General features: G+C 38.1%; 2 protein-coding genes and 1 long non-coding RNA gene across 4 annotated transcripts; 1 reads left to right on the plus strand and 2 right to left on the minus strand.

Moving 5' to 3' along the window:
- Nucleotides 1-4335: 4335 nt before the first annotated feature.
- On the minus strand, nt 4336-9452 carry LOC139190659 (uncharacterized). 2 transcript variants are annotated; one of them, XM_070811049.1, is made up of 3 exons: nt 8586-9452; nt 7482-7989; nt 4336-6645 (listed from the first exon to the last, which is right to left on the minus strand). In XM_070811049.1, the coding sequence occupies exon 3, from the start codon at nt 6275-6277 to the stop codon at nt 5510-5512; it is 768 nt and encodes a 255-aa protein (XP_070667150.1). In that variant the 5' UTR covers nt 6278-6645; nt 7482-7989; nt 8586-9452; the 3' UTR covers nt 4336-5509. The 2 variants fall into 2 exon arrangements, with proteins under 2 accessions (XP_070667150.1, XP_070667151.1); XM_070811050.1 differs by lacking the exon at nt 8586-9452 and having other exon boundaries at nt 7482-8272.
- An 8595-nt stretch (nt 9453-18047) lies between these two features.
- On the plus strand, nt 18048-21601 carry LOC114823192 (uncharacterized). Its single transcript, XM_029098604.2, has 5 exons — nt 18048-18285; nt 20107-20170; nt 20941-21118; nt 21248-21443; nt 21489-21601. Exons 1-5 carry the CDS (start codon nt 18048-18050, stop codon nt 21599-21601), a joined length of 789 nt encoding a protein of 262 aa, XP_028954437.2.
- Nucleotides 21602-67281: 45680 nt separating this feature from the next.
- Nucleotides 67282-69031, minus strand: LOC139190561 (uncharacterized). Its single transcript, XR_011574866.1, has 2 exons — nt 67830-69031; nt 67282-67632 (listed from the first exon to the last, which is right to left on the minus strand). It is a non-coding gene; the product is annotated as an uncharacterized lncRNA (long non-coding RNA).
- Between the last annotated feature and the right edge of the window lie 3058 nt (nt 69032-72089).

Genomic DNA, 72089 nt, shown 5'->3' on the forward strand with positions numbered 1-72089 from the left:
TCTTTACCACAATCCAGCAAGCATGCCATGCAATAATGTCAATGACAGAATATGGATGCATCAATGTAACAGGTGATATAATGAATAAACCGGAGACCCTGCAGTTGGTCCTGTACGGTTCATTCTATAGCTCAATATCCAACCCAGCCGGAGTCACCACAATGACCTGTACAGCACTACTCTGCACATAAATCGGAACTACCTAAAGTAGTCTGTACGACAAGAATGGTGTAAGAATACGCTCTAGTGCTTCTCTCATCAATCATCTGCGCGCATAATTTAAGGTCACTCACTAGTCGGAACCACCTCTAGTGATCTATACGACTAGCATGTCGGAACCCTCACATGGTCTGTACGACATGCACCTACTTAGATCCAAGGTGAGCGTGCGGTGCGGTGAATAATATAAGCACTCACACCAGGGGTGCAGGTTATGAGCTCTCAATGCAATTCACATCATCAATGATTCACATGAATAACATAAAACTAACCTGATACTCACCTGTGCGTCCACAGCACCAATTCATATATATATATATATATATATATATATATATGCATCAATTATCAATTCATATATCTCATAATATGCATGCATGACATTTTAAAACATACTTTCATTTAAACTCAATTTCTGGGAAAAATATCAATAATATATAGGTATAAACAGAAATACTGCCCACTCACTGGTAAGTCAATGGGTCGTAACCCCCGTGACGTCCCTGGATGTGCTCGTCCTCGGGATAGGTGCCACCGGAGAAATTCCAAGAAAACCGGCCAATTTCGAACTCAATGATCCCGACGTCCAAAACCTTCAAACGAAGCACTTCGAGCTTCCTTAGGACCTCACTAAGTTCACTATAAGCTTAGAATTCCCTGAAAATCAACATATCACGAATGCATGAACAGTGACATAAAACTGGGGTTCGGGTTTCACGTGATTTTGAAGGTTTCACGTCCTAAAACTAGTACCAAATGACTCAGGAGGTCGAAAGGATGAAGAACCAAACTTTTTTGGCATCAATCCGTGAAAGTTCGAGGGTATTGGCCTCGTCCGTACGGTTTCGAGAGGGAGAGTGTGAGACTGAAACGGAGAGGAGAGAGAGAGCACTGGGGAAGGGAGAGGGTTATCCCGTGTGTGTGTTTTGTGTGGTCCACCTCAAACCATCACCATCCATTTCATTTTCTTACTCCCTAACCACAAAAGTACAATCCAAATTTAATCCAACTTAAATTATTTTCTCCAAAAGTTTAGGAATGTATTTAGTCCAATAATATGTCACACACACACATACCTTCATACCCGTCAAGGATAATTCCGTCATTTCACGTCTCTGATATATAGAAACCCGGGACGGGCTGTAACAATCTCCCCTCCTTATAGAATTTCGTCCCCGAAATTCATATGAACAACCAATCCACTTAATACTCATAAAATAACCTTGGATACATCTCTCTCATTCGATCTTCTATCTCCCAAGTAGCTTCTTCTACCGAGTGGTTCCTCCACAATACTTTCACCAAGCTCACTGTCTTTTTCCTTAGAACCTTGTCTTTCCAATCCAAGATGACTGGTTCCTCATCATACGTCAAATCCGGATTAATCTCCAATGGTTGAGGAGGAATCACATGTGAAGGATCTGAAACATAATGTCGAAGCATTGAGACATGAAACACATTATGTACCTTAGATAACTCCGGAGGCAACTCCAACCTGTAAGCAGCTTCACCAATCCTCTGAGTAATCTCATATGGTCCTATGTACCTAGGACTTAGCTTGCCTTTCTTTCCGACCGCACTACACCTTTCCAAGGTGACAATTTCAAGAATACCAAATTACCCACATCATAAACTCGATCAGTAGCATGTCTATCTGCTAAACTGTTTTGTCGATCCTGGGCCGCTTTCAGGTTAGACTTAATCACCTGAATATTTTGAGTAGTCTCATCCATAATCTCTGGGCCTTCTAATACTCTTTCGCCAACCTCTGACCAACACAATGGCGTACGGCAAGCTCTACCATAAAGAGCTTCAAATGGTGGCATACCAATGCTCGAATGAAAACTATTATTGTAGGCAAAGTCCATCAAGTCTAGGCGGTCATGCCAAGAATCACCAAATTGTAACACTGAAGATCTCAACATATCTTCCAATGTCTGAATAGTCCTCTCTGATTGACCATCGATTTGAGGATGATAAGCAGTGCTGTAAAGCAATTTCGTACCAAGAGCTTCCTGAAAAGCTACCCAAAACTTAGAAGTAAATCTTGGATCTCGATCAGAAATAATATTCACTGGAACTCCATGATACTTCACAATCTTCGTGATGAACAACTTAGCCAATTTATTCAGGGGGTACTTTTCCCCTACTGTAATGAAGTGTGCTGACTTGGTAAGCCGATCTACAATCACCCAAAAACCATCAAATCCATTTCGTGTACGAGGAAGCTTATACACGAAACCATAGTTATATTTTCCCATTTCCACTAAGGAACATGAAGTGGTTGCATTCGTCCAAAAGGCTTCTTTCTTTCAGCTTTAACTTGCTGACAAACAATACACCTACTTACATATTCTGCAATTTCTCTCTTCATACCCGGCCAATAATAAAATGGTCGAATGGTATGGTACATCTTATTTCCTCCTGGGTGCATCGCATAAGCTGAACAATGTGCTTCATCCAAAATCTCTTTCTTTAATTCCTCATTATTCGGCACATACATTCTGTTCTCCTGCATAAGCATGCCATCTGATTATCGAATCCTGAGGTCTTTCTTTTTCCCTTCATTTCTCAATTGGATCATTTCTTGAATTTCTTCATCAACCAACTAAGCTTCAAGTACACGATCAACCAAAACTGGCCTGACTTGAAAACTAGCAAGAAAAGCTTCTCTTCGATCTTCTAACTCCAACTTTACTCCAGTAGCTCTCAATTATGCAAGAAGAGGAACACGGCAAGCATACAAAGCATTGAGTCGACCTTGAGGTTTCCTACTCAGTGCATCAGCTACCACATTAGCACGACCCGGATGATACTCAATTGTGCAGTCATAATCACTTAGTAATTCCATCCACCTTCACTGACGAAGATTAAGATCATGCTAAGTAAAAAGATACTGAAGACTCTTATGATTTGTGAAGATCTTACACTTCTCACCATAGAGATAATGTCTCCAAATTTTCTAAGCAAAAACAATGGCTGCCAACTCAAGATCGTGAGTAGGATAATTCCTTTCATGAATCTTCAACTGTCGAGAAGCATAGGCGATCACTCTATTATGCTGCATCAAAACACATCCTAAACCATTCAAAGAAGCATCACTGTAAATCTTAAAGTTACCGCTATCATTAGGAAGTACCAATACTAGAGCATGAGTGAGGCAATATTTCAATTGCTGGAAACTTTGCTCACAATTCTCATCCTAATCAAACTTAACATCCTTCTTGGTTAACTTCGTTAATGGCAAAGCAATCATAGAAAAATCTTGAACAAACCGTTGATAATAACCTGCTAGACTAAGAAAACTCCGTACCTCAGTGATGGTTCGTGGTTGTTCCCAATTCTCCACTGCTGCGATCTTTTGAGGATCAACTTGAATTCCTTATGCCGAGACTACATGCCCCAAAAATGCCACTTCATTCAACCAAAACTGGCGTTTACTGAACTTGGCATACAACCGATGCTCCCTCAATTTCTTTAACACCAAGTTAAGATGTCGAATATGATATGCTTTAGACTTAGAGTATACCAGAATATCATCGATAAAAACAATGACAAATCTATCAAGATATTGCTAGAATACCTCATTCATTAACCTCATGAAAGCTGCAGGTGCATTAGTCAATCCAAATGGCATCACCAGAAATTCATAATGTCCATAACGGGTCCTGAAAAACGTCTTAGGTATGTCTTCATCTTTAATCTTCAACTGATAATATCCAGATCTCAAATCAATCTTAGAGAACACACACGCACCTTTCAGCTGATCAAACAAATCATCGATGCGAGGCATTAGATAACGGTTTTTAATCGTTACCCGATTCAATTGCCTATAATCAATACATAATCTCAGAGTTCCATCTTTCTTTCTTACAAATAATACCGGAGCTCCCCAAGGTGAAGTACTAGGTTGAATGAAACCTTTATCAATTAATTCTTGTAACTGAATTTTTAACTCTCTCAGTTCCGCTGGAGCCATTCTGTATGGAGTTAAAGATATAGGATCTGTACCTGGAAGCAAATCAATAGAAAACTCCACATCTCTGTCTGGCGGCAATCCCGGCAAATCATCTGGAAATACATCAGGATAGTGCTTGACTACACCAACTTCCTCTACACTGTTAGGGGCAACATCATTTAACACCACATGTGACAAGTATCCTTGACAACCTTTCGATAACAACTTATTTGCTCTCATGGCAGAAATAACACCATGTCTCACCCCACTGCTTTCACCCACAAAAGTAACCTCTGGTAATCTAGGGCGATAAAAGGTAACAGATTTCCCATAACAATCAATATGGGCATGATTAAAATGCAACCAATCTGCCCCTAGAATCACATCAAAATCCACAATATCTAACGGGATAAGATTAGCTGGCATAACTACACCTTCTACCATCACTGGACACCCAGGATAAACACTATCAACATAACATTTGTCCCCTCTAGGCATGGCAAACTCTAATTCAAATCCTAGAGGTGAAGGGTGAGGTTGAGTCATTTGACCAAACGTATGAGAAATCACAGAATGAGTAGCACCACAATCAATCAAGACTCTAGCAAAATGACCAAGGATATTTAACGTATCCATGATCAAATCTAGATGGTTCTGAGCATCTTGCAGTGATATGTGATTAACACGTCCCTGAGCTTGCTGTCGTCCACTACGACCTCTGTTGCCTTGGTTACCTCGCCCCTGAGAAGTACGTTGTTGTCCTGACTGATTAGCCGGCCTAGACGGTCCTGCACCGCTAGTAGCAATCTCTCCCTGTCGGGGCTGACCTCCCTGATGCCACTGAGATCCACTAGCTGGCATGGAAGAATAAAAAGTATAATCCCCAGGGTCTTGGGAATACCCAGTCTAAGAATAAGGATCCTGGGAATACTGATACTGTCCTGAAGCATAGGGAGCAACATTACCCTGATAGTGGTAAGCACCACCACGGCCCGTCTGACCATAACTGCCTGATCCAAAATTCTGCTAAATCGGTGCTGGAGGTGGCATAGCAGACTACTGAGATTTCTGATGACTCTGGGGACACTTGGCAGCCCTATGTCCCATTTGTCCACAAGTGTAGCAAGCACCACCACTGCCACTTCTCCTACACTCTCCATGGTGCCTGAAGTTACAATGGCAGCACAACGGAGCACCAGAACCACCAGCACCACAAAAATCTCTCTGTCTCTGAAATCTGGGCCCGCCAGCAAATCTTCCACCTCTCATCGGGCCTGTGACACTAAATCCTCCACTGGAAGAACTCGAACTCGCTCCACTTTTCTTGAAATTCTACGTCTTACGGGGTCCCTGAGTGGAGATTCCCTTGCCCTTATCATCTTTCTTCTGATTATCATTCTTGTCCTCATCATCCTCACTGTCACTAGGAAGGTTGTCGGAATCCTCCATCCGAACCAAAATCTCGAAAAACTCATGATAATCGGTACAAGGAAGCACACTAGCAAAAGTCAGCCATTTCCTCTTAGTTCCCAGCTTAAAACGGCGAAGCATTTCCACCTGATTACCAGCTGTATCAGGGTCATAACGAGACAAGTCTGTAAACTTCCTGTAATACTCATGCGCCGACATATTCTTTTGCTTCAATCGAGTGAACTCCTGCTTCTTGCGATTAATGTACTCCGGAGGGACAAATCTTTTCTTAAAATTCTCTTTGAATACTTCCCAATCAGCTGCCATCTCAGGGGACATAAACTGAGTTTGATTTCTCCACCAAGCTGCAGGCTCTCGCCCCAACAACCAAGTAGTGGTCTCAACCCATCTATTAGCAGGAAAATTCCCTTGACTCTGCATCATCTGAAAAGTCTTCTCAATATGGTCTAGCCACTTTTCTGCCTCTTCATGACCTTCATTACCCATGAAACGATCCAATTTCAGATTATACATAGTCTCTAAGGGTGTCATCTGAGGAGGAGGAAGAGGGCGGATTGCATTCTGAAAGGCATGGGCCATCGCTTTCCCTAATTGAGTTATATCAGCGAAATTAGGCTCAGAAGCACGGTATGATTCCCTACGAGACGGCATAATTCTGACATAAAACATCAAAAGATCATTAGAGCATTAACAATTTATACAGGACTGCAACCTAGGCTCTGATACCAAACTGACATGCCCCGATCCAAGAATCAAGGCGTGCTGGCCGTCACATGAGCGTGACGTAACCAAAAGTACGATGCGGAAGCAAAAGATATGAGAACTACGAAGGAATAAAAACCAACTACAAGCAGTAATAACCAACTAGCATGCTAGAGTAAGTTTAAGTGTGCAGTACATAATTTCAGAGCATAAATACTAGGTGCAGTCAAGTAGGACTATAATTAAATTACAACACCCATAAGTGAGTTCTACACGCAGGAAGTCTGTCAGAACGCCGAAGAAAACCTCATGAGCCACCGACTGCTAACTAGAACCTGGAGGGGCGCAAAACAAAATTGAGTGGGTCAGTAAAACCAAACTTTTCCAAAACATTTCATTTAAAACATTTCTAACCCCTCACTGTAAAACCTGTATACTTTCCCAGAAAATAACATAATAGCATAATATTTGTTCAAATCTCTCAAAACATTAATCTTTACCACAATCCAGCAAGCATGCCATGCAATAATGTCAATGACAGAATATGGATGCATCAATGTAACAGGTGATATAATGAATAAACCGGAGACCCTGCAGTTGGTCCTGTACGGTTCATTCTATAGCTCAATATCCAACCCAGCCGGAGTCACCACAATGACCTGTACAGCACTACTCTGCACATAAATCGGAACTACCTAAAGTAGTCTGTACGACAAGAATGGTGTAAGAATACGCTCTAGTGCTTCTCTCATCAATCATCTGCGCGCATAATTTAAGGTCACTCACTAGTCGGAACCACCTCTAGTGATCTATACGACTAGCATGTCGGAACCCTCACATGGTCTGTACGACATGCACCTACTTAGATCCAAGGTGAGCGTGCGGTGCGGTGAATAATATAAGCACTCACACCAGGGGTGCAGGTTATGAGCTCTCAATGCAATTCACATCATCAATGATTCACATGAATAACATAAAACTAACCTGATACTCACCTGTGTGTCCACAACACCAATTCATATATATATATATATATATATATGCATCAATTATCAATTCATATAACTCATAATATGCATGCATGGCATTTAAAACGTACTTTCATTTAAACTCAATTTCTGGGAAAAATATCAATAGTATGTAGGTATAAACAGAAATACTGCCCACTCACTGGTAAGTCGATGGGTCGTAACCCTCGTGACATCCCTGGATGCGCTCGTCCTCGGGATAGGTGTCACCGGAGAAATTCCAAGAAAACCGGCCAATTTCGAACTCAATGATCCCGACATCCAAAACCTTCAAACGAAGCACTCCGAGCTTCCTTAGGACCTTACTAAGTTCACTATAAGCTTAGAATTCCTTGAAAATCAACATATCACGAATGCATGAACAGTGACATAAAACTGGGGTTCGGGTTTCACGTGATTTCGAAGGTTTCATGTCCTAAAACTAGTACCAAACGACTCAGGAGGTCGAAATGATGAAGAACCATACCTTTTTGGCGTCGATCCGTGAAAGTTCGAGGGTATTGGCCTCGTCCGTACGGTTTCGAGAGGGATAGAGTGAGATTGAAACGGAGAGGAGAGAGAGAGCACGGGGGAAAGGGAGAGGGTTGTCCCGTGTGTGTGTGTTGTGTGGTCCACCTCAAACCATCACCATCCATTTCATTTTCTAACTCCCTAACCACAAAAATACAATCCAAATTTAATGCAACTTAAATTATTTTCTCCAAAAGTTTAGGAATGTATTTAGTCCAATAATATGTCACACACACACACATACCTTAATACCCGTCAAGGGTAATTCCGTCATTTCACGTCCCCGATATATAGAATCCCGGGACGGGCTGTGACATATTAGACATGTTTTATGTTATTATATATTAGGCAATGAATTTATAACGTTAGGGTTTTTTTTTTTTGTAAAATCATTAATTCTTCCTTACAATCTGCATGACATTAATTATGTACATCAAACATCCAAATAGGGTTTATCAATAAAAAAAACCAAATAGGGGTATTTTAGGCATTCGGAAATTTTAAATGTGTGAAGTCAAACATAATTAATGAATTTGTTGATGTGGATTCTAGTCAATGGGTTTTATTCAAGTAAAAAACCTATGTCGTGTTTTATGTAGAGAAAATTAAGTTTTAAGAGCTAAAATTATATTTTCAGTAAAATATATTATGTATATGGATGGTGGTGTTTAAGTAAATGGTCCGCATGCATAGCCATGAAAGAAAAAAAAAATTAAATAAAGGTGGGGCCCACTTACAAATTCCATACTCATTTGGCATAGTTGTGCGGGGTGTGAAAGCATATCGACATTATCAGGCTGAGCTGCACGCTTTTGACTTTGATGCGTCTTCAGTTAGCCAATGCTGCTTCCTTTTCTTTGCCCTCAAATTCCACAATGATACAGAGGGCAACAGTAGAATTACAGTAAGTGTGCAGCAGTCAGTAAGCGCGCAACGGCAGTAGCAGCACCAGCAGAGTCGCAGCGGGCAGCAGCAGTGGGGTTGCAGTGAATTGTAACAACGAATGCAGAACGCAGCGAGGAGGAGCAAGCAATAGGAGCAGCTATTGTTTTGTAGGGAACGCACTTCACCGCAACGTCCACTCACCGGGGCATATGTATCGGTCGCAACTAGCAACACAGTTGCCTCCGTTGAATCATCAAATCATGTCCGCCACCACAGGAGTGTAACTTCAGCTTTGTGCTCACAACCAAATCATGCATTCGTGTCGTGTGGTTACCTGCAGCATAAAAAGATTAAAGAAAAAAAAAACTAGTTCGCACTGCCGCAAGATAGCATGGAACCTATGGAATGGCATGATCGATCTTCTTCAGGACAGCGGGCTCGTGACAATAGAGATGAACACAATTGTACTTACACCTTCGTACCTACATCCATCGATAAAGCAGACCAACTGGAGAATACCACCATGACCGTGCCAAGACGGGTTCAGTGAGCATTGTCAGGGCTCACGGAGGAACCACAACATGGGCTGACGACTATGGCAACTCCAGGCCGTGTAGAGACAAAGCACGGTGCTGCAGTGCATAAATAAAAAGTCTACCCTAGTTTCACTTTATATAGGAAAAAAAAATTCAAGGCTTCCTTGTGCAGCTTGTAAAATATCCAAAAAGAGAAGAAAATTGACAATCGCATTGATTATGAGATCCTTTTTTGCCAATTTGGATATGGAAAAATCAAAGCCAAATACCACCAATCATGGAGATATTTTGCTATTTTGGTCATTTATGATCAAAAGATTAAAGGAAATTTTTTTGTAGAGAATAATCACATTGATTATGTGGTCATTCTTACCCGCTTGGAGTACAGGCCACACAAGGGAAAAGTTAATATTTCCCCAATTCAGTACCCATTTTGTCTCAAATTAGTCAAAATACAAGCTGCACAAATAGTTACTTGCCTGCATAGGCTATATAGTCACAAAATCAAATGCTTAATACGTGCGTGGTACATAGAGCTTCTTCCCAAAAGAGATTACAAGAGTGGACCTAGCTCGCTGATTTGGTTGGAGGCATATTAAAGGAAAATATGGGATTTCTTGCCTTATAAAATGTTATTAGAGAAGCTGTCTAATGCTCCAATTGGTCTTCCAAAAATATGCACTAATGGTCATGGTGAAGAAAGAAAGAAAGAAAAGTGCACTGATTGGTACGAGATTGGTATCAACATTTGAAATGGTATAAAAAAAGTATATTTGCCATACGAGTTTTCAAGTCACACCACCTACATGTGCCGGTTCCTCCATCATCACACATCAACACTAAGAAATCGAACAAAGCCGAAGATCACCAGCCACATGACATTACTCGTGGTCCTGATTGTTCAAGAACAAGCCTCGACGGCCCTTGATGAAATCACAAATCCGATTCAAGATCAAGTGTGCACCACCCTTGAATCAAATTTGACTTCAAAAAGCTCTCTAGCCAAAACAAACACTCGTGTTCTTCATCAAGCTCATGGAGAGTCAACAAACACAACAAACACGTGCCGATTCATCCACTACCAAAGCCGAAGATCACCCACCACGTGAAACCGCTCGTGGTCCATTTCATTCAAGACCACGCCTCGACAGTCCTTGAAGAAACCTCCAGCCCAATTCAAGATCAAGTCTCGACAGCCCCTGAATCGACAACTACATTGAAAGACTTCAAAGCATAGTGGCCAAATACATTCACTATGCACTTTAAGACCAAGCCTTGACGGCCCTTGAAGAAACCTCCAGCCCAATTCAAGATCAAGCCTCAATATCCTTTGAATCGACATCTACATTGAGGGACTTCAAAGCATAGTGGTCAAATACATTCAATGTGTGCAGGAGTTCAAAACACATCTTTTACACATGATAAGCACATACATACGACGCGCCTTAAAGTAGGGGCATTTGTAGACATCGAAAATTCGGTGAAATAAATGTTCACCAACACATTAAAGTTTCGACATGCCAGGCTATATGTGGCATGCGCCATGTGTCTCACAAATCGTACACATGGACATGACTCATCAAAGTTGGATGAGTCATCAAGAAGCACACATGTCAACACTTGGCGAAAAGGAATTATTTGATTTTAATTTAATTTAATCAAATATTAGTTGATGGAGTCAAATAACGAACTGGTCCACAAATCGAGTCATGGTTCTTTAGTCAATTAATCAAGTCCACAATCAAGGCCAAATCCATATGTAGTCAAAGCTTGGAGAGTGTATAAATAGGAGGCTCCAAGACAAAGAAAAAGGTTCAAAAATCATTTCACGCCCAGACGCTAAAGCTTTGAAATTCTAAAGCTCTCGAGCATTCAAATTCCCATACACTCTTAAACACTCAGGAGAATTCAGAAAGTCCTCTACGTTCTTCATCAAAACCCTTGAAGAATCATCAAGCACCACCACACGTGCCAGTTCTTCCCTCACCACAAGCCAAATCCTTGAGGCAATCGTTCATCCAAGATCAAGTCATTACAACCTTTGGATCAACAACCCCAACATCACACATCTACACATTTCAGAGATTGAAACAGAGGATCAAGTTGTAAAGAGACTGTAACCCTAAATTACATTAATACAAATATTCTTTGTACACGTGTTCTCTTATCATTTGTCGCAAGAAATTTGTGTTTACAGCATGCATTATGTTGCTTAATGAACTTAGGTTTTCAAATATTTTCCTTCATAACTCATTCAAGCAAGGAATCACAATCATATAAATCGAGGATGCTACGAGATAATTCATTCCTCCATCCTACGGATAACACACCTTAGCCAACTAAATGACGACACATGGCATGGAAAACCCTACACATGTGGCCAACCTTATGATTGTATAAATACCTCATTCTACACCAAGTTCTGGTAAGCTTTTACTACGCAACAAAATCCTAAACTCTCTCTCTCTTTTTAGAGAAACTAACTTAGGTATCAAAGATTCATTGCCCAAACTCCCCCTCCCCCTTCCCCACTCCTTGGGCGCACGGCTTTTGGTTGTTTAAAGAGGGTGTTTAATTATTAAAATAATTCATATTTGTATTTACTTGGGTACGATACGAGATCAAACAGTTCCGTATTCATAGAACTTGTTCCAATGACCAATTTAGTCACGTTTTCATTTATTTGGAATCTAGGCTCTTTTACTTCATTTTTTTATAATATTTTTCTCTTTCGTTTCTTTTTTTTTATTTCTTTTTATATTCCCCTTCCATCATTCATCAAGTCCTATATACTTGATCATGTTGAATCTGACCCATTTTATTGTTGAGCGAATTGTACGAAATATATCAAATTGACTTACCTTGGTGCTCTTTTGTATTCTAGAAAGTTGAAATAAAATTTCGAGCTGAAAGTGAGAAGGAAAATAAAAGTCCTTTTTGGAAGATTACTCACATCTGACTCATTCAACTCTAATCATTATGGTATGATACCGAATTTACCAAAAAACCAAACTAATTCCAAACCGACCTGTTCAGTCCAGTTTGGTCCGACTTTGGTACCAATTTTTGGTAATTCCCAGCCCTACGGACAAGTGCATGTAGAGTAAATAAATAAACAATATTTTTAAACAAAATATATCGCGAATCTTAATTTACTAAATTGAACTAGCAACTCACATTATATATTTTCAAGTGAATATTTTGCTATTTTTCAGATTTTTCTAATTAAGTTGCTAGTTTAATAAGAAACTGTATTAGGCATAATTTACTGAACTATTATGGAGGCTAGAGAGAGAGGGAATGTGCGGCAATAGTAGAGAGAAAGTGAGAGATGTGTAATTGTGGGTGTATAGCAGTAGGGAAGGTTAATTCCTTACCCTTTTAGGATTACAACTTTTAATAGGTAATCTACTCCTAATAGTAATATAAAAGATATTCCAAGATATACTAGGATTTACAAAATCACATTCCTAATCTAATAGGACTGCAACACTCCCCCTTGAGTGTGTAAATACTCAAGTAAATGGCGCATCAAGTCTTCAGTGATGAAGCAAGTACAGTTGATGAAGTCGTCGGCACAATGAGCAAATGCGAGTCTCAGATCAAGGGAAGAATGCATAAAATTAACTCACAAAACCTCGTTATGGTAAAACCCAAGGTGGGAGAAAACCCATAGACTAAGGAGAAAAGTGAGAAGTTGCATTAAGTCAAAACTATACATCTTTTGGACGCAAGTAGTAGAGCTCACAAGGGTATGATCAGCCTAGGATGGGTACCTCGTTAAAACCTAGTTAGGTAACAAAAACCCAGTGGGATCGGCTTGCATGACTTCAATCTCCTAATGCTTTGCTGATGTAGATGTAGACGCAATATATCTTGGTGTTGACTTCGTTGATGTATCATGGCTTGGTCGGGTTGATACATGCGGCATAATCTTCATGGATCGTCGTTAGGACTCAACGATGGATGAAAATAGGAAGTACTTCAAAATGCTCAACAAGAACTCCTAACTATGTCTCACTTGTGGCATAGTGAAGTAAGGTGAGTCTTGGAACGATTCGAAGATTTCACAACTAATGTCATATCGTGGACGTCCAAGATATTGTGATATCCCTAACGGTAAAGACATAACCATTTGGGAATTTTGCCTTGCGCGGGTTTGATAAGTAACATTCGTTAGCATAACAAACAAGGCAAGCATCATTTCGAGGATCAGGGGGGTTGGATCCATTGAGATGTGTTGGGATTTTCCCTCGTAGTACCTTTAGGGTGCATCTTTAATACCAATTCAGTGGTTGCGTGTAAGCGTGGTGCTGCATCTTTACCAAGATCAACAGCGAAGGAGATGTCCTGTCTAAATACAATGAGCTAAGTACAATGGAGCACAAAGTTGAACTTAGATATGGAATTTCGGATTCCATAACCTCTTCAAGGGTCTCATTTGCATATAACGTATGGATGATCATAAGTATACTCAAAGGTAACACATTCAGGGTGTAGTCCGACTAGTCGACCAAAATACTATCAAAACAACGCTTCAACTTCAGGTTAAGGCATAAACAAGTTTTCCCAAGATCTTTCATCTCAAATTCCATCTTCAGGTGCGACGCAGTTTTCTCAATCTCTTCCGGAGTCTTAGTGAGATTCGTGTTAACGACATAAACTGTAACTCTAGCAATTTGGAATAAGACTTCATAGTTTAACATGCAAGAGACATAATTCATATCCCTGATTGATCACATAACCACTTAGACGGGCATACCACACCCTTTGGATTGCAAGTGAACGCCTCAAACAAGTTAAGAGGGTGTTCCGATGTTTGGGACTATTTGAACCAGTTTATGTAATTCTTCAGGAATTTACATATCAATCTCCATATCTATATCCCTATGGAGAAACACTAACCATATTTCATAATGCTGCCATCAATCACAAGACGTTTGAGAGAAACCTTGCATTGTAAGGCGTGCATCATATCGAACTATTTCATTCATCTCATAATGCTTCCTTTCCAACTTGTAACATAATAGGGTTACCATGGGCAGTGTGGGAACGACAGGTCCAATACACACTTTGGTAAGGAATTTAACCTGGATTGTGATTTCAGTTGTCCAATCAGTTCTACGTTGTCACTTAATCAACGGAACATGGTTCGATATCGTCGCTTTTCATTTATGTCAGTAGCTACCATATAAGTGAAAACATTATCGATGGTAATCTTATTTCAATACCATTTAGCTCATCCAAACTAGTATACTAGATCAAGAACTTCAAGTCTCGAGAGTAATTCGGATTATTCTTATGAGATGGAAATGATTTGAGACGGTGATCAAGTATGGATTCAATATTATGCCGTGTCTGCCTCTTCTAGGGAAGTGAATCCTACGAATCGAGTAATCTGTCGTGCTCCAGGCCAAGACAGATTGATTGGCTATCCACCGGTGTATCAAACCGTCCAACAGGGGCGTCCAAACTATCCAACAGGGGCGGCACACCATCAAGGGATGTTGACTCGACGTCCGTTAAGTATGTTTATCCTTCCAGACCTGTTTGCAGCTAGTATATAATCTCGTCACCTTAGCTAGATTAGAGGAATGTGTCTGGAGCAACATTTTAAAAGCTTGAATACATCGCACTTACTTATCATACTTGTGTGGTACAGGGATCGAGATGAGACATAGTGGGTAAAGTGATAGCTCATATATTTCATGCATTTATACCATCCATTTCTAGTCTCTTTGTGATGTTTTTGAGTTAAACTGGTTGCATTCTACCTTATTTTGTGTTAGTGTGTAGTTACATGTACTTTAGGATCAATTTGAAGGCAAAAAAATTGAAAACATGACCCTTATTCAAATGTGGAAAGAAGTTTAATGGCCTGTTTTGAAGCCCAAATAAAGAATCCAAGATGAATCTGGCTTGTTAGAAGACCAGGAGCAAAATGGGAAAGGAATTGGAATATCTAGCTTGATTTGAATAAGCCAAATAAGGAAAAACATTCAAAACCTTGGCTTAATGGTTGGGATCACCTTGCAATTAGCTGCAGCCCCATTTAGCATATAAATACTAGGTTTCATATCACTTTTACACAAGCCCCATTAGGGGTCACCCAGTGCTCTCTCTCTCTTCTCTTTCTTTGACCTTTCTTCCAGAAACAAAACCCTATTTCCCTTTGCCATCAGCTGCCACCGAAGAAACCACGCAGCCACCTATTCTTGGAGAAGTTCAACATCATAATTGCTTCAAGGGGGTTTCTACTATGAATTGAATTTCACCCATGTTGTTTTTGATATTTATATATTTTGTAATCATGTTGTGTAATTAAGTTCGTAGCTAGGGATTTCGATGTAGTCTTGCAAATCTATTCTATGTTATTAAGTTAAAGTATTCGATTCATCAATCTGTTTTCTTGTTTCATTCACTGATTTTATAGTTTAATTTGTTTGTTTATCTTAATGTTTGATCACCATTAGGGTTTCTTACAAATTATTTGATCAAGATATATAGTACACATCATGCTTAATCTTGGTAGACATGTGAATGAATGAAGAAACTGCTATGCATACATCCTGCCATGTGATTTCTTTGGTTCTTTGAAGTTTTCTTGTTCTTAATGGATTCTTACTTGCTAATCTAAGTTGAACATCACAACTAGATTGCAGATTAGGAGTACTTGATCAGAACCGCACATCAAATGGATGATCATAGATAAGTAAAACGAACCCTAGTTGCAGATTGGAGAGTTGGATGCGTTTTAACTTAATTTTCATGGAATTGACTTGTAATGGTGAAATTGGTATCCCTAGTTCCATTCCCATTGTTTCTTAATCATTCTATTTTTCATATTTACATTCTCTTGTATTTTAAGTTACTTTACTTCTCAAATCAAAACTCAACTTGTTAGTTTCATTGTTTAGTTAGGATTCACATAAAGCTAGTAATTTGCAGAGGTCTAATAAGTCCTTGTGGTTCAACACCCTTACTTGTGCCATTATACTCACCATGTATTGTACTCGGAAGGAACACAACAAAATTATGGCACCGTTACCGATGACTGATTTCAGCCCCCTATAATTGCTTGTTCTTTAAACCCTATCTATTTTCATTTTCAATTTAGATTTCTAAATTTCTTTTTTTTTTCTTTCTAGTTCTTAGGTAGTATATGTCCGATAAACTTGCTAAGATAGGCCAAAGACTTGAACGTATAAAGAGCAACACTTTTGAGAACTTTCTATAAGTAAGTGTAGGTGCTTATTCTGAGCACTTCAATTCTGAGCAAGAAGAAGAGATGGAAGACAATACAATGACAATCGAGCTTTGGAGGATTATGCTTAACCGATTATACCAAATTCACCTTCGTGCATCTTGTTGCTTGTTGAAGCTAGAAACTATGATCTCAAATCTTCACATTTTGATATGCTTCCTTCTTTTTATGGTTTACCTAATGAAGATTAGCTCATATTAAGGAATTCTATAATGTTGTGAGTGGTTTACCTTTGCAAGGAGTGAGTGAAGCAAATCTGAGAATGAGAGGTTTTCTCTGCACACTGAAAGATAAAGCTAAGGGTTAGTGACTTTAGCACCTGGTTCGCTTATTACTTGGGATGTCGTAGCTAAGAAATTTTGGGAGAAATTTTTCTCTACCCAACATGATGGAGAACCTTTCAATGAATGTTGGGAGCGTTTTAAAGCGCTTTTACTGCAATGTCCACATCATGGGTTACCTTTTTACTTACAAATGCCAATTTTTTATGATGGATTAACCCAAACATGTCAATCTATTGTTGACAATGCAGCAAGTGGAGATTTGAAGAAAAAGAATGCTCAAGAGTCATATAACATCTATGAGATGTTGGGATCTAATGGTCAAACGAGCTGGAGTGCATGAAATGAGCTCTAATAATGATCTTGCATTGCAAGTGGCTGGTTTTGAAAAAAAAAGCTTGATTTCATGCTCAATATGGTGCCCAAGATAGCTGAGGTGTGTGCCATTTGCAACATACCAGGTCATCCTACTTATCAATGTTCAGGTAGTGAGGCTTATCCCGAATTCGTCCAAGAGGAAGTGAATCTCATGAACTCTTACAATCAGAGGCCACGAAATAACCTTTTCTCTAATACATATAACCCTGGTTGGAGAGATCATCCCAATCTCTCATGGAAAAATAACAATCAGTTTCAAAATTTCCAACCAAAGCATGCTACTACACTTGAAGATATGGTCAAATTGCTAGCCCGAAACACCATTCAATTCCAGCAAACTACCAATAGTACTCTCCGACAACATTCAACTGCTCTAATCAAAATGGAGACACAATTAGGTCAGATTGCCGATGCTTTGAGTCAAAGAGAGCTTGGGAAGTTTCCTACCCAATCAGTGATACTTCAAAGGAACCAAGACCTAGCCAAAGCAATCACTACACTTAGAAGTGGTAAGGTTATTATCATGGAGTTGGAAGTGAAGTTAGTAATGAATCTGATCATGTGAATATAGGTGCAACTCAAGAAGAGAATGAGAAACCAAATGATGAACCAAGCAATGTCACTTCTTCATTTGAAGCACCAAATCTCCACAAGGCTGAAAAACCTTACACTCCTCCCTGGAAGACTTGCCAAAAGCAAGCAAGATAAGTCATTTAAAGAAATGTTTGATATTTGAAGTAAAGTGAATGTTAATTTACCTTTGCTTGATGTCATTAAGAATATGCCAGCATATAATTTTTTTACAAAGAGCTAAACAACTATAAGAGGAAGTATGGATCTAATGAGAAAGTGATGATGTCTGAGAATGTTAGAGTTGTCCTCCAAAGAAAGCTTCCACCAAAACTCAAAGATCCAGGAAGTTTTTCTATCAATGTCACTATTGGAGACAAGTTAGTTGACAAGGCTATGCTCGATTTGGGTGCTAGCATCAATCTAATGCCTTATTTAGTGTACCTTCAACTAGGTTTGGGGAATTTGAAGGCAACAACCATTTCATCGCAACTTGCTGATCGATCAGTGAAATATCAAAGAGGTATAGTTAAGGATATCTTAGTTCAAGTTGACAAACTAATTTTGCCTAGTGATTTTATAGTTTTAGACATGGAAAAAGCTTCTATACATGATCATGAGTTACCAATTTTTCTTGAGAGACCTTTTATGGCCACTGCAAAGACTATCATAGACGTGCAAAATGATCTTCTCACCATGACCGTGCTAGGAAAAACTGTACAATTCAAAGTGTTTGAATCTCTTTTTCACCCTTCTAGTTCACTTGATTGTTGTTCAATTGATGTGTTTGATTCACTTGTTTTCTCTAAGTTTTTACAGACACTATCTAATGATTCGTTATAATTTGTTTTGTGTCAATATGAAGATGATTTTGATGAAGAATCTGCACTCATGGAAGTGGTGGCTGCCTTGGAAGCATTAAACCATATCCCTTCACTATTTCACCTCTTATAGAGTCATTGCAACCATTTGCCACATATCTGATCCCTTCCATTATTAAACCTCCAAAACTTGAACTTAAACCAGCTCCACCACATTTAAAATATGCTTACCTCACTGAATTTGAAACTCTCCTAGTTATCATAGCATCTGACCTCAATCCATTGGAAGAATATAAGCTAATTAAGGTGTTAAATGAGTTTAAATCAGCCATTGGTTGGTTCATTGTAGATATCAATGGAATAAGCCCTACCATGTGCATGCATCAGATTTTATTGGAGGAGGGAGCGAAACCAACCCATGAACCACAATGAAGACTCAATCCATACTTGAAAGAAGTAATGAGAGCTGAAGTGTTGAAGTTGCAAGACGTAGGTATCATATACCCAATTTTAGATAGCAAATAGGTAAGCGTTGTTCAAGTAGTGCCTAAGAAGATTGGAATCACAGTGGTAAAAAATGAGAACAAAGAGCTTGTACAAACAAGACCTACAGCTAGTTGGTGTGTTTGCACCGATTACAGGAAGTTGAATTCGCACACTAGAAAAGATTATTTTCCTATGCCTTTTATTGATCAAATGCTTAAGTGATTAGCTGGTTACTCACATTATTGTTTTCTTGATGGATATTCAAGTTATAATCAAATTGCAATAACTCTAGAAGATCAAGAGAAGACCACATTCACCTGTCCATTTGGCACTTTTGCATATAGAAGGATGCCTTTTGGCCTTTACAATGCCCCAACAACTTTCCAAAGATGTATGTTAGCGATCTTTTCAGATATGGTTTAGAGATTTATTGAGGTATTTATGGATGAATTTTCAATTTTTGGTTCTTCTTTCGATGATTGCCTTAACGACCTCTCTTTAGTGCTTCAAAGCTATCAGGAAACAAATTTGATTCTGAATTGGGAAACGTGTTAATTTATGGTGAAACAAGGTGTTGTCTTGGGCCATGTAATATCCAACAAGGGAATTGAAGTTGACAAAGCAAAAATTAACATCATCTCAAATATGGCAACCCCTACTTTAATGAAGGGAGTCAAAAGCTTTCTAGGACATGCTTGTCTTTATAGTCGTTTCATTAGAGATTTTTCCAAGATCACTCGTCCATTGTGCAATCTTTTTGGCTAAAGATGTTGTATTTGACTTTGATAAAGCTTGTATGAATGCATTTAATACCTTGAAATGTGAACTAACCTTTGCTCCTATTATTATGGCACTAGATAGGTCTTTACCTATTGAAATAATGTGTGATGCCTCTGACTACGCTATTAGTGCTGTTTTAGGTCAAAGAGTGAATAAACTCCCACATGTGATCTACTATGCAAGTCGGACATTAAATGATACTCAACTCAATTACTCTACCATCGAAAAATAGTTGCTTACTGTTGTTTTTGCTTTAGAGAAATTTGATTCATATCTTGTTGGCTCTAAAGTGATTGGTTACTCTGATCATGCAGCTCTTAGGTACTTGTTGACAAAGAAGGATGCCAAACCACACTTGATTAGATGGATACTCTTGTTACAAGAGTTTGACCTAGAAATTTGAGACAAGAAGGGGAGTGAAAATGTTGTTGTTGATCACTTGTCACACCTCGTTGATGAAAACCATGGAGATGGACAAATTTTACCTCTCAACGAATCATTCCCGGATGAACAGCTCTTTTTCATTCAAGAAAAAGAGCCATGGTATGCTAATTTTGTTATTTATCTTGCTTGTGGTGTAATTAGAGATGATTTCACTTTTCAGGAGAAAAAGAAGTTCCTTTCAATGGTGAAACACAATGTTTGGGAAGAGCCATATTTGTTCAAGTATTGCCCTGACCAAATCATCCGAAGATGTGTTCCGGAGAGTGAGCAGCAAAGCATACTAAGATTCAGTCATAAGTTGGTGTGTGGAGGTCATTTCAGTGCCAAAAAGATAGCTTTAAAAATTTTACAATCTGGTTTCTTTTGGCCTACATTGTTTAAAGATTCTTTTAATTTTTTCTCTAAGTGTGATAGGTGTCAGAAAATGGGAAATATTAGCTACAAGAATGAAATGCCATTGAACAACATTTTAGTGGTAGAGTAATTTGACGTGTAGGGAATTGACTTCATGGGTCCCTTTCAGTCTTCTTTTGGATACTTATACATACTAGTGGCAGTAGATTATGTATCCAAATGGGTTGAAGCAGCAGCTACGCAAACTAATGATCACAAGGTTGTTTTGAATTTTCTCATGTGATTTTCACTAGATTTGGAATTCCGAGAGCTATCATTAGCGATGGTGGCAGCCAGTTCTACAACAAGCCTTTCGAGGCACTGATGAAGAAGTACAACATCACACATAAAGTGGCAACTCCATACCATCCTCAAACCTTTGGCCAAGTGGAAATCAGCAATAGGGAAATAAAGAATATATTGATGAAGACTGTCAGTTTTATGTGGAATGATTGGTCACTAAGGTTGAATGATGCACTTTGGGCTTATCAAACGTCGTACATGACCCCAATTGGAATAAGCCCTTATCAACTTGTGTTTGGAAAAGCATGTCATTTGCAGATGGAGCTCAAGCACCATGCATATTGGGCCATAAAGAAGTTTGATTTTGATCTCAAAGAAGCTGGTACAGTGAGGAAGCTCCAACTTAATGAGTTGAACGAGCTCATAAATGAATCATATGAGAATGCTAAGATCTACAAAGAACGAACCAAGCTCTACCATGACAAAGCTATTCTTAGGAAAGAGTTTCAACCAGGTATGAAAGTACTTTTGTATGACTCACATTTGCGACTTTTTCCAGGTAAATTGAAGTCTACATGGGTTGGACCTTTCAAAGTGATTCAAGTATTTCCGAATGGAGCTGTGAAGATAGAAAGCATCAAGAATGGCACTCGTTTTAAGGTCAATGGGTAGCGTTTGAAGGCTTATTTGGAGAATGTGGCACAAGCGCATGCCTATCTACTTGTGGATTCTCTCGAGTTTACAACTTAAACATGTTGTCATGTCTTGCCTAGACATTAAATAAAGTGCTTGCTAGGAGGCAACCTAGCTGGGTTTGTGTTCTTTCCTTTTATTTGTGTTTCTTTTTTTTTTTTTTTCATTCCATGTGCCCTTTACCTATTCGCATTGCATGCATTCCATTAATTTTTAAGCATTAAGGACAATGCTTAGTTTATGTTTGGGGGTGTTGGAAATTGAAAATTTTCTTTTGATATCAGTTTTGGTTAAAGTTTGCTTTTGCTTACTAATCTGAATGTATATGATGGCTGTGTATACAATATGACTATGGTGTTGTCATGAAAAGTTCCATATCATAATTTTTGTGGTTCACAAAGTTATTACTCTTGAATTATGGTGATTAAAGTGTCATGCTCAAATTATGGAAGAAGAATAATGGAGACTACCCTAGTGAGTTATTTTGAGCCTATTTGCATCTTTGAGAGGGTTTAAAGTGTTTCTACTCCTATCTTATTCTTTCAAATTCACTTTAAATGATCTCATTATTTCTTGTTGATTGAATGCTAAGAATAATTTGAAGGGAAAATTATGAGTTTAACACATGGGATTTCTAAATGACTAGCATGCATATACAATTCAAAATTTATATACATGAGCAACGGAAGCAATTTATCAAATAATATCAAAGCTATAGTCATGCAAATCCCCTTCAAGGTTCATAGGTTTATATATAATGCATCTAAAACATTTAAGTTAAGAATAAAGTGAAGGTATAGATCTATACCTCTTGATCTTGATTTTAGACCAAGGATGGACCACCTCCAAGTCCTTTGCTCCTTGAAGTCCTTGAGCCTAGCCTCCCTCCTTGCCTCCTCCACTTTGTTAGTAAGAGTGCTCCAAGGTTCTCCTTTAGTCTCCAAAGGAGAAGACCTCTAAATATCCACACCCACTAGTGTAGTGAGATGGATGGAGGAATAACCAAAAGGGTGAAAGATTGTTAGCTAATTCACCCTCTAGGTGGCCGGCCCTTGTGGTTTTAGAGAGATGTTTTCTTTAGCCTCTTTTTTGTTTTAAAACACACAAAAACCCTAAGGATTAAAACTCTATAAAGTTCCTTATATAGACAAAAAGAAACCTAGTCAACAACTTGACTAAATATCTCTCCCTCTCCACTTGCAAGGGCCGGCCCCTTTGTGTTGGTTTGGGCTTTGGGCTTTTATTTATTTCTAGTCATCCAATGCTTGAATAAAAGCCCAATGGGTTTAGGCCCAATGGGCCCAATTAAACCCGAACGTTTCTTTAAGCCCAAAACGATCTTTTATCTCTATTATGATTTCTTTAGACTTTCTAAATTAATCACAACACTTAAATAATCCAATTAATTATTTCCATCATCCATTAATTACTCACTACAAGAGTGTATCGGTGTACAATCATTTTAGGTTCTAATTAGCAAGGCAGTGAGGTGATTGACATCAATCCAATTGATTATATTTAATCCAATCACTTAGTGAATTAAAAACTTCCTTTTAATTCACCTTTCTTCTTTGATGACTACATTTAATCATCTAGAAGAACTCACAAGCTATGAGTGACATCTAACCATATGTCATAGCTACCCAAGCTAATGTAGAAGTTGTTCGGAGAATCTATTCAGTTGGAATTACAATGTAATTTGATCCTTCTCTAAAACAATACTCTCAATCACATTACTAGGATATGGATATATTATGTCAAACCCCTAATGTGATTATTCCTTCTTATATGATTCATTTGAGTCGTATAGGAACGCTTTCCTTTATTACGCTCGATACTTCGGCCGAAGATTCCCGAATCATATCTTAGAGTATTCTTCCTCTCTAATCGAGGATTAGAGATTCCTTGTTGCGCATTCACTTGCCTTCATGACTAAGTGGCTTAACCCCAATTATGCCATGGACATCCGCGAATGGGGTGACTTTGACATAATCAAAGATTAAGTACTTAGCCACAAGACAACGACGATGCCTCAGGTCAAAGGACTACTTACATTATTCCAACCATTAGAGTTACTTGCTTGACATGTGAGTAGACCTCCATGCAAGTACTCTCGTTCGATTGTGTTCAGTGAACTCATTCCCTTAATGAGCACCTACATACTTGTCTTAGTGTCACTACACAAATGGGATGAGACTTTCCATTCTTCCATTTGAAGTGGACACAGTATGTACCGGTCTAAGCATTGTCAGTGTCCCTCCGACAATCCAATGACCAGGAACCTTTTTGGACATAATGGTTATGTGAAGAAGGTCTCTGTAGTCTAACATCATTAGATTACTTCTTCAATCGATCCATTGTCCATGGATTCATTAATAAGGACATATATCGTTTATTGAGATAGTCCTAATTAGTATCTTTGCCATTTGATGTATAAGAGTCATCCATACATTGATTCATTTGTCCTGAAAGGTTTCTTCCAAAGATTGACTTTCAGGGCATATTTCCAACATAATTCTCTATTGCAGATACCATGTGTTTATTATCACTTATGAATAAACTCGTTGAGACGATGTTAGGCTATGCATGTTTTAACCACCAAATGGCCTTTGTGTGTTCCATTCATCTTTTTTGCATCCAAACACTTTTAACCTGATTCTTTCATCACCTTCACCAAACTCTACCCATCTTAGCCCATTACATCCATACCTTATAGTTTGGAGAATACCAAAGTGATGAAGACAAAGATAGATTGAGCTCTAGATCAAGAATGCGGCGTGTACCGATGTAACATGTGCTGGAATTGCAAAACAAGAAAAAAAATTAAAAAGTTTCAAACAAAAAAAAAAATAAAAAAAAAAAAAATGAATAAAGAAGATGCAATTTCCAAATCCTTCACTATCGCACGTAGGGGTGATAGGAGCATATTTATGCGACTTAGTTAGCTTGTTTTCTTGCATTTTCATAGCTAGTTTCTATTTATTATAGTGATTTAAGCTATTTTCGTGTGTTTGTAGGTCCAAATGACAAAGTTGTCAGGAAAGTGCAATTTGGAGCAGTTTTGGGACAAGAATGGATAGCATATGAATGGAGCAAGGTGGATGGACATTTTTGAAGTTCAAAGAGTCTAGGAATATGCTGAAGAGATAAAGAAAATGAATTCAAGATAAAGAAGATAAGGAATCAGCCAAAAAGAAGGAACATTATCCAAAACATTATCCAACCTTATCTTATCCAAACTAACCTTATCTTATCTTATCCCATATTATCCAAACATTATCCTATTTAATCCAACATTATCTAAACTTTTCTCCAGCTACAAAAGGAGTCCTTATCCTATTCTAAATCCTTCCCATCTGAATTTAGGAGTCTGAATCCATCTAAACACATTAATTCTTTTCCTCTCTGGAATCTGTTTGATGAGAAGTGTCCTCTTTCCTTGCTAATTTGGAGTCCTAATTCCCTTCCTTCTCAGCCTATGTTGTGCCTTCCCCTCTCGCTATAAATATATTATGCTACAGCACTCATAATTAACCATCTCGCACCACAAATTCGCACCATACATCCATCATACTCAGAAATCCCTATTGTGCCACAGCTTTGCAAGGAGAACGGATAGGAGCCCCTTTGCCGTGCCTTGCCATTCAAGACCCTTGGATTGCTGGAGCATTCTTAGGTGCTTTCTATCTTTTATTTTCAATATTTAATTTAAGTTATCTTTGTTTAAGTGAGAACATGAGGAACTAAACTCGTTTTCGCTAGAGGAGAATTCAAAGCCATGAACATATATTGCATATGGATTGATTACTTCCAGTTATAATTTCATGAATCGTGAATGCAATTTGCTTAACTGTTTAATTCAGAACTTGTTCTTGTATGTTGATTAAGGATGCATACTTAGTTTGCATGCATGAATTTGATGCTAAAATATAAGGGAGTTTCACCTTATAGTTATGAACTTATATTTAATAGTAGTGGAGGTCACTGGTCATGATCGTGTTAAGTGAATTCCTGGCATGAGTATCATGCTGTTCATAGTTACGAATACCTTGTCAATGCTTATGATTTTCATAGAACTTAATGATCTTTGATATGTATCTCTATCATGTTGTTCGTGTAGGGAACTTGATAAGAATAATTTGGTTGCGACGCTGAGTCCAATTCAATGAACTTAGGAAAATCTAAGGGTTAATTAGTGTTATTTACGGTTAATCTGGGCCAGTGTCATTCATGGTTTATAGGAAGAATAACTGGAAATCGATTCGTATGCGTATGTGTCATGTGTGGAGAAGGACCCTCTAGCTAGCCATTCACCTCTTAAAAACGTCCAATTTCATATTATCTTTAGTTTGTGTCTGCAAGTATTTAGTTTAAGTTTTAAATTCCTCAAAAACCAACCCCCATTTTCTATTTCGTGTTTTTAGGTTAGAATATGTCCAATTGGTGTCTTTTTAATGTTTTGAGTCTTTTTAGTTCAAACTTCGTCCAAAGTCATCCTTAGTGTTAGTTTTGAGTCAATTTGTTTGTTTTGTGTAGTTTGGAGTAGTTTGAGTCATAAGAGTCTAGTTTAGTGTTTTTAAAGTCTAGTTAAGTGTAATTGAGTCTAATTTGAGTAGATTAGCAGTCCCTTCTAATCCCCGGCCTAGAATGATCCCTACTTATCCATACTACAATTATTAAAAAGAGGGTTTAATTTGTATGCTAGTTTAATTTCACATCAAGGGGTGCAAAAAATCCCGAAAATACCGAACTGAACCAAAAAAAATACTGATCCCAAACCAAAAATTTTCCAAACCAAAATTCCCGAACCAATCCCGAAATTTCGGTATGGGATTGGCTTCTCAATATTTCGGGAATCCCATACTAAACCGAAAATATATAATATTATATATATATATATATTTAAACATATATATTATATATATTATTATTTTATAATTGATGCTAGTAGTTTCTAATTCATGCTCTGCAACCTAGAATGCCCTACACCTTGCATATTTTTCATGTTCTGTTTGATATTCATTTGGATTTTATTATTGATGCTGCCATGGCTGATGATTTCAGAAGGCTTGATTCTTTTGTCTCTCAAGTCTCAACAGATTGCAAAAAGGGTTTAATTAATTTGAATTTTGACTCTAATAAAAATAGTCAGGCATGCCAATTTTAGATTAAATGGTAGTGTGAATGAAATGACATTCCTAGTTCATGAATGTGTTCTTGAATTATATATTTGAACAACAATTCATAATTTCATATTTCAATTTGGGATTCCCGATTTGTCCTGAAATCCCGAAAATATTTCGGGATTCCCGAAAATTTGGTTTAGGATTGGTCTTCAAATTCCTGTCCCGAAAAATTTCGGTTTGTGATTCAGGATACTAGTTTCGGTATGGTATCCCGTACCGAACCACCCCTAATCGTACATGTGTCCTAGAAGCCAAGAACAAACAACGCAGATCAATTCAAGAGGAGAGCTTGCTGGTTTCACAACAAAGACACTTTGGTATGTCCCAAGCTCTAGTATTTCCTATCCATTCTTTCGTAGCCCCTAGCCTAAGCTTTACATTACAACCTTGTGAAAGACCTAGCTGATCTTTGGGGATATATTCATGGGTGCTGGTAAGTATGTGTGCTATCCATATTCTTAGTGTTTGATTCCTTTCGTGAGATATATTCAGAAATTGTGCTTTTATTTCATATTTCATATGTGAGAATTTTGATTCCCTTTTACAAAACTTCACTCACCTATGTTTGATGAGAGACAAAACCTTAGGATCTAAGTGAAAATTTGAGTGACAATCTGTGAGAATTAGAGTTGAGGTGAATTTTATCTTCAGTCTTTGTGTATGGTGCTTTTGAAGTGATGATTCATGGAGCAATACTTTTACACTACACACATGATATGATTCTTTGAAGTGGCAGTGTTTTGTTTGATGGTATGACTAAGCATTCATTGGTTCTTATTAGTTTGTTTCAAGTGAGTTTTAACCAATTTATTTACCAAGTCTGTAGATGTTTGTGGACGTCATTGCTGTAAACCCTCAGGAGCCACAACTTCTTCTACTAGGGACACCTAGAGGTTTAAATGCTTGTTGCACATGCTCAGTTCAATCGTTTAGCCAACGAAAGTGGTCTAGGTAGATTTTTCTTTGTTTTGTTTGTTTTCAGTTTTAGTTTTGCTCGAGAACCAGCAAAAACCAGGTTTAGAGGTATTTGATAACTCATATATTTCATACATTTATACCATCCATTCCAAGTCCCTTGGTGATATTTTTTTAGTTAAACTAGTTGCATTTTGCCCTCTTTTGTGTTAGTGTGCAGCTAATCGTATTTTGGAGCTTAGTTGATGACAGATAAGGCAAAATGGTGCTAAAAGTGGAGAATTGAATAAAGATGTTGATGTAGACAAAGAATTAAAAGTGGAAACTGAATATGGTGATGAATATCGCTCTTTATAAGACCAATAACAGCAAAAAAAACGTGGGAATTAAATGCCCAATTACTGGGATGTATTGGCAATCTGTAACAGCCTCTTTAACATCATAAAACCTAGCCTTTCAGCCACTTTTACACACACCTTTCATTCTGAGCGAATTTCGCAACTCCAGTTCCTATTTTTCTCTCTTTTCATCCACGCTCAGAACTCCACCCATTCTATACATTCCAACATCACTGAAGACTAGGCTGTTCTTAGAGAAGTTCAACATCAAAATTGCTTCAGGGGTTTCCTCTCTCTTTGATTTATTTTCACTCATGTTGTGTATTTGTAATTTCATCTATGTGAACATGATATGTAACTAAATTCATAGCTAGAGATTTCGATGTAACCTTGCACAATTGACCCATGTTTTTATGTTAAAATATTCAATTCATCAATTTGCCTCTTATTTCATTCACTCAATCTTTTGTTAAATTTGTTTTTAATTTTAATGATTGATCACCATTAGGATTTCTTACAGATCATTTGATCAAGATTATAGTAAACATCATGCTTAATCTTGGTAGACATGTGAATGAATGAATAGAATACTATGCAAACATCATGCCATGTATTTTCTCTGGTTCTTTAATGTTTTCTTGCATGCTAACGACTCTTAATTTGGATCCAAAGTTGAGCATCCCAATTAGGTCGTAGATTAGGAGAATTTGATCAAAACCACACATCATATGGTTGATCATGTATATGTAAAACAAACTCTAGAAACAAGTTGGTAATTGAATACGGTTTAACTTTATAAACATGGAATTGGTTTTGTAATGGTGAACTCAAAATCCTTGGACCCATCCTCATCATTTCTCAATCAAGATATCATTCGTTGTTACATTTTCCTTGCATTTTTAGTTATTCTCATTAATCGCACAAAACCTACATTCAATTTGTTATTTTCATTGTTTAGTTAGGGTTCTTTCAAGGCTAGTAATTTATAGAGGTCTAATCAGTCCCTATGGTTCGACACCCTTACTTATGTCATTATACTAACCATATATTGCACTCAAAAGGAACACAACACTTTATAAACCCTATCTGCTTTTACTTTCTTAGTTTAGATTTTTCATTTACAATGTAGTTTGTTTTGATTTCAGGTGGAATAAAAAGATGTATGGCATATGTCCATTGTGTGCCAATACTGGTCATCCTTTTTAGTTATGTCCAAGGAGAGATGAATTTCCTACATTTGTCCGAGAGCATTCACACCTTATAAGTTTCTCCAACCAAAGGCCAATACATCCATTGTCAAACACATATAGCTCTATTTGGCGAAACCCTAATCATGAGTCTTGGAGCAGCATGGAAGCTCCAAATCAAGCATTTGCACCTCCCCCAAAGCAGACCCCCTTTGACACTTCATTGGAGGACACTTTAGAGCTACTTGCTCAAAGCACTTTACAATTTCAACAATCAACAAGTAGCATGATTCAAGAACACTCCACTGCACTTACCAAGTTGGAAATTCAATTGGGGCAAATTGTGCAAGCGTTAAAACCACAACCTTGTGGTGATGGTCAAGATGTGAATATTGAACAATCATTGGAATCTAGTTGTGCCTATATACATAGAGAAGATATTGAACTTGAAGTTCTTTCCTAATCTGCTAATTCGCTTGAATTTTTTTCAAAAGTTATGTTGGATTCTCCCTCTTGTTTTACATCTTTGCAAGTGCCATATCAAGAGGAAAACATATTGAAGTTGGATGATAAATCATTGCTGCCCATTCACCATAAGAAAAAAGATTCGAAGCTAGACGATAAGACTGCTGCCTTGAATGAATTTGATCCATCCTTAGTAGCCACAAACTCATCCATTGAAATCAATACTCCAGCCACATCTTCAACAATTTTTTAGGATCTGGTTCTTCTCAAGGAGAGACAAAAGCACCATCACAATCAAGTCCTTGTGGAAATTCAACGCACCATATCCAAAGTCCCTCGAACGAAACCACTTTTTCCGACCAAGGTTTGGAGGTACCTTGACTTGCAAGATCCAAGCCATTGAGTAATCACGAAACTTCTAAGTACCGAAGTGTGGTATCATTTTCACTTGCCTTATCTGTCTCATATGTAGATGTGGCATCTTCTCTGGAAGTACTTTTCCTCCATCTAGGGGTGGTATCTTTAACCGATGAAGATGCACACGGTAATGTATCAATTTCACTTGAAGCTTACTTGTAGTTTCGATCTTGGTCAAGTGTGATACAAACCCTATAGTAGGAGTCCCCCAAGTCATCGAGCTAGGAGATTTACCGAAGGAGGTAACATACAAGGTAAGCAATCGGACTTCCAAGGAAGCAACCTAGATCGGAGGTTCAACTTCGGCTTCTGATTGATTGTTCTCCTTCTTCTTGTGTTGTAAAAAGCAACCAGGATAAGGAGAAGCAAATGGAGAAGAGATGATATGAGATACTTTTGCTTTTGAAGAAGTAACTTTCCACAGGCTTATTCTTGAACTCGGTTGGAGGGTTTTTTGGTTTCCTCCAGAGTATAAGGCCGACTCAAGAATTTGAGGGTCAAACAAGTCCATCAAATCTAGAGTACGTTCGACCTTAATGATACTGGATACTTTTGTTGTCGACAAAGTAGTGGGTGTGGTATGGTGAGGCTTTGCTCTTTGGTGATGGTGTCAGCGAAAGGTTGTTGAAGCTTCTCAAGTTCTTCGGATAGGGCAGCGATGCTGGGTTTGAATTTGATTTAGACTCATCTGTCTAGGTTTTGTGGTTCTGCATAAAGGGCATCGTGCTGTAGTGATCTGTTCCAGCTCATCATTGATCTTCTACTTCAATCTCTTACGACATTTGTCCCCAATGCAGAAGTGGAATGCAACCTTTTCATTTAAATGGTCTTTCAGAGCACTACTTCTCAGCGACTCATCCATGCGTGAGAACTTTAATGTAAAGCGTCAATATCGTATCAACTGTTCTGAGGTATTTACCGAATGACTTCGTGACCTTGACAGCAGTTGAGGATGAGTACTCGATAGCAATGTTAGGCAAACAACCATGCAAAAATTCCAGGCAATCAGTTCCAAATTGGAAGTTTGATTTCAGGTTCCGACTGATTGCGTTTTTTCTCCTTGTCCTGCAGGTAAGAACAAGGGCAAAGGAAAAGAAAGGGAAAAAGCATGATATGGGATACTCTTACTTTTAACCCTGATGATATGAGATACTCTTGCTCTGGTGTGGCTGGTTTGCATAGGTATTATTGGGGGGGAATAAAGCTGAGTATTTCGAGAGGCTTCGTTAGGAGTGTCCTCTCAGATATGAGGAAGGGTTGAGCATTTTTGCAGGTCTGCCTATCCGCGGAGGATGGAGGTCGACATATATAGGAGTCTCCCTAACAACAAGTAGTAATGTTATTCCTTTACCCTTCTTAGTCATAGCAATGTAGTGGGAGCTGTAAGCTTCACGTGTTTTAACTTTGTCAGAGCACTTTGAAAAAGTGGTCTGTGGTATCTGGAAAGCTGTTGTTGCATGTGAAGATTATAGACAAGCTTTATCCAAGGAAATCTGGCTTTCGAAGTTCGAAGAGTGGTGCCTCTTCGATTTTTAAACAAGCAATCCTATCGGGGATCTGGCTCTCGATAATCGAAGAACAGTGCCTCCTTAATTTTTGAGAAAGCAATCCTATTGGGAGTCTAGCTCTTGAGATTCGGAGAGCGATGTCTCTTTGATTTTTGAGAAAGCAATCTTGTTTGGAGTCTGGCTCTCGAGATTCGGAAGGCGTTGCCCCTTCGATTTTTTAGCAAGTAATCCTGTTGGGAGTCTGGCTATCGAGAATCAGAGAGTGGTGCCTCTTCGATTTTTTAGCAACCAATCTTGTAGGAGTGTTTTCTCGAATGAGAGTAAAGGTTGGGCATTTTTGCTAATCTGCCTTGCCATAGAGCACGGAGGTTAACACACATAGGGACTTTCCAGTTATCAAGCAGTGGTGTTGTTCCTTTACCCTTGTGGGTAATAATAGGGTAGCTGGACCTTCAAAATTTATGTGTCTAAACTTTGTCAAAGATCTTTGGCAAAGTTATCTATGGTACCCGAGGAGCTGATGTTGTGTGTGGAAAATAGTGCCTCTTCAAAATCAGAAGAGTGGTACCTCTTCGATTTTTGAACCCACGACCATGTTGCCCTTTTTTTATAAGGGCACCAATTGTGTGCAAGAAGTATATTCAGAGAGTTATTGCTTGTAGGAATTTTCCCTTTATTTTTGTACTTTAGAGATTTATTGGACTTTATTTCTCCTTCATCATTTCTGAAAATGTTTGGCCCATCTGACCGTCGTTTTGACTTGAACTTTGGCGAAGTGGCAGCTATGTCTCCTCAAAACAACATATGGCGCCCATCCTTCTTATCTCGTACTGGTCCTCTTACCTTTAGAGACATTGTGATGAAGAATGATATGACCATTGCGGTGGTGGCCAGGAACCTTCTCACTACTAAAGATAACAGACTACTTTCCAAACGGTCTGATGAGTTGGCTATTAAGGATTCCCTGGCTTTCAGTGTTCAGTGTGCAGGTTCTGTATCTAATGTGGCCCAACGCTTATTTGCTCGAACCTGCCAAGTTGAATCATTGGCGGCTGAAGTCATAAGTCTCAAACAGGAGATTAGAGGGCTCAAGCATGAGAATAAACAGTTGCACAGGCTCGCACATGACTATACTACAAACATGAAGAGGAAGCTTCACCAGATGCAGGAATTTGATGGTTAGATTTTACTTGATCATCAGAGGTTTGTGGGTTTGTTCCAAAGGCATTTAATGCCTTCGTTTTCTGGGACTGTACCGCGTAATGAAGCTCCAAATGATCAACCTCCAATGTCTCATCCTTAGGGTTCTGTCCAGTACTGAGGCTCCGAATGATCACCCTCCGGTGCCTTCTCTTTCTAGGGCTCTACTAACTGCTGAGACTTCTCCTAAGCAACCTTTGTGAAGGCTCCCTCTTGTTTGTTCATTTTGACTTATTTGTAACTTATCGGAGATATCAATAAATATACTTTGCTTCATTTCAACGTATTATGTTAAATACACCAAAGCCTTCTTCACTAAGTTCTTTGAATTTTTTCTTTTGTTGAAGCTCTTATGTTGAAGCTTTGTGAGTGAAGCTTCTTGGTTGAGGTAGTGTTCCCTTAATTCCCCGAGTGAGGAAAACTTCTCGGTTGGAGACTTGAAAAATCCAACTCACCGAGTGGTTATTGATAGGAGCATATTTATGCGACTTAGTTAGCTTGTTTCTTGGCATTTATGTTGTTAGTTCGTAGTTATTTTAGTATTTTAAGCTATTTTCGTGTGTTTGTAGGTCCAAAGGGTTAATGTGGCAAAGAAGTGCATTTTGGAGCATTTTGGAGCATTTTTGGGCATGGAATGCATAACATATGCTTGGAGCAAAAGGAATGGACGAAATTTGAAGTTTGTGCATCATCCTCTCCCTATAAATAACCATTTTAGCACACTCATTTCACCCAACACATCCACTCATTACAACCACCCAACACATTCACCTACCACTACATCCATTCATTTCACCCAACACATCCATTCACCTACCACTACATCCACTCATTTCACACAACACATCCACTCATTTCACCCAACACATCCACTCATTAGAACCACCCAACACATTCACCTACCACTACATCCACTCATTTCACCCAACACATCCATTCACCTACCACTACATCCACTCATTTCACCCAACACATCCACTCATTTCAACCACCCAACACATTCACCTACCACTACATCCACTCATTACCACCACCCACTACATTCTCTCCCTAGCCTATAAATATATCCATCCAAAGACACATTCAGGGGGACAGTTTAGGGAGAACGGAGGAAGACATATTCTGCCACAAGGCAGAGTCTTTTCTTCTTAACCATTCTACACATTCCCACAACAAAAACACAATTCCATGCACCTTCATTTCCCTTTCCTTGCCGTCACCTCCATCCAACCTAAACACATTCAGCCATCCCTCCATACAAACAAACCTTCAAACACTCACCAATACCTTGTGCCGTAGCAAAGGAAGGGAAGGAAAGTGCTTGGACGTGCTTGCTGTCCAACTTGGATCGTTGGAGCGTTTAGGTGTTTTCTTTCTTTTGTTTCTATTGTTTAAATTCATTTTCTTTTGTTTTGTTGTGAATATGAGTGGTTAAACGCCTCTTGGCTAGGGGTGATTTCAAAGCCATGATTATGTATGTAATATGATTAGATAAATTCCAGTTATGAACTCTTGAATCGTAAATGCAATTGGCTTAACTATTTGATTGATAACTTATTTGTATTTGTTAATTAAGGTTCGACACTTAATTGGCATGCATAAATCCGTTGCTAGAATATAAGAAAGTTTCATATAATCGTTACAAACTTATATTCATAAGTAGTGGAGGTCGCTTATAAACGATCGCGTTAAGTTCAATTCCTAGCATAAGTGACATGATGTCATAGTTGCAAGTGCTTTGTCAATGCTTATGATTTTCATTAAACGTAATGATCTTTTATTGTATCTCTATTATGATGTCATGTAGGGAACTTTAGAGGAATGTTTTGGGTTGTCGAATGATGTCATCCAATCCAATAAAACAAGGAAAATATGAGACTTAACATGTCACGGTTAATTTGGAGCATTGTCGTTCATAATTCAATGAAGTAGTAACTGGAAATCGAGTTATTTTCATACATGTCATGTGTGGAGAAAAAGCCTCTAGCTATCCCATCCATCATCTTATTTCTCAAATTTGTTTTACAATCTGTCTAGTTTTTCATACTCGTTTGTTTGTTTCAACTTCGTCCAAAACTCAATCCCCCTTTACTTTAGTGTGTCTAATTAGTTAGAATCTGTTTTAATTTGTGTTTTTAAATGTTTTGATTCAAGCAAAAGTCAATTTTCGTCCAAAGTCATTGCTAGTGTCTAGTTTAAGTTTATTTGGTTGTTTTAAGCTGTTTTGAGTATTTTAAGTTTGCTTTGAGTCTTGTGAGTCTTGTTAAGTGTTTTTAAATTTAGTTTTATGTTTTTAGTCAGTTTAGAGGTTATTATGAAGTCCTCTTAATCCCCGGTCTCGAATGATCCCTACTTATACTTGTACTACAATTGTCAAAAGAGGGTTAAATTTGTGTGTTAAGATAAGTTTTGCATCAAGTTTTTGGTGCCGACGGGATTTCAAGTGTTTCTACAGGCAGAAATTCAAGTGTGCTTTGAACATCCTGCGTACCTCTATAAAAATCAGCACTCGACGGGATTTCAGAGATCGAAGAGGCGAGCTCAGAAATCGAAGAGGCCAACTCAAAAATCTAGGACGCGCTAGCTTTCTCAAAAGCTGGGCTTGCTTAGAAACCACGACCAATCTTCTTTTCCAGCTTTGTCCGCACTTGTCACATGCAACCTCTGTACTCGACGGGATTTCAGAGATCGAAGAGGCAAGCTCAGATATCGGAGAGGCATCTGCTTTTCCAGACATGTCAGCATCTGTCGCATACAGAGTCGGCTTTGCAAAAATCACGGGCAGTTTGTCGAAGCACCAATTCCAGATATCGGAGAGGCATCTGCTTTTCCAAACATGTCAGCATCTGTTACATGCAGAGTCAGCTTTGCGAAAATCACGGGCAGTTTGTCGAAGCGCAGATTCCAGATATCCGAGAGGCCTCTGCTTTTCCAGACGTGTCAGCATCTGTCACATGCAGAGTCAGCTTTGTGAAAATCACGGGTAGTTTGTCGAAGCGTCGATTCCAGATATCGAAGAGGCACTTGCTTTTCCAGAAATTACGGGCAATCTGTCGAAGATCTCTTGTGAAGTAGAAAGCACGTGAAGTTTACTATTAATTCATCCAACGGTTGCTGACAAGAGTGAAAGAATAGTACCGGTTATTAATTCCTATAAATGTCACCCTTCACCCTTCATTGCAAGGCAGACATACATAACCTTTCTTCTTCTCCAAGAATGCCTTTCCAACAAACCCTCTCGAGTCACTCAGTGTTCCTTATTCCTTGGGGTACCTCTGCAAACAACTCATCCAAAGCAAAAGTATTTCATATCATGAAGGTTGAAAGCAAGAGTATCTCATGCTTTCTCCCTGTCCTTCTCCTTGTCATTGTTTTAGGACAAGGAGAAAGAGAGCAATCAGCCAGCACTTGGTATCAATCTTCTGATCTGGAACCGACTGCCTGGAACCCCTTCCTGATTGCTTACCTAGCCTTGCTCTCGAGTACTCATCTTCATCATCTTATGCTTCTTCTTCGTCTACCACATCTACCTGGGGAACAGATAAGGGAAGTGAAAATGATACATCGAAGCATGTGGAGACAATTTGCCAATTCATCCTCAGCTAGGGACAAGGAGAAAGAAAGCAAGAGGTGGGCACTTGGAAAGATTGAAGAAAGAAACAGACCAACACCTGTACCTCTTGCCTGCCTGCCGTGCAAAAGAAACAAGTAGAGAAGAATGCAGACTGCATAATCAAATCAACCCAGCAGAAGGAGTCTGATTTGAAACCAAGGAACTCTCATATTCCTCGCTCAGAATTCCAAACCAGTTCGAGATCAAAGCTGTGGAAAAAACAACAAGATCATCTATCTCCAAAACCAGATTTACGTTCTTAAACTCTACTCTGTCTGGTTTTTACTTTGCCATACTTGTCATTGTCATGTTTATTCGTTGTTTGTTTGATTGTTTGCTTGTGTTTGTGTGAGTTTATGCTTGAAACATTGAGGACAATGTTCGATTTAAGTGTGGGGGGGTAACCAAGTTGTTTTGCATGAAATTCGTGGTAGTTTATCACCTATTACTTCTAGTGTTGTTCCTTGCTGTTTTAAGTGTCTTTATGCTGTTTTGAAGTGTTAGTGTGTTTTGACATAAAAATCCGAAAATCTCATAAAAATTTGAAAAATTGTTTTGAAAAACCCAAAAAGAGTTGTTTTTGTGTGTTTGTTTGTGTCTTAGGGTACCTTCCAACACAATGATGAGGATTTGGTTTTTAATTACATGACTGTTAAAGAGTGTTATAAACATGGATGAAAATTTGATTTACTCTTTGGTGTATGTTTGGTTGTGGTTATAATTTATGAATTCACATGCAATCATAAAGGAAAAATCAATTTTTGTAACATGCTTGAAAGAAGGAGCTCAAATGAACGCTAAAACCTTGTGAGACTTGAGCCTAAACGTTTATTTGGAGAGTTAATAATATGTGCATCATTGTTTTCTAAAGTCGTTGAATGATCTCATTATTCTTTGCTTGGTTGCTACTTAGAAGGCGGTTTATCATTTAGTTCCAGATGCTAAAACTCATGCCTATTTCATTCAAAGCATGCTATTGATTTGCATAACATATATTCAAGATGAAGTTGTGTAGTGACCACCAAAGCCAAATTGCCGTGCCCCTATTTCATTATGTGTTTAAGTTTGACCCCGTTGAGCCTTGTTAAGCCTATGTTCTTTGTTAACCCACACTATCCTTACCTAGCCTAGTGTTAGGACCATCCATACCCTTGTTCTTGAAGCATAGTAAAGCATGACTTAAAATGAAGTCCTTTTTTATCAATGTATTGCAGAAAGCAAGTGTGGGGGAAGTGATTCTTGTGTGTGTGTGTGTGCCAAAGTCCTTAATAAGGCATGGGTAGAAAAGAAAAAAAAAAGAATTGAAAAAAAAAGTATGAAAAAGAGCTCTAGAGTGTTGTTTGTTAAAGAAAGGGTTCAAAACATTGAATTCGGCCCTAAGTGTTGCATAAATCTTCCCTTTGTAATTAAAAGTTGATTCTGCATTCTAAAGTGATTTCCAAGTGTCTATTTCATTGCTTTGCTTGCTATCGCTTTAAGAACGTTTGTCATCCCTATCCTTTCTTTGTTAGCCATTACTCCCAAGCCCTGTTACAACCCTTGACTTCAATCTTGAGTGTTGTGTGTTTCAATTTGTGGAGTTCAAAATTGGTATGAGCATATGGTGTCACTGGTTCTCGCAGCTAAGTAGTAGCATTCCATTCATGAGATCATATCTAAACATGCTTAATAACTCCAGAAAATTGCTTTCTTTGTTATAACATATGTGAGTCCTAATCTTTCGTGTTTACATCAATCTTCTCACATATACTAGTGTAGGGTGTGTAGTCAGAAAATGTGTGTGAAAATAGAGAGTATCTTGTAAGGAATTGAGCAAATTCTCTAAGGCATGTTACTACATTCAAAACATCGTTTTAATTGGTTAATTGTGAACTAGTAAGTGGTGACTGTGATTAAGTATGTGCTCAAGTGTAAGGATGACCAAAATCTGTGGGAATGATGATTTTTAACATGTCATGTTTCATTTTAAAGTCCCTGAGGCAATTGTTGGAAGGTCTAGGTTGTGTTTTGTTTTGTTTTGTTTCTTTTGTTTTGCTCGAGGACTAGCAAAAGCTAAGTGTGGGGGAATTTGATAGGAGCATATTTATGCGACTTAGTTAGCTTGTTTCTTGGCATTTATGTTGTTAGTTCGTAGTTATTTTAGTATTTTAAGCTATTTTCGTGTGTTTGTAGGTCCAAAGGGTTAATGTGGCAAAGAAGTGCATTTTGGAGCATTTTGGAGCATTTTTGGGCATGGAATAGATAACATATGCTTGGAACAAAAGGAATGGACGAAATTTGAAGTTTGTGCATCATCCTCTCCCTATAAATAACCATTTTAGCACACTCATTTCACCCAACACATCCACTCATTACAACCATCCAACACATTCACCTACCACAACATCCACTCATTTCACCCAACACATCCATTCACCTACCACTACATCCACTCATTTCACCCAACACATCCACTCATTACAACCACCCAACACATTCACCTACCACTACATCCACTCATTTCACCCAACACATCCATTCACCTACCACTACATCCACTCATTTCACCCAACACATCCACTCATTTCAACAACCCAACACATTCACCTACCACTACATCCACTCATTACCACCACCCACTACATCCTGTCCCTAGCTTATAAATATATCCATCCAAAGACATATTCAGGGGGACAGTTTAGGGAGAAAGGAGGAAGACACATTCTGCCGCAAGGCAGAGTCTTTTCTTCTTAACCATTCTACACATTCCCACAACAAAAACACAATTCCATGCACCTTCATTTTCCTTTCCTTGCCATGACCTCCATCCAACCTAAACACATTCAACCATTCCTCCATACAAACAAACCTTCCAACACTCACCAACACCTTGTGTCGTAGCAAAGGAAGGGAAGGAAAGTGCTTGGACATGCTTGATGTCCAACTTGGATCGTTGGAGCGTTTAGGTGTTTTCTTTCTTTTGTTTCTAATGTTTAAATTAATTTTCTTTTGTTTTATTGTGAATATGAGTGGCTAAACCCCTCTTGGCTAGGGGTGATTTCAAAGCCATGATTATGTGTGTAATATGATTTGATAAATTCCAGTTATGAACTCTTGAATTGTAAATGCAATTGGCTTAACTATTTGATTGATAACTTATTTGTATTTGTTAATTAAGGGTCGACACTTAATTGGAATGCATAAATCCGTTGCTAAAATATAAGAAAGTTTCATATAACCGTTACAAACTTATATTCATAAGTAGGGGAGGTCGCTTATAAACGATCGCGTTAAGTTCAATTCCTAGCATAAGTGACATGATGTCATAGTTGCAAGTGCTTTGTCAATGCTTATGATTTTCATTAAACATAATGATCTTTTATTGTATCTCTATTATATGTCATGTAGGGAACTTTAGAAGAATGTTTTCGGTTGTCGAATGATGTCATTGTTGGAGATATGCCCTGAAAGTCAATCTTTGGAAGAAACCTTTTAGGACAATGAATGGATGTATGGATGATTCTTATACATCAAATGGCAAAGATACTAATTAGGACTATCTCTATAAACGATATATGTCATAAATAGTGAATCCATGGACAATGGATTGATGGAAGAAGTAATCTAATGATGTTAGACTACAGAGACCTTCTTCACATAACCATCATGTCCAAAAAGGTTCCTGGTCATAAGATTGTCGGAGGGATACTGACAATGCATAGACCGATACATACTATGTCCGCTTCAATTAGAAGGATGGAAAGTCTCATCCCATTCGTGTAGTGACACTAAGACAAGTATGTAGGTGCTCATTAAGGGAATGAGTTCACTGAACACAATCGAACGAGAGTACTTGCATGGAGGTCTACTCACATGTCAAGCAAGTAACTTTAATGGTTGGAATAGTGTAAGTAGTCCTTTGACCTGAGGCATCATCGTTGTCTTGTGGTTAAGTACTTGATCTTTGATTATGTCAAAGTCACTCCATCCGCGGGTGTCCACGGCATAGTCGGGGTTAAGCCACTTAGTCATGAAGGCAAGTGAATGTTCAACAAGGAATCTCTAATCCTCGTTATGAGAGGATGAATACTCTAAGATATGATTCGGGAATCTTCGGCCGAAGTATCGAGCGTAATAAAGGAAAGCGTTCCTATACGACTCAATTGAATCATATAACATGGAATAATCACATTAGGGGTTTGACATATTATATCCATACCCTAGTGATGTGATTGAGAGTATTGTTTTAGAGAAGGATCGAATTGCATTGTAATTCCAACTGAATAGGTTCTCCGAACAACTTCTACATTAGCTTGGGTAGCCATGATATATGGTTAGATGTCACTCATGGCTTGTGAGTTCTTCTAGATGATTAAATGTAGTCATCAAAGAAGAAGGTGAATTAAAAGTAAGTTTTAATTCACTAAGTGATTGGATTAAATATAATCAATTGGATTGGTGCCAATCACCTCACTGCCTTGCTAATTAGAACCTAAAACGATTGTTCACCAATACACTCTTGTAGTGAGTAACTAATGGATGATGGAAATAATTAATTGGATTAATTAAGTGTTGTGATTAATTAGAAAGTCTAAAGAAATCATAAAAGCGATGTAAGATCGTTTTGGGCTTAAAGAAACGTTCGGGTTTAATTGGGCCCATTGGACCTAAACCCATTGGGCTTTTATTCAAGCATTGGATGACTTGAAATAAATAAAAGCCCAAACAACACTAAGGGGGCCGGCCATATAGAGTGAAAAGGAGAGATAGGAAGTCAAGTTGTTGGCTAGGTTTCTTTGTGTTATAAAAGGAACTTTATAGTGAAAAAGTTCATTAGGGTTTTGTGTGTTGTTTTTCACAAAAAGAAGAAACCATCTCTCTCTCTCAAAACTCACACAAGGCCGGCCACCATAAGGGTGATTTAGCTAATCATTTTCTCACCCTTTTGGTTATTCCTTCATCCTTCTCACTACACTAGTGGGTGAGGATCTTTAGAGGTTTTCAATTTTGGAAACTTGAAGAGAACCTAGGAGCACTCATTCTAAACAAAGTGGAGGAGGCAAGGAAGGAGGCTAGGCTCAAGGAGTTCAAGGAGCAAAGGTCTTGGAGGTGGTCCATCCTTGGTCTAAGATCTAGATCAAGAGGTATAAAACTACTCCTAAACTTTGTTCTTTTATATGAATTTGTTTTTGATGCATCTTACATAAACCTATGCATCTTGAAGGGGATTTGCATGACTAGAGCTTTGATATTATTTGATAACATGCTTCCGTTGCTTTCGTATATAAATCTTGAATTGTATATGCATGCTAGTCACTAGAAATCCCACGTGAAATCTCATAAATTTCCCTTTCAGTCATCCAATCCAATAAAACAAGGAAAATCTGAGAGTTAACTAGTGATGTCACGGTTAATTTGGAGCATTGTCGTTCATAATTCAATGAAGTAGTAACTGGAAATCGAGTTATTTGCATACATGTCATGTGTGGAGAAAAAGCCTCTAGCTATCCCATCCATCATCTTATTTCTCAAATTTGTTTTACAATCTGTCTAGTTTTTCATACTTGTTTGTTTGTTTCAACTTCGTCCAAAACTCAATCCCCCTTTACTTTAGTGTGTCTAATTAGTTAGAATCTGTTTTAATTTGTGTTTTTAAATGTTTTGATTCAAGTAAAAGTCAATTTTCGTCCAAAGTCATTCCTAGTGTCTAGTTTAAGTTTATTTGGTTGTTTTAAGCTGTTTTGAGTATTTTAAGTTTGCTTTGAGTCTTGTGAGTCTTGTTAAGTGTTTTTAAATTTAGTTTTATGTTTTTGAGTCAGTTTAGAGGTTATTAGCAAGCCCTCCTAATCCCTGGTCCAGAACGATCCCTACTTATACTTGTACTACAATTGTCAAAAGAGAGTTAAATTTGTGTGTTAAGATAATTTTCGCATCAGTTATGAGACTTCCAAGTATCAAGGTGCAGTAGCATATGGTAGAAGTCCCCCAAGTCTCCGGTCGAGGGAGTTGACCCATGAGGTGTCTTGCTAGTAGCCAAGCTTCTAAAGTAACAAAACTTCACCATTTTCCTTTCTAAGTGGTAGCCCAAAACTCCTCCCTCATATATATTTGTTATGAAAGTTGTTAGGCCCAAAGAAGAGGAGGACTAGGCAATTTTTTTTTTTCGAATTTTTTTCTTTCTATTTTTCGAATTTCTGAATTTTCGAATTTTCGAATTTCTGAATTTTTGAATTTTCGAATTTCCGAAAATATATATATTAAGCTTTGTAGGTGAAGCTTTGGTGTTGAAGTTTTGTAGGTGAAGCTTTGAGGTTGAAGCTTTGTTGGGTACTATGAATTGATTTTGCTTCACACTATCTTGATCAAGAGTGTGTGAAGCTTTTGTAGGTGAAGCTTTTGTGTTGAAGCTTTGTAGGTGAAGCTTTTGTGGGTCAAGCTTTTGTGGGTCAAGCTTTTGTGCGTGAAGCTTTGGTGTTGAAGCTTTTGTAGGTGAAGCTTTGGAGTTGAAGCTTTTGTTGGGTACCATGAATTGAATTTGCTTCACACTATCTTGATCAAGATAGTGTGAAGCTTTTGAGAATTTGTAGTTGTCCTCCATTGATGAAGCTTTTGTAGGTGAAGCTTTTGTAGTTGAAGCTTTTATGGGTCAAGCTTTTGTGGGTCAAGCTTTTGTGGGTGAAGCTTTTGTGGGTGAATCTTTGGTGTTGAAGCTTTTGTAGGTAAAGCTTTAGAGTTGAAGCTTTGTAGGTGAAGCTTTGGAGTTGAAGCTTTTGTTGGGTACCATGAATTGATTTTGCTTCACACTATCTTGATCAAGATAGTGTGAAGCTTTTGAGAATTATGGTTGCCCTCCATTGATGAAGCTCTTGTTGGCACCGTAAATTGGTTTTGCTTCACACTATCTTGATCAAGAGTGTGTGAAGCTTTTGAGAATTGTGGTTGCCCTCCATTGATAAAGCTCTTTTTGGCACCATAAATTGGTTTTGCTTCACACTGTCTTGTTCAAGAGTGTGTGAAGCTTTCTACGAGTTGTAGTGTTCGCATTGTTACAAAGGAGAAATGTTTGAAGCAAATGGAAGAAGGCTGAATAGCTTGATCTTCGTATGGCATGCACTGAAGTTGTTGTTGGCTTGCAATAAGACTTTATTGGTGACTATAACTCTTGTTGGGCATAAGTGCTCCCTTAGTTGAGTTGTAAAACTTGAGGGTTTTTGATTATTTGTGAATGCTAGGAGTTCACATGTACAAGTTGTACCACTCGTTTTCTGGTTGGTGGAATGAATGGTGAGTTGCTTTCATCACTTGGTTGGTGGTACAAAGGTGAGTTCCTTCATCACCTTTTATAACATTTCACCACCTGGTTGACGGCACGAAGATGAGTTCCTTCTTCACCTGGTTGGTGGCATGAGTGGCAAGTTGCCAAATGATATTAGAGTACTGGTTGTACATTTCATCACTTGGTTGGTGGCATGAAAGAGAGTACGGTTTGTACATTTTATCACCTGGTTGGTGGCACGAAGATGAGTTCCTTCTTCACCTGGTTAGGGGCATGAGTGGCAAGTTGCCAAATGATATTAGAGTACGGGTTATACATTTCATCACCTGGTTGGTGGCATGAAGGAGAGTATGGGTTGTACATTTCATCACTTGGTTGGTGGCATAAAGGAGAGTATGGGTTGTACATTTCATCACCTGGTTGGTGGCATGAAGGAGGCTACGGGTTGTACATTTCATCACCTGGTTGGTGGCATGAAGATAAGTTCCTTATTCACCTGGTTGGTGGCATGAGTGGCAAGTTGCCAAATGAAATTAGAGTACGGGTTGTACATTTCATCACCTGGTTAGCGTCATGAAGAAGAGTACGGGTTGTACATTTTATCACCTGGTCGGTGGCATGAAGATGAGTTCCTTCTTCACATTTTATCACTTGGTTGGTGAGAATAAAGGCAAGGTGTCGAGGCACATTGTAGCAAGTGTCGAAGACACAAAGTGTGTTGAACCCTTTTGAAGCACAGTTGGCTTATGTATGGGTGTGTTGAAATGTATGATGTTTATCTATGAATGTGTTGAAATGTATGATGTTTCTGTATGAATGTGTTGGAATGTATGATGTTTATGTTGATTGATATGAGTGATGCTTATGAATGTTTTGCTATGCATGAAGGGATCCATGCTTTTGATATGTGAACCATGTTGGTTGTAACACTTAGTATCGCATACTTTTTGTCAAAGTACGCATGTTGAAGCTCTGAGTTAGAGTATAAGGGTAGGTTAGCGTAGACCAAGTGTTCCAGTACTAGGAACGCAAAAGACTCAGAAGAAGTTGTCTGAATTCCCTCTTCTTTAAATATTTGCCGAATGGCGTGTGTGACAAAAGATCTCAAGCAGTTGAGAGTCAAAACATTTGTAATGTGTATGCCTTCTTATAATAGCATTTCCTTCAGTACCTAGTTCTCCACTTTGAAAGAGTAAGGCTTGGCCCCATAGTCATAATAGTCGACGGTACGTTCACCCCTAGTTGTCTTGATACGAAGTTTTATCCTTCTTGTTGTAATGGGCTTATTGAGAGTAAAATTGCTTCCTCTTACCAAGATACAGATACGTTTGGTGACTTAGCGAGTACCTAAATAAGGCAGGAGATGATGCAATGGGTGTCTGAATGGCCAATATCTCCTTACTTGGTAGAACTTGACTTCCACTTCCTACTTGTTGATAGGGGTTAACCATATGGGGGTTCCCTTGGTATGTCCTTGCTTTAGTGGAGGCGTGGTTGTAAGCATGTGCCATCACCTCAGAGTAAGTCTTCCAAGTGTTGGCATTGATCATGTACTTAAAGATACAATCATGTAGGCCTGCCGTGAAGGTCTTGAGGGCGGTATTGTCATCTGCCTCAACGTAGTGAGAATACTCATGGCTGAAGCGACCGGTACACTCTCGTAGTGACTCATCCGGCTTTTGGCGAACAGTGTACAAGTCATCTGCAGAATGCAAGCGATCGGTCTGGAAGATGTGTTGAGAGACAAATAGTTTCCTCAGTTCCTCAAATGAGTCTATTGTCTCATGTGGAAGACGGCAATACCAGTTTAGAGTTTCGCCAGAGAGGGTGGAGGGGAAGAGAAGACATATCTCTTCATCGGTGTGTATCTGATATGCCATGGTGGACTCAAAAAGGTTAAGGTGTTCAATTAGGTCCTCCTTTCCAATATAGAGTTGTAAACCAAGCTTTTGTTTTGTCTTCGCTTGAAGGGGGGTGTCTAGGATCCTTCTTGTGAGAGGGCCAAGCCTGGGTTGGTTCCAGTCAGGTATCTCGGCCTGACCTTCGGCCTTCAACTTGTTTACTTCCTTAAGGAGCTATAGGACAAAGGGGTCTTGAGTGGAGTCATGTATCACTAGAATTTTTTTTCGTACATCTCCATCGCCTCTTGGAAGTAGGAAAGTTTGAGCAAGGGCATGTGGTTTTTTCTTGGACTCGCCGTACTGACTTTTAGGCGAGTCTGTCAGAATACCTCAGAGTCCCTTGTACCTTCATGTTCCTCTAGGACCTGTCGTTTCTTCCCTTGATTGACAGCTAGCCTGGGTCGTGGGAGGGGACCGAGTATTTTAGAAACCCTTGGGTCATTGATCTTCGAGCATATGTGGAGGGGATTCTCTTAACGTTGTTTTAGGAAGCCTCGGCAGTCATGATAAACGGCTTTCGATCATTCCAACCCTTCTGCAATGAGGTGTCTTCCTCCACTTCTTCTGCTTCGGGTCGAAGCATCTGGGTTAAGAGAAGTCTCATGTTGATCGATGTTTTGATGATTAGCTCGCTTCTCATCAGTGATACCCATGTCGAAAGGAGGTGACCCTCCATGTTGGGGGCACCCAGATGATGGTTGATGTCCACAAGGGCAACGAGCTCGCGTCTTTGAGTACGCCTAGTTTCGTGGAGCGTCTCAAAGAGCTTCTCATACTGCTTCTGGAGGACCTCATTCTTCATTGTTATCTTATTGTTCTAAGCTTCTAGCTCATCGACTTTAGCTTGAAGAACAACCCTTTTTCCTTCCTTCTTTTGTTGCTTCGCACTAGGTGCAAGAGGGGTGTCATTCTGTGTGCTGTGGCTTCCTCGCTCCCCATGTTAGAGAGGGATGCCTGGTCAAAAGAGAGTGTATAAATTGTGGAAACCAGCTTGGCAAAGCTAAAAATAGTGGGAATAAGTGTTGTTCCCACAGACAGTGCCAAATGTTGATGCACAAAATCAGTGAGGACTTTAGTACAACAGAAAGTGTTAAGTTTGTGACCTTCGCTAGATTGCTCCGGTCACTAGTGTGGATATGTATGCAAATGGATAGAGACAGGGAAGCAAACACAAGATGTGCATGGTTCACCAAGATTGGCTACATCCACGGAGTAGAGTAGTTCTCATTAATTGTGAAAGGTTTACACAAGTACATAGGTTCAAGCTCTCCTTTAGTACGTACTAGTGAATGATTTAGTACAAATGACATTAGGAAATATTGTGAGAGAATGATCTCTATTTATAGAAGAGAGTTTCTAGTTTCATTCTGACATTGACACGTGTCATGTTGTGATTGGCTTATGATGTCGACACATGTCGCGCTATGATTGGCTTCTAATGTCGACACATGTCGCGCTGTGATTGGCCTCCTGGTTGGAGGGAAACTCTTCTGGCTCCTTGACGGTATAACGTTGATCGATGCTCTGTAGTTTCGGGATTGGTCAAGTATGGTACAAACACACTGCATGCATTCCATTCATTTTTAAGCATCAAGGACAATGCTTAGTTTAGGTTTAGGGGTGTGGGATTGAAAATTTTCGTTTGCTTTTGCTTAATAATGTGAATGTATATGACGGCTATGTTTACAAACAAAACTACAGTGTTGTCATAAAAAAGTTTCGTATCTTATTTTCTTTTACAAAGCTGTTACTCTTGGAATTATGATGGTAAAAGTACCATGCTCAAATTCTAGAAGAAGAATAGTGGAGACTACCCTAGTGAGTTATTTTGAGCCTATTTGCTTCTTTGAGAGGGTTTAAAGTGTTTCTGCTCCTATCTTTTTCTTTCAATTTCACTTTAAATGATCTCATTATTTCTCTTTGATTGAATGCTAAGAATAATCCTATGTTGCAGATACCATGTTTGTTATCACCTATTAATGAACTCATTGAGATGATGTTAGGCTATGCATGTTATAACCATGAAAAGGCCTAATTCCCATCCTTTTATGTGCTCCATTCACCCTTGTTGCAGCCAAACACTTTTAGCTTAGTTCTTTCATCACCCACATCAAACTCTACCTATTTTAGCCCATTACAGCCATACCTTATAGTTTGGGGAATACTAAAGTGATGAAGACATAGATAGATTGAGCTCTAGATCAAGAACGTGATGTGTACCGAGGTAACATGTGCTAGAATTGCAAAAAAAAAAAAAGAAAGTTACAGAAAAAAAAAATCAAAGAATCATGCATGGGTCCTGGACACCAAGAACAAATAACAAAGACCAATTCAAGTGAAGAGCTTCCTTATTTCATAACAAAGATACTTTGGTATGTCCCAAGCTTCCTTATTTCTTATCCTTTCTTTCATATCCCATAGACTAAGCCTTACATTACAACCGTGTGAAAGACCTAGATGATCTTTGAAGATGTATTCATGGGTGCTGGTAAGTACATGTGATATCCATATTCTTAGTGTTTGATTCATTTCATGAGATTGTGTTTTTATTTCGTATTTCATATGTGAGAATTTTGATTTCCTTTAACATAATTTCACTCACATATGTTTGTGGAGACACTACACCTTAGGATTTGAGTGAAGATTTGAGTGATATCTGTGAGGAATAGAGTTGAGGTGAATTCTATCTTTAGCATTTGAGTATGGTGCCTTTGAAGTCATGAATCATGGAGTAATATTTTTACACTTTATACATGATACGATTCTTTGAAGTGGTAGACTTTTGGTTTGGATGTATGACTAAGCTTTCATTGGTTCTTATTAGTTTGTTTCAAGTATGCTTTAACCAATTTGTTTGCAGAGTCTGTAGAGATTTGTGGGCATCATCATTATAAACCCTCAGGAGACACAACTCCTCCGACTAGGGACACCTAGAGGTTTAAAGGCTTGTTGCACATGCTTAGTGCAATCATTTAGCCAGCGAAAGTGGTATAGTAGATTTTATTGCTTTTGTGTGTTTTTAGTTATAATTTTGATCGGGGACTAGTAAAAACTAGGTTTGGGGGTATTTGATAACTCATATATTTCATGCATTTATACCATCCATTTCCAGTCTCTTTGTGATGTTTTTTAGTTAAATTGGTTGCGTTTTACCTTATTTTGTGTTAGTGTGTAGTTACATGTACTTTAGGATCAATTTGAAGGTAAAAGAAGTGAAAACATGCCATTTTTGGGGTTGATCCTTATTCAAACGTGGAAAGAAGTTTAGTGGCCTGTTTTGAAGCCCAAATAAAGAATCCAAGACGAATCTGGCTTGTTAGAAGACCAGGAGTAGAATGGGAAAGGAATTGGAATATCTAGCTTGATTTAGAGGAGCCAAATAAGGAAAAACGTTCAAAACCTTGGCTTAATGGTTGGGATCACCTTGCAATCAGTTGTAGCCCCATTTAGCATATAAATACTAGGGTGTCATATCAATTTTACACAAGCCCCCTTGGGGGTCACCCAGAGCTCTCTCTCTTCTCTTTCTTTGGCCTTTCTTCTAGAAACAAAACCCTATTTCCGTTCACCATATGCTGCCATCGAAGAAACCACGCAGCCGCGCTGTTCTTGGAGAAGTTCAACATCAGAATTACTTCAAGGGGGTTTCTTCTATGAATTTAATTTCACTTATGTTGTTCTTGATATTTATATATTATGTAATCATGTTGTGTAATTAAGTTCATAGCTGGGGATTTCGATGTAGCCTTGCAAAACTATTCTATGTTATTAAGTTAATGCATTCAATTCGTCAATCTGTTTTCTTGTTTCATTCACTAATTTTATAGTTTAATTTGTTTGTTTATCTTAATGTTTGATCACCATTAGGGTTTCTTACAGATTATTTGATCAAGATTATAGTACACATCATGCTTAATCTTGGTAGACATGTGAATGAATGAAGAAACTGCTATGCATACATCCTGCCATGTGATTTCTTGGGTTCTTTGAAGTTTTCTTGTTCTTAATGGATTCTTACTTGCTAATCTAAGTTGAACATCACAACTAGATTGTAGATTAGGAGTACTTGATCAGAACCGCACATCAAATGGATGATCATAGATAAGTAAAATGAACCCTAGTTGCAGATTGGAGAGTTGAATGCATTTTGACTTAATTTTCATGGAATTGACTTGTAATGGTGAAATCGATATCCCTAGTTCCATTCCCATTGTTTCTGAATCATTCTATTGTTCATATTTACATTCTCTTGCATTTTAAGTCACTTTACTTCTCAAATCGAAATCAAAACTTAATTTGTTAGTTTCATTGTTTAGTTAAGATTCACATAAAGCTAGTAATTTGTAAAGGTCTAATCAGTCTCTGTGGTTCGACACCCTTACTTGTGCAATTATACTATCCTTATTTTTGCACTTGAAAGGAACACAACATAACGTCCATGTAAATTCACGACGTTCTTATCTCCCCTTAACTGTCACAGCCCGTTCCAGAAATGTACTTTATTTTATCATCGTGGTTGTGAAAAGACAAATTTACCCTTGAGTGTCGGATGTGTGTTTATGTGGAATTAAAGAATTGAGTCAAATTGAGTCAATTAGTTCTATCCCTAACTAATTGGACACAATTAGAACTAAAAGATTAAAGAGTTGGGATTGGTGTGCATTTTTGGACCACACAAATCCATACCCTTCTCTCTCTTTCCCGTGCTCTCTCTCTCATCTCCCAGACCCTCTCTTCACTCTCCTCCGTACGGACCACCTTGAAACTGAGCCAAATCTTCATAGATTGAGGAAGAAAATGGTACCATTGTGTTCGTGAGGACCCTACGAGTTCAAAGGTAAACATTTCAGGTAAGAACTTGTTCGATTTCACGTTGAAAACTCAAGCTCCGAGTTGAACACTATTCATGAACTTTTGAATGGTTATGTTTTAGGACAATCCAAGCCTTTAGCAAACTCTAGGAGTTTCTCACGAAGCTCGGAATGCTTCGTTAGCTCGGTTTTGACGTCAGGATCACGAGGTTCGAAGGTGGCCGGTTTTGTTGAGATTTTTTTGACGTTTTTTTTTAAGGATTTAAGGCTCCAAAGAGGTATAACCTTCTTCCTCTTGAAATTTGTGACATTTGGGTGAAAATTTCATAGAAAATGGTGCAAAAACGAGAGAGAAATGGGCAGTTGCAGGTCTGCCCAAAATCCGGCGCCAGTAGCACTATTCCAGCGTCTGAAGGTTGAAGGTGATGCGCGTGAGGGCACGTGATGCCGTGCCCTCCCCGGCGCGTTAGGGCGCGTGAGCTATAGGAAACTTTTTCTAAAAATATCACGATGTTCATGAGCTTGTATAGGTCACGTTGGTATATATACCCATTTTGAGCTATGTATGAGAAGTTATTAGCTAGTTTTGCCTATATGCTTTAAAATAACGTTTTTATAGTTAATTCGCATATAGGTGAGACTTATTCTGAGGACGAGTGTATCCACGGGCGACTCAGGGGTTACGACCCATCGACACATCAGTGAGTGGGCTTTTGTTTTCAGTATATATTTATATACTTGATTTTTTTCCTAGAAATGTGTTTTAAATGAAAGTATGCTTTGAAACAATATGCTAAATGGCTTTATATTCTGAATATGCATTTCCATGGTCGCATATATATATATATATATATATATATATATATATATATGGTGCTGTGGAGGCACAGGTAAGTTCGGGTAAGTTATGTTTGATTAGGTGAACTACGAATAGCTTGATCCCTATTTAGGGTACGTAGGCAGTGTAACGAGAGGTTAGATGCAGCCATTCAATAAATGAGATGAACATGTTGATTGTCTATATGAGATGTGATTACGACAAAGGCCTTAGTTATGAATAGAATGATTATAAATGTATTGATGAACATTGAACTCATAACCTGCACCAGGGTGATTGCGATTTAGCCAGAGAGAGTTGGCACAGGCCTGTATATTATGTCACCTCCCGCACCATATGCTCACATTGGATCTAATTTAGGTGCACAATCTTGTCGTACAAACCACTATAGGTGGTTCCGACTCGTAGGTGACTAACGATTTATCGCACAAGTAACGTAAGGGCGTAGCATTGAGCATAACTATATTACACCCAACCTTGTCGTCTATACCATTTCAGTGGTTTCGACTTATGTGCAGTATATTTCCATATAGGTCATAGAAGTGACTCCGGCTAGATTGAGTTTGAGCTAGGAATTCAGCCGTACAGACTACCACAGGAGTTCCGGCTAACATATCACATTTCTATGAAATTATTCTTACCTGGATTGTTTACTTTGTTATATTTTGGCATGGCATACATATGAAAATGATTATGTGAAGCATGAACTAAATTGATACGATTTCAAATATATATATATATATGTATATGCTTATATCTTGATTCTGGGAAAATTATGCATGTTTTACAGCGAAGAGTTAGTTCTGCTGAATAATGAAATGGTTTTGTAAAACATTTGTTTTTGCCCACTCACGCTTTATGTTTTACACCCCTCCAAGTTCTAAGTAAGATTGTTGTTGGTGGCTCGGGATCTTCGACAGTTCTGACCTATTTGAATTATAGTAGGACATTCCTAGTACTGTGTAACCAGTACTTGTCCTACTGGACTGCACCTAGACTTTATGCTCTGATTAGGAGTGTTTACTGTTGTAACTAACTCCTATCACTTTATGTTTAGTAGTGTACTCTAGTAATGTGGTTTTTAATTATTCGTATATTTGCTATCTTTATCGCTTTCGCACTGTGCACATGGCTACGTCACTCTCACGTGACAGCTAGCATGCCTTGGCTTCGGTCGGGGTGTGTCACTAACAGCGGGAAGACTGTCTCATTAAAGTGACAACCCGCAAATAAGCGGTAAAGAGATAGCATGCAAGGGCTCTAAGAGAGCTAGTGTGCAGGAGAATCATGATCGACAAAAGATACACATCCTTCTTTGAGGACCCAGGTTGGTACGTTGTGGCGGTGGTGCAACTTGGCACATGGAATGCTCACCCAAATGCGTGAATATGAAAATCGTCAAGTTCGTACCCAGTAACCAACTGTAACATCAAATAGGTTGGGTGGCAATGGGCCTCAAGGCGGACCAACATAGTTGCGTACAAGATTGCATAGCCCTAGGCAGAAATCAAAAACTTGGTATGTTCACCAAAATTCGGGCGATCATTTAAATTGCGCTTTATAATCGCTAGGCGAGGCTATTTGGGGTGAACATGGGAATTCGATGTTCAATTATAAACCCAAAATACATACAATACTTTATTGAAAAACCGTCGATATAAAGTCTCCGACATTATCCAATCTCTCGGACCTTAAGGGATAAGTAGGGTGGTGAACCCTTAATTGGCCAAGAAGTTTAGCAGCAACCAGTTTATCGATTCATCAACCAAAACCATAAGTATTTATATGGTCTGTGTTGGAAGTATGCCCATAAAGCCACTCATTTGATGTAATAGCTTTTAGAATACTTATTGTATTAAACTATTATATGTTTAATGAAGGGCAAATTATATTGTTAATCACTATTTATTGTATTATGTGTTTAAGCAATAAGGGAATCCAAGGAATGTATTTAATCTAAGAGAGAAGTGATCTAAGTAAGTTAGATTAACGCGACATTTCTCTTATGTTCATTCCTAAAACGTTCCTAGCCATAGGATTGCCAGTTGGGCATTGACAATCCACTAAGGTTAGTAAGTGTTATGTTAACTCAAGCGTGAGTATGACTAGTCTCAAGTCATTTAGTGTTGGACACTGAGACAAACACATAAGTGCTCGAAAGGTAATTGACTACACTGAACAACGATAAAAAAGGAGTGCGAACAAACATGTCATGTGAGAACTCGTAGGTTGCAATATGCAAAGTAGTCATTTGACCTGAGGCATCATAGATGTCTAATGGTTGGGTCCTTGATCTTTGATCATGTTAAAAGAATTCCATTGAGAGTGTCCACGACATTGTTGAGTTCAAGCTATCTAGTCATGTAGGCATATGAATGCACAACAAGGGATCTTTAACCTTCCATGGTGGAGGGAGAATACTCTGAGATATGATTCGGGAGTCTTTGGCCAAAGCATACGAATATGACTTAGGAAGTTTGTTCCAAATCATATTCAAATCGATCATATAGATAAGTATCACATTGGATAGTGGACATGAAACAAACTATCACTCAAACAATGTGATTAAGAGTATTGTATTAAAGAATGACCGTATTGCATTGTAATTGTAACTGGATAGGTTCTCCGACCACTTCTACTTAGCTTGGGTAGCCATGACATACTGTTAGGTGTCACTCATGGTTTGTGGAAGCCCTGAAGGTTAGCAAACACTGATCTTCATCAAAGGGAGAATTGAAATGTGGTTTCAATTCACAATCGATCGATAAGAGTAACAATCGTCCACTACCTCGCTAATTGGAACCTAATGGACCGTACACCGAGTAAGGATGAAAGTGAAGAAATATAAACGAGATGGATAAGCAATTAAATGGATTGAGAATGGTCAAGATTAATTAAACAGTTAATTGATTATACAAAAGGTTCGTATTGGGCTTTCAATTTAGTTTCAGGTCTAGGGGGCCCAAAAGTGTTTTGGTCCATAAGGCCCATTATGTTTAAGTTGTATGACAACTAAAACAAAATGGGCAATTAGCCCAATAACAAAGTCAAGGCCGGCCATAAGGGTGAGTGGATGCAAACTTGGATTAATTGCAAGTTTGCCACTCACATGTGAGGTAGTATAAAGTCATCTTTATTGCTTTTACTCACTAGTGTTTGCTTGAGCCAAAGAAGAGAAACTTTTTTTCTCTTTTTCTCTATAAAGGCCGGCCACTTAGGGAAGGATAGCTAGCAATCTTTCTTCCTCTAAGTCATCCATTTCATCTTCACACTTCATCCTTGGTGTGGAGACTTAGAGACACTAAATCTTTGGTGTTCTTGGAGATCTTTTCCTCACATCCTCAAGAAGCAAAGGATTATCAAAAGGAAGAAAAACACAAGGAAGGTCTAAGGAGCTAGGAGGTGACATGAAGGGCCTCCACTTGGGTGAATCCCTTGTGTAAACAAGGATGAGCTTCAAGGGTAATGAATCTCAAAATCCTTTCTTCTCTTTAATGTTGTTAAAGAGTCTTGTGGTTCACCATTCACTAGGCTTTGAAAGTCATGGGTTTTAGAATTGTTTCCTAATGCATGCCTACTTTAAAGTGTTATTAGTTTGCTTATGTGTTCAAATGTTCTCACATGTTCTTAGCTAGCACAAAAATTTTCCTTCAATCCACATTTTGGTTGAATTAGTCTACATATATTCCCTTGAATCCACTTATGAAAAATGGTGATTTCGTATCTTTGCGAGAAATGATTTAGAAGATCAATTTCCCTAATCAGCAAGCTTGGCAAAGTGTGCTTGTAGGCACAAGATCCTTACTTCGGGTAAGGAGATGCGTCGTAGTGTTGGAAATGTGCCCTAAAACCAATCATATGATGATACTTTACGGACATTTCACAAGTTAAACTAATGTAGTTTAAATATAAAGGGCAAAGATTATTGTTTTAAGCCGTCTCATATAAATGTTATATGCTTAAACGATAAGTCCAAGGAATATGTGATTGGGAGAATGCAATCTAAAGAAGTTAGATTCATGAGACCATTCTTTCGTATACATATCCTAAATGTTCCTGATTATAGGATTGCCAATTGGGCATTGACAGTTTGTTAAGATCAGTACGTGTTGTGTCTTCTCTCAGGGAGAGTGACTAGTCTCGAGTCATTGGTGTGTGTGACATCAAGACAAGTACGTAGGTGCTCAATAGAGAATGAGTTCACTGAACACGATCAACGAAGAGTTCTCATATTCATGTCACATGAGAACTCATGGTTGGGATAATGCAAAGTGGTCCTTTGACCTGAGGCATCATAGTTATCTTGTGGTTAAGTCCTTGATCTTTGATTATGTCAAAAGTCACTCCAAAAGGAGGGTGTCCACGGCATAGTTGGGGTTAAGCCACTTAGCCATGGAGGCAAGTGAATGCGCAACAAGGGATCTCTAACCTTCAAACTGTTTGAGGGAGAATACTCTATGATATGATTAAGAATCTCTGGCCAGAGTATGAATGAGATTTAGGAAGTCGTTCCAAATCACATTCAAGGTAATTATATAAGCACATGAATCACATTGGATAGTAGACATGAATAAACTATCAAACCAAACAATGTGGTCAAGAGTATTGTATTAGAGAAAGACCGTATTGCATTTGTAATCCTAAACTGAATAGGTTCTCTACCTCTTCTGATTAGCTTGGGTAACCATGATATGCTGCTAGGTGTCACTCATGGTTTGTGGAAGCCCTAAACGTGTATAATCACTAAAGGGAGAATTGAAAGTAAGTTTCAATTCACAATCGATTTGAAAGAGTTTTAATCGCCCACTGCCTCGCTAAAAGGAACCTAATGGATCGTACACCGTGTAAGGTAGAGATTGAAGAAACAACGGAGATGAGTAAGAATAATTAAATGGTTTAATTATTTATGGCAAGGATTAATTAATATGTTAATTAATCAAACGAATAAGTTCGTTAAAGACCTCGGGATAGTTTTGGACCTTAAGACCCAATGGGCTTCGAACGTCAAGTCCATTGACTTAAGTTGTATGACAACTTAATGAATAATGATTCACAAAAGCCCAAATAGTCCAATGAATCCCTATGGCCGGCCATTTAGAAATGGAGTGGGTTTTGGACTTATTTACAAGTTTGCCACTCCAATGAATTAAGGTATAAATATGACTTTATATCCAAAATTCATTAAGGGTTTCTTTTGGAGAAAATTGGAGAGAACATGTCTCTCCATTTCTCTCTAAAGAGGCCGGCCCCCTTGGAGGGATTAGCTAGCAATCCAACTCCTCCAAGGTCACTCATTTCTACTTAAATCTAACATTGGTGTGGAGACTTAGAGGTTCTCTATTTTGAGAACTTGGAGAACCATTTCATCCATCCAAATCCATAGATCTAAGATGCAAGGAATGAAGGCCCTCTCTTTGGGTGATTAGGTTTTGCTTATGCAAAGAGGAATCTACAAAGGTATAATTTCTCAACTCACTTTGATTTGAGTTGAGTCTTGGTTCACCAATCTACTAGGCTTTGAATTTCATGGTTAATGTTTTGTTTTTAAGTGCATGCAAGCATGATTCAGCCTTTAATTGTTAATTGCATGCTTATAGATGTTGCTTAAATGAACATGTTTTTTGCAAATCTTCCTTCAAGTGGTATCAGAGCCTAGGTCTAGTAGTTGGTGAATCCTTTTGGGTTTTGTAGTTCATAGTCTTTGATTTAAATGTTGTAATATGTTACAAGCTCTATTCTTGCTTCTTTGAATGTAAATTTTGTTGGAAAATTTACCATCTCAAATGTTGTAGATGTAGTTGATATGAGCATGAATATTGGAGCTAAAATTTGGTGCCATGTTTTTGGGAATTTTCGGCCAAATCCAAAGGGTGGATTTTTGGGTTCTTGTTTGACTTGTTAAAGGTGTTTTCAAGTAACTTTTGGAACCCCTATGTACCCTAGTTTGGTTATATGTTATTTCCCTTTAGTTTGAGTGGTTTTGGGATTTCTTTGGATGAAAAATGTTCATGGAGCTCTTATGGGTTTTTCATGAATGTTCTTCATTGTTCTTGACATTTTAGCCAAGAACAAAAAGTTTCGTGTTTTAATTCAAAGTTTTGATTTATTTCATAAAGTCTTTGTTTTGTGCTTTTTCAAATGTTTTAATGTGATAGAAATTGTGTAAGGTGATAGAAATGGTGATGGGTGTGTAAGAAGTACTTCTCTTACACACACATCACTTGCATGACTTTATGTCATGCACCACTTGCAAGAATTAATGTCACACTTATCTTGCACCACTTGCAAGGCTTTATGACTTTGAAAAAATTTTCAAAATTTTTGTGGACTCCTCTCCCAAAACCGGCCCTCCCTCAAGTGGGGTGCTTTTGGGGCTTTTATGCAATTACATAAAGTTTTGGTACTTTTATGTATTTGCAAGTTTGACCCAAAAGTTTACGTTATTACGTAAAGGCCCAAAATAATTAAAGGACAAATTGTTTTGTTCCTTTAATGAAGTTTTTCAATTTATTGAAATTTTTGAGTTCTAGTTGTAATTACATGAAGTAGTGGACTTTTGTGTTTTTACAAAGTGAGCTCAAAAGTTTAAGTTTTGCAACATAGCCCAAAGGTTGAGGTTATTGCATTTTGGCCCAAATTAGGTTGAGAACAAAATGGTTTTTTCTCTTTAAATGAGAATTGGATTTTCATTTCATTTAGCTCCATTTAAATCAATTCTATGGATACAAAAACCAAATGAAAATGTTGCATTCAAGTTTAATTGGTTAAAGTGTTAATTGATTAAAGAAAGGGTGATTATGAACCTAAGCCTAATATAATTGAGCTATGTGAAAGGCCGTTTCAAATTTGTTTGAACCATGGGAATGTGTAGATTAGATTTTGGTTGTAATTTGATTTGATCAAATGTTGTAAAAGAGCATATGCTCTTCTTTACTTTAAAGTAATTTATTTTGATCAATTGTTGTAAAAGAGCATAAGCTCTTCTTTACTTTAAAGTACTCCTTTTCTTGTTTTATTTGATATGCATGAAATTGGAGTAGTTGGGTCCAACGCCCCTAGGAACAACACGCCTTAATGTGATTAAACGCGTAACTAAAATCAATCACCATCCCTAGACCGAGATTCAACACTAGGCTCGTGTTGAATCTAAACAAAGGTTCATAGTCATCCTAAGGCCCTAAGGCAACTATATAGTCCATCAATGAATGCAAACCTTATGTTAGTAGTATCATATACTCTTGCTTTAAAAACCGTTTTATAAGCATAGTGGGAGTATTATATACAACTAAAACAATCAAATGGACCAATAGTTGTAATAGGACCAAAATTGTTTTAATTAGATTAAAATGTACGTTTATATATGATGAGACCTAAAACCCTCAACCAAACCATTATTAAGTTGACAAGTGTGAGAGTGCTTTGAACACTCTTTCGTGGCCTTCCACCGTGGTAGGCTCCAATCGTTTATGACTTGTACACCACCTTCACCCTATCATGGGGGAGTGCAAAGTGCAAAGTGCATGCTTATACTCAGGAGGAGTTTATTTAAAACATTTGATGAGGTTAAGGTAGGCAACGAGTGTGGCCAACATCGTATCATCGTGAGGTCATACTTGAACCCCTATCTAAACCGGCATGGTGGGAAAGAACTTAACTAAGAGAAATGGTGCCAACATCGTATCATCGTGAGGCATTGTTTTCTAGAGGCCAAAAAGATGGGTAATCACAAGAGGTTGTTGTGAATGAGTAAGCGTACTCTCTCATTATTATTAATGCTAGCCAACATCATATCATTGTGAGGTGGGCTTGGTAGTAGTGAGTCTCCCATACCCTACTAAGAGTTTCCTCCAAAACTCTCGAATTCCAATGAGGGATATGGAATTTGCCAAAAATAGTGGGTGGTGCTATTTGATTTAAAGACCCGGATCAAATGGCTTAAAATCAATCAATTTATATTCGTTATGTATTTATTTACCAATATATTTGCAAACGCTATCCAAAACTTGACAAAGAAAAGCCAAATGCTTTAGTTTCCGGACTTGGTACCACAATCCCAAAGATTGTCTTAAAAGGATTGCATATGTACCTAAGTAGTCTCATCCTCACAATCTTCCTATTGATAATGTATCATTAGAAGAATATGTTAGAAAAAGTCTATCATAAAGAGGATAACACTTTTAATGTCATAAGAGTTGCTTTGAACAACCCTTAGTCAATGCAAACACTAGTGCTTGTTTCTTTGTTGAATGAACAAAGAACTTGAGAAGAAAGCACAATGGCATGGACACTTTATGTGCCATGATTCTTCACTTACAAATTGTTGTATGAAGAAATGAGAGTTGCCTTGAACAACTCTTGAAAGTTTGTAAATATGTTTAGAACATAATGGTTGGTTGACAAAAATAGTCCATCAACATGGACTTATGATGATTTTGAATCATTAAGTGTTGAAGTGTTAAACCACTTCTAAAGACGGAAAAATAGGCATGGACTTCACCTTTATGTCCGTATCCTAATGGTTCACTAAGTTTATTGTAAACTATGTAGTGAACAATAAACACATGCTCTCCAAAATGTTTGATGTGTATAGCACAATTGAAATAAGTTTCAAGAGAGATAGTGGGAGTTTAGGGACCATGACTATTGTAGTCAAAGGAGAAGTCAAATGAAGAAAGCGAAATAAACTCCAAGGGAACTTTCTTTATGAAAGGATGGACATAGGAAGGGGTATTTGCAAGAAATGTCTTGCAAGTGTCAAGAACACACCTTTCGAAGGTGTTGTAAATTGTTCTTGAATAGTTCAAAACAGTTGGTTCTTCTACTTGAATGCTTGATTCCGTATTAGTAACTATGTTTTACAATCGTTGTAAAAGTGTGACTAATAAGAAGTAGAAGATATATGGGAGAAGAAAAAGGTGCTTCACATTCGGAACGTGAATAAAATAAAGATCTCTGCGAAAGCAGATAGTACTTACTTCCTCATATGAACTACCAAAGAAATTGGAAAAACCAAAGATTGTCTTTACATTCCAATTTTAAGGAATTTAATTCTGTCACTATAGTAGAGATGGATGAATGTTTTGTTTGACAAAACATTGTTCTTTATTAATCAATGATTGGATTATAGTAATCTAATTCATTGTCTCTATAGTAGAGATGATATGGTAGTGTTAACTGTTTAGAATACAATGATGCTTAAAACCCAAAAGGTTGCAAGGTAGTGACTAATCCCAACTAAAGTTGTGATACCTCTAAAACATAAATTACGAGTTGGTCAAAGATGGATGCTTTGGATCGTTAGATCCGGATCCAATACCTTCTTGTTAAAATTGTATAGAGGCAAAATGTTTGAATCTTTATTCTTTTGGAAAGAATAAAGAATCACAAAGTTGTTGAGGTTAATTCACTTAGATGTTAGTGGCACTTGTCCACAACATAATACTACTCATGTTGTATGACATTCACCGAAGATCATCCTCGGTTGGACTATAGTTTATTTTAAATAAACACAAGTCCGAATACTTTGCAAAAGGTTTCAAAGAATTCAAGAAATGTAAGTTGATGAGTAAGACGTCTAAAGTATTTACATCCTTAGATTTGATCCAAGGAATGGTAACACTTTAGAATAGTTTTCTTGAAAGATATCAAGGAAAGAAGCATCATATGATAATGGATTTCTCTATAAGGAGAAGAACGAACTTGAATAAGATTTAGTTCATTGGATATTATCAATTACCCAATATAGGATATATACTTCTAAGACAATATGATTGTCAATTAGAAGATCTTCCAAAAATTTTCATGACTCCATAGGATGTAGTTGGAAAGAAAGACAAATCTTAATCATGTTAAGATTTGGGGTTGTGTGCTAATCAGCAATATTTGTTTGATAACAATCTTGTGGGATATCCTTAAATTAACTTTTTGATATCGCTTCTATAAACCAACTAACAAATGTTGTTTTGTTGGGTAGTTCATTGTAATCCTACAATGTGATTTGCCTAAGAGCAAATGAACGAGAGATAGAACTCAAAGAATGGGTTCTTTGAGAGACAAGATGATAATCAACAAATATAACAACCCAGTTCCTATACCACAAGCTCCAAGGTAGTCAAGAAGGATTTATAAACCGTCTCAGTTGAATGGTTTGAACTTTATGACTATGTCATAGAGTTGCACCTCTTAATTCGAAGAAATAAGAATGAAAATCCTTATGACTACATTGAGTGTATATATGATATATACTCAAGGAAATGGTAAAGTACCATTTGACCCGAAATAATGAAACCTTCATAAGCTAATTGGTAGCTTAAGGTAACTACAATAAAAGGAATGGTTGACTTTGAAGAAACCATCTTTGACGTAGTCATGGTTTCAATTAATTCGAGGATAGCTAGCTACAACTAAATGGTGATTCAATGTTTGGACATAATATAGGTTTCCGAAACCATTATTAAGATAGTCTTAATAATATATGTCTAAAACTATGAATCACAAGACATGTAAGTTGTAGAGATCCATCCATCATGAATGTAAGCAAGCTAGTGGGAGCTATGAGCATCTTATGAGAAAAGGATCAAATCGTTTGATTTCTCATAAAGATGTAAATGAATCTTTTGTTTACTAGGTTTACAAAAGATTAGTGGGAGTTAATCATGTTCCTAAAATTTAAATATATATTTGATATATTAATTTTGGAAATGAAAAGAATTCTTCTTCGTTAAAGTTATGACTTTAAAACATTATATGAAGATAGAATGTATATGGGAGATATAGTCTATATACATGGGATGGAAATCTATAATGATATATTTCATGATATAATTGGATTATATCAATCCCTAATAATAGACAATAGATGCTAGGAAGTTTCTCATATGATGATAAACTTCAATTAGAAGGACAACTCTAGTGAGACTAAGAAGTTGCTCTTCTCAAAGAGAACGTACTCTTTGATTCCCAAAGAAATAATGCGTAAATAGAATCCTTTATGCATACGCATAAAGGTGATTTATGTATTTCATATTGTATGAAAAACATTGATATGAGTTGTACCTAGAAAGGTACAAGACGATATCAGTGCAAGCCCAGGATCAGAACCATGGCAACTGTCAAGTGAGTCCTTAAGTATTTAAGAAATACTAAAGGATAAATTCCTCAAAGATCGAGGAAGAATTAGAGTAACGCAGTGGAAGCGTAAATGTATTAGATTATGAATCTAATCCATCATTGGATGTTTCTTCATTATGAATGAAGAGATAATCAGATATCTCTTTATTATGACTAAAGAGATATTTGGATGGAAACATTAAAAGTAATGACTTTAGTATGTTCCATTATGAATGCAAAATATAAATTGCCATATAGAAGCTTACAACATTGTTGTTTGGATGGGAAAGTTCATTTATGAACTCTCTATTCGGTTCCAACCAGAAAGTGTCTCTAGTGTACCGACACTACGACACTAATGGGGCGATAGCTCAAGCCAGGGAATCAAGGTCTCATCAAGATCCGAACTCATATGAGAGACTGAACCACATGATTGAGAATCATGTATAATGGTGACATCGTTATTCTCAAGGTTGCTTCTATGGATAACATATAGATATCCATTGTCTAGGCCTACTACTCAGCCATTTATGAAATGACTACAGAAGAGGTATCATCACCGATGACCAAGCTGATTGGCTCTAGTGCAAGTGGGAGATTGTTGGAAATGTGTCCTAAAACCAATCATATGATGATACTTTACGGACATTTCACAAGTTAAACTAATGTAGTTTAAATATAAAGGGCAAAGATTATTGTTTTAAGCCGTCTCATATAAATGTTATATGCTTAAACGATAAGTCCAAGGAATATGTGATTGGGAGAATGCAATCTTAGATTCATGAGACCATTCTTTCGTATACATATCCTAAACGTTCCTGATCATAGGATTGCCAATTGGGCATTGACAGTCCGTTAAGATTAGTATGTGTTGTGTCTTCTCTCAGGGAGAGTGACTAGTCTCGAGTCATTGGTGTGTGTGAGATCAAGACAAGTACGTAGGTGCTTAATAGAGAATGAGTTCACTGAACACGATCAACAAAGAGTTCTCATATTCATGTCACATGAGAACTCATGGTTGGGATAATGCAAAGTAGTCCTTTGACCTGAGGCATCATAGTTATCTTGTGGTTAAGTCCTTGATCTTTGATTATGTCAAAAGTCACTCCAAAAGGAGGGTGTCCACGGCATAGTTGGGGTTAAGCCACTTAGCCATGGAGGCAAGTGAATGCGCAACAAGGGATCTCTAACCTTCAAACTGTTTGAGGGAGAATACTCTATGATATGATTAAGAATCTTTGGCCAGAGTATGAATGAGATTTAGGAAGTCGTTCCAAATCACATTCAAGGTAATCATATAAGCACACAAATCACATTGGATAGTAGACATGAATAAACTATCAAACCAAACAATGTGGTCAAGAGTATTGTATTAGAGAAAGACTATATTGCATTTGTAATCCTAAACTGAATAGGTTCTCCACCTCTTCTGATTAGCTTGGGTAACCATGATATGCTGCTAGGTGTCACTCATGGTTTGTGGAAGCCCTAAACGTGTATAATCACTAAAGGGAGAATTGAAAGTAAGTTTCAATTCACAATCGATTTGAAAGAGTTTTAATCGCCCACTGCCTCGCTAAAAGGAACCTAATAGATCGTACACCGTGTACGGTAGAGATTGAAGAAACAACGGAGATGAGTAAGAATAATTAAATGGTTTAATTATTTATGGCAATGATTAATTAATATGTTAATTAATCAAACGAATAAGTTCGTTAAAGACCTTGGGATAGTTTTGGACCTTAAGGCCCAATGGGCTTCGAACGTCAAGTCCATTGACTTAAGTTGTATGACAACTTAATAAATAATGATTCACAAAGGCCCAAATAGTCCAATGAATCCCTATGGCCGGCCATTTAGAGATGGAGTGGGTTTTGGACTTATTTACAAGTTTGCCACTCCAATGAATTAAGGTATAAATTTGACTTTATAGCCAAAATTCATTAAGGGTTTCTTTTGGAGAAAATTGGAGAGAACATGTCTCTCCATTTCTCTCTAAAGTGGCCGGCCCCCTTGGAGGGATTAGCTAGCAATCCAACTCCTCCAAGGTCACTCATTTCTACTTAAATCTAACCTTGGTGTGGAGACTTAGAGGTTCTCTATTTTGAGAACTTGGAGAACCATTTCATCCATCCAAATCCATAGATCTAAGATGCAAGGAATGAAGGCCCTCTCTTTGGGTGATTAGGCTTTGCTTATGCAAAGAGGAATCTACAAAGGTATAATTTCTCAACTCACTTTGATTTGAGTTGAGTCTTGGTTCACCAATCTACTAGGCTTTGAATTTCATGGTTAATGTTTTGTTTTTAAGTGCATGCAAGCATGATTCCGCCTTTAATTGTTAATTGCATGCTTATAGCTGTTGCTTAAATGAACATGTTTTTCACAAATCTTCTTTCACGTAGCATCATTGGTCGACCTAAGTGTCCTAAAAAAAGTCATGCCAAAGCAAGTAAAATTGCTCAATCACCAGGCCCCAGGCCGACCATATGTGATGTGTTTCCAGTTGGGAGACAACCCATTGGCCCTAAATCAAAGCTTCAGGCTCATTTTTGGAGGTGGTGCAAAGATATTTCACTCTATTTTCTTCAATGGTTCATTTATGATCATTGTTCTCTCGAATATCCTTAAAAACTCAACGACAGGGAGAATTTAAGGTCTTTTACATGGTAATTTAGTACCATTCATACAAGGAGGAGCGTGCCAAATGCTCTTAATCATGTTGGATAGACCTGAAGTCGTTGTTAGAGATGTGATTTAGGTGTAAAGTTAGTGTGCATAGTACGCATTCTGATAGGAGCATATTTATGCGACTTAGTTAACATGTTTTCTTGCATTTACTTAGTTAGTTATTACTTATAAGAGTGTTTTAAGCTATTTTCGTGTGTTTGTAGGTCCTAATAACAAAGTTGGAAAGAAAGTGCATTTTGGTGCAATTTGGAGCAATTTTGGGCCAAAATGGATTGCATGCATATGGAGCAAGTGGGATGGACGTTTTTGGTGTTTTAAAAGGGTTTCAACACATGCAAAAATCTGAATAATGAAGTTGAAGTGTGGAAGTGTGCAGATACATAGACTTAAGGAACAATTTGAAAGGAAAAGAAGTGAAAGATGCCATTTGTTGGATTGCTTTACAAGTTGTATTCACATTTTCAGCAACTACAAACATAATTGCAAGCTGAAATGATGCATAGCATGTGTGTAGAGGTGTAAAGTGGCCGAAAGTTGATGTTTGCAAGATGAAATGATGCAAAACATGTGTGTGAAAGTTGTCTAACAGCTAGTACATGTGGAAAAGGGATGGAATACAAGGCAAATGCATCAGAAATTGAAGAATGAAGGCACATGGACAGCTACAAAGGAGTTGAATTAGCAAGAGAGGAATGATTGCCTTTTGTTAAAGGCAAGACACAATGATAAAAGAGCATGTAAACTAGCTGTTTTTGCATCATTTTGGTCTTTGTTTGTATTGTTTATTGAAGCCACTTGAGTGATTCTTTGCTTTGGAGCTTCTATAAATAGGGAGTGAAGGGAAGAACACTACACATTACACTACATAAAAATCACAATCAGCCACACCACCCATTCTCCATCCATTCTTTTAGCCAAACCTATCTACACATTCATATACTACATCACAAACACATTTTCAGCCATCTTTCTCTCTTTTGCCACACCCCTCATCCATCCTAAACACCACTATACCATCTCCCATCCATTCCTCCATACAAATACCATCCAAACCTGTCCCCAAAACCTTGTGCCGCAGCAAAGAGGAAGGAGGAGAAGCCTTGGACGCGCATGCCATTCAAGTTAGGATTGCTGGAACGTTTTAGGTGTTTTCTTTCCTTTGTTTTCAATGTTTAAATTCAATACTCTTTGTTTCGTAAGTATGAGGAACTAAACCCCCCTTTGGCTAGGGGGAATTCGAAACCATGTTCATGCTTGCAATACGATTTGATTACTTTCAGTTGTGATTCATAAGTTGTGAATTCAATTTACTTATCCATTTGAATTAAAACTGATTTGTGTATGTTGGTTGATGTGAAAATTTCTTGACACACAAATTAAACCCTCTTTTTGACAATTGTAGTATAGATGTAAGTAGGGTATCGTTCTAGGCCGGGAATTAGGAGGGATTGCTAATCTATCCTAAATTAATTTAAAAATATTAAACAAGACTCAAGGATACAAAACTAGGCTAAAAACTCTAATAACTCGAAACACACTTAAAATGACTCAAAATAATGAAAATGATCTTATTAAACACTAAGAACTGAAATGGACGGAAATTGAATTAAAAGACTAACAATAAAGAAAACTAACTAAATAATATAATTTAATAATGGATGGGTGTTTGGTTTTGATGAAAAGTAAATTAAACTTAATTAAATTACAGAATTGACAAAAACATAAAATTAAGGTAAAATGATAAATGACAGACTAGTTAGAGGGTTCTTCTCCACACATGTTATACTTGCATACAAAATGATTTCCAGTTGTTCTTTTAATAAATTGTGAATTTCAATACTCCAGATTAACCGTGAACAGCACTTTTTTAATCTTCAAGTTTTCCTTAAGTTATTGAATTGGACGGAAAAACGCATACAACAATTCAAAACATTCTTCAAAAGTCCCCTACGTGAAAAGCACAATAGCGATACAATCAAAGATCATTAAACTTTGTGAAAACTATAAGCATTGACGAGGCATTCGTAACTATGAAAAGCATGATACTCTTGCCAAGAATTTACTTAACGTGATTGTGACTAGCAACCTTTACTACTTGTGAAAATAAGTTCATAACGATTAGGTGAAATTCACTTATATTCTAGCATCAAATTCATGCATGTAAATTAAGCGTGCACTCTCAACCAACATACACAAATAAGTTATCAATCAAGCAGTTAAGCAAATTAAATCACAACTCAGAAATCACAACTGAAGGTAATCAATTCATATTACAAATATATTCATGGCTTTGAATTAACCTCTAGCCAAATTAAATTTAGTTACACATTATTAAAACAAAAATAAAATAAAAGTTTGGAAAGATTTAACCGAAAGAGAGTGAAGCCTCTGCTTCTGTGCTACTGCTGCCCCCCCTGGACTCTCCCCGCTGTCTTTCCCCGTGCTCACCTTTTCTCCCCTTGCTCACCTTCTTTTCTTTCAGCTGTCAGTACGTGCTGACCTCTGACCTGCCTCTCCTCCAATCCCGTGCGCTGCTCAGCTGCAAAGGCAGCTTTTCTTTTCTCCTCTGTCCGCGCCTCACTTTGCACTCCCCTGTCAGTTCTCTCCTCTTTCTCTCCCTCTCTCTATTTTTCTTTCTTTCCGTGCCTTCTCTCTCAAGCTGCCAAATGCAGCGCCTATCTCACTCTCCCTCCTGACTCCCTCGCTCAAGCTGCCAAATGGCAGCCTTTCTCTCCTCCTTACGTCAGTCTCAGCTGCCAAGGGCAGCCCGTACCTCACATTTCCTCCTGACCCTTTGCGCCCCGTTCCTTCCTCTGACTGTCTCGCTGACAGTCCCTCCTATCTCTCCCCTATTCTCTTTTCTTCGTCCTTCTGCGAGCTGCCCAAAGGGCAGCTCCCTTCTCCCGCTCCAAGACCCCCCTCTCTACATACCTCAGATTTCCTTTTATTTCCTCCCCTCTAATTATCCTGCTTTCTTCTTTGGATTCCCTTTGTCGCAGTCTTCTCATTTCCTCTTTCTCTCGCCAGCTGCAAAGGTTTTCTTTGTCTGCCTAATCTCCCGCTGCCCTCCTTGGATTCCTCTTTCAATTCTCCCCTTAGCTGTCTTGGGCAGCTTCTTTTTATTATTTTTTTTTTTTTGCTTGTCTTTCAACATATAGACATAGAGAGGGACAAACCTTGTTTATAAAATGTAAATTAATATTATCATGTGACAATAAAAGGTAATATTGCATAACAGATCCTATAAACACAAAAATAACGTAAATAGCTCAAAAATATAAGGAACTAACCAAGAAAAGACGAATGAATTCGAAGTAAAAATATATATAAATATGATCCGATCAAATACCCCCACACTTAACTTTTGCTAGTCCTCGAGCAAAACAAAGAAAACATGAAAAAGTACTAACATGAAAAACATTAGCTTCCCTCTATGTGACCCTCATAGAATTTCATTCAAGAAAACAAATCATCAAGAACCATAGCTAGCACCAAACAAGTTAATCCAAGTTCAAATTCCTAATTCAAATATTAGCAGTAATCTTTAAATCATCCTTGAAGTGTAGTGTGTGAGATAGCCATGCTAATGCAATTTCAAGTTTTTATTTTTAAAATCATCATATGCAAACTAGCGACTTTCTCACAGGATATGCACTCAATCACACATGTGTTTAGTTTTAATGTGTTTCGCTCAAAGAAACAAATGTGAAATTTCTACCATAAGCTTGCATAAAGATCACTTCTCCACAGTCATAATTGCAAAACTTAAATCAAGAGGACTTTTATTGGATGTAATGAGGCTTAGGGATAGGGTTATTGAAACGAAAGAATAGGAAAACACAAGTTCCAAGCTACATTGCAAGCAATTCTTTTGTTTAGATTTATAAGAACTCAAGCTCTACAACGATTCTTCTGATACCTCCAATCACACCCTTAAACTGAAACTTTAAAAACTTTTTATTTTCTTTGAATACAATCTTTCTTTTTCTTTTCTTTTTTTTTTTTTTTTTTGTTTTTTTTTTGTTTTTTTAAATGCAAACATGAAATACCCCCACACTTATTCTTTTGCCAAACACCTTCAAAGTACTTCACAAACGTTTCTCATAAGACAATCTCGCATTGCTTGCTTGGAAAGGGTAAGGAAAAATGTTTCCGGTATAAGGGTAGACATATATGGTGATAAGAAATAAAAGGCTCAACATACACGGCTCAAATTGGCAATCTAATGATATCATTTTTCTTTGGGAAACATGGTTATTTGGGCCATGGTGGTAAACCTAATGCCTCTATCATTTCCAAGTTCATGCAATCAATGACAAACATTTCGAAAGATCGTTACGCAAGTTCTAGAGATGTATCTCACATAAGTTCATCACACATGAAAGAATAGGAGTGTATGAAAAATGCACACTTTCAATAGGCTCAAAAACTCACATAGGATGTATATGGTCACTAAATTCACATATGAAGCTTTAAGTCATACTTTAGTTTCACATTAACAAGGCTATGTGCATTTGGTTTTTCAAAGATGGTCAAACATGTACAAAACTAACAAGAGAATTAGGAATTTCACCAAACACATGTTAACTAAGTTCTTGATGATCATGGTTCAAATTTTTGATCCAATTATATCATTGGGTCGGGAAACTAACAAAAATCTGATTCAGAACAATAAGGGAAACAAGACAATATTTTTGGATTTTTAAATTTTCCGATTTTTTTTTATTTTTTTTTTATTTTTTTATTTTTTATTTTTTTTAAGAAAACAAAAACTAACAACACAGAAACAAATGAAATTCTAGAGATTTCTACCCCCACACTTAAACTTGACATTGTCCCCAATGTCAGAAAACACTATAATGCAAATAAAAAAATAAAATAAAATAAATAAATAATAAGAAACAAAATAACGCAATTGGACTGAAAACTTCCCTAATTTGCAGTAAAATCAAGCGATGACCCCCAAGCTAAAATTCTGCAATCAACTTCAAGGGTGGAAATAACCAAAAGTTCCTGCAAAGAAAAGGAAAAATTCAGTTAAGTACGCAAGAAAATTAATTAAAAAAAATTGCAAACGAAAAATTGAAAATTACGATAAAAGATAATGAATAAAACTAATAAGTAATCATTGGTCGTGCTTGTTGACTTTCCACAGCTTTCCTCTTGAACAGGGTGACACTTAGCTTTTCACTTGCAAGTGATGATTTTATGATATTGTACGGCGAAGCTTTGCTCTTTGGTTATGTTGCAGTTCCTTATTTGTTCTCCAAGCAGATGTGGCAGCTTCTCTAGTTCCTCAGTTCGGACTCCTTCCGCTGGGATGATTGTGCAAGCTGCATTCTTCTCTGCTTGTTTCTTCTGCACAACGGGCAGGCACGAGGGAAAGGTGTTGGTCCTTATTTCTTTCTTCAATCTTTCCAAGTGCCCACCTCTTGCTTTCTTTCTCCTTGTCCCTAGCTGAATTGTCTCCACATGCTTCGAGGTATCATTTTCACTTCCCTTACTGTCCCCCAGGCAGATGTGGTAGACGAAGAGAAAGCATAAAATGATGAAGATGAGTACTCGAGAGCAAGGCTAGGTAAGCAATCAGGAAGGGGTTCCAGGCAGTTGGCTCCAGATTGGAAGATTGATACCAAATGCTGGCTGATTGCTCTCTTTCTCCTTGTCGGAAAACAAAGACAAGGAGAAGGACATGGAGAAAGCATGATATGAGATACTCTTGCTTTCAACCTTTATGATATGAAATACTTTTGCTTTGAATGGGTTGTTCGCAGGAGTATCCCAAGGAATGAGGAACACAGAGTGACTCGAGAGGATTCTTTGGGAATGCATTTTCGGAGATGAAGAGGTGTTGAGAGGGTGTGCTTTTGCTGTGGAAGGCGAAGGTAGAAACTTATAGGACTTGTCTTCACAACCGGAACTGTTCTCTCACTTAGTGTCGGCAGCCGGTGGATGGGTGAAGAATACAAATTACGCGCTTTCTGACAAAGCTGCCCGTAATTTCCACAAAGCTGCCAGTTGCATGTGACAAGTGCTGACTAGGCTGAGAGAGACAGATGGTTGGAATCGGCACTTCGACAGACTGCCCGTGATTTTCGTAGAGCTGAGTTTGCGTGTGACGGGTGACAACACGTCTGGACGAATTGATCTTGCGAAATCCGGGGTTCGGCTCGTGGTTTCTGAGCAAGCCCAATTTTTAAGAAATGAAACGCCTCTTTTGAGAAAAGAATCCGACTTTTGAGAAAGGAGCCCCTCTTTTGAGAAAAAAACTCCGGCTTTTGAGAAAGGAGCCCCGACTCTTCGATTTGCGAGAGGACGCCTCTCTGAGGAGCGCCTCTTTGATTTCTTCTTTTTATAGAGGCGTTAATTTTGTTCCACAACACACTTGAGTACCCTCCTGTAAACACTCCCTTCTTGCACTTGTTTAATCTTGATCATTCCGACTCTCTTCTTTCTTTACCACCTCTGAAAAATGTCTGGCCCTTCTGATCGTCGTTTTGACTTGAACATTGGTGAAGAGGCAGATCCGCCTTCACCAGACAACATATGGCGGCCATCCTTCATATCCCCTACCGGTCCCCTTACCGTGGGGGATTCGATGATGAAAAATGACATGACCGCTGCGGTGGTGGCCCGAAACCTTGTCACTCCCAGAGATAACAGACTGCTCGCAAGGCGGTCTGATGAATTGGCGGTCAAGGAGTCTCTGGCTCTCAGTGTGCAGTGTGCGGGTTCCGTATCCAACATGGCCCAACGCCTATATGCCCGAACCCGTCACGTTGAATCGTTGGTGGCTGAAATACAGAGTCTCAAGCAAGAGATTAAAGGGCTCAAGCATGAGAATAAGGAATTGCACAAGCTCGCACACAGCTATGCCACCAGCATGAAGAGGAAGATTGACCAGATGCAGGACACCGATGGTCAAATTTTACTTGATCATCGGAGGTTTGTGGGTTTGTTCCAACAACATCTGCCTTCGTCTTCTGGAGCGGCACCGCGTAGTGAAGCTCCAACTGATCAACCTCTGCTGCCT

This window comes from Malus domestica, chromosome 13, assembly GCF_042453785.1.
Source record: "Malus domestica chromosome 13, GDT2T_hap1".
Taxonomy (NCBI): Eukaryota; Viridiplantae; Streptophyta; class Magnoliopsida; order Rosales; family Rosaceae; genus Malus; species Malus domestica.

Coding starts and splice junctions, on each gene's coding strand:
- LOC114823192 (XM_029098604.2), top strand. CDS start 18,048: ATGTCTGAGAATGTTAGAGTTGTCCTCCAAAGAAAGCTTCCACCAAAA. Junction 20,171..20,940: donor TCTGATCATGCAGCTCTTAG/GTACTTGTTGAC, acceptor GATTTTCACTAG/ATTTGGAATTCCGAGAGCTA. Junction 21,444..21,488: donor TAGGAAAGAGTTTCAACCAG/GTATGAAAGTAC, acceptor GACTTTTTCCAG/GTAAATTGAAGTCTACATGG.
- LOC139190659 (XM_070811049.1), bottom strand. CDS start 6,277: ATGTTTTATGTCAGAATTATGCCGTCTCGTAGGGAATCATACCGTGCT.